The sequence below is a fragment of the Pholis gunnellus genome (assembly GCF_910591455.1).
Source record: "Pholis gunnellus genome assembly, chromosome: 4".
In the NCBI taxonomy this organism is placed as follows: Eukaryota; Metazoa; Chordata; class Actinopteri; order Perciformes; family Pholidae; genus Pholis; species Pholis gunnellus.
This window is the reverse complement of record NC_136530.1, coordinates 102,293-173,936: the sequence shown is the minus strand read 5'-3', so window position 1 is coordinate 173,936 and position 71,644 is coordinate 102,293. Positions and strand designations below refer to the sequence as shown.

At 44.2% G+C, this 71,644-nt stretch overlaps 4 protein-coding genes across 5 annotated transcripts in view; 3 read left to right on the top strand and 1 right to left on the bottom strand.

The window, feature by feature from the left end:
• Nucleotides 1–3,119: 3,119 nt before the first annotated feature.
• On the bottom strand, nucleotides 3,120–13,093 carry med16 (mediator complex subunit 16). The gene is made up of 16 exons (XM_079158458.1): nucleotides 12,927–13,093; nucleotides 11,540–11,713; nucleotides 10,573–10,680; nucleotides 10,280–10,449; nucleotides 9,899–10,180; nucleotides 9,674–9,823; nucleotides 9,371–9,476; nucleotides 9,145–9,300; nucleotides 7,165–7,379; nucleotides 6,605–6,811; nucleotides 6,199–6,409; nucleotides 5,353–5,486; nucleotides 4,275–4,467; nucleotides 3,709–3,925; nucleotides 3,537–3,620; nucleotides 3,120–3,337 (listed from the first exon to the last, which is right to left on the bottom strand). The coding sequence occupies exons 2-16, from the start codon at nucleotides 11,676–11,678 to the stop codon at nucleotides 3,211–3,213; spliced, it is 2,499 nt and encodes an 832-aa protein (XP_079014584.1). The 5' UTR covers nucleotides 11,679–11,713; nucleotides 12,927–13,093; the 3' UTR covers nucleotides 3,120–3,210.
• A 3,192-nt stretch (nucleotides 13,094–16,285) lies between these two features.
• tmem259 (transmembrane protein 259) lies at nucleotides 16,286–34,400 on the top strand. Of its 2 annotated transcripts, none has more exons than XM_079157529.1 (12): nucleotides 16,286–16,581; nucleotides 19,425–19,825; nucleotides 21,871–22,182; nucleotides 23,755–23,881; nucleotides 24,575–24,685; nucleotides 25,323–25,445; nucleotides 27,946–28,046; nucleotides 28,209–28,266; nucleotides 29,479–29,562; nucleotides 30,867–30,999; nucleotides 31,956–32,055; nucleotides 32,422–34,400. In XM_079157529.1, the coding sequence occupies exons 2-12, from the start codon at nucleotides 19,610–19,612 to the stop codon at nucleotides 33,160–33,162; spliced, it is 2,106 nt and encodes a 701-aa protein (XP_079013655.1). In that variant the 5' UTR covers nucleotides 16,286–16,581; nucleotides 19,425–19,609; the 3' UTR covers nucleotides 33,163–34,400. The 2 variants fall into 2 exon arrangements, with proteins under 2 accessions (XP_079013655.1, XP_079013654.1); XM_079157528.1 differs by having other exon boundaries at nucleotides 23,755–23,935.
• A 1,375-nt stretch (nucleotides 34,401–35,775) lies between these two features.
• On the top strand, nucleotides 35,776–61,341 carry wdr18 (WD repeat domain 18). The gene is made up of 10 exons (XM_079158039.1): nucleotides 35,776–35,993; nucleotides 38,642–38,752; nucleotides 39,115–39,248; nucleotides 40,006–40,147; nucleotides 47,846–47,989; nucleotides 49,512–49,576; nucleotides 49,768–49,892; nucleotides 57,137–57,294; nucleotides 57,541–57,609; nucleotides 60,728–61,341. Exons 1-10 carry the CDS (start codon nucleotides 35,784–35,786, stop codon nucleotides 60,854–60,856), a joined length of 1,287 nt encoding a protein of 428 aa, XP_079014165.1. The 5' UTR covers nucleotides 35,776–35,783; the 3' UTR covers nucleotides 60,857–61,341.
• Nucleotides 61,342–65,234: 3,893 nt separating this feature from the next.
• The window catches only part of grin3bb (glutamate receptor, ionotropic, N-methyl-D-aspartate 3Bb), a gene marked incomplete at both ends in the record, with an annotated part of 32,325 nt that continues 25,915 nt past the window's right edge, over nucleotides 65,235–71,644 (top strand). Inside the window, one exon of the mRNA XM_079158233.1 lies at nucleotides 65,235–65,696. Coding sequence (XP_079014359.1) covers nucleotides 65,235–65,696 — 462 coding nt within the window. The remainder of the gene's footprint in view (nucleotides 65,697–71,644) is intronic.

Here is a 71,644-nt window from a genome sequence, read left to right as displayed (position 1 = left end):
GTGGGGATATGTGATTTGAGCAGACCGGTAGGAATGGGGTCCAGGGTACAGGTACAGGATTTCCTTTTTCTGAGGATTTCCTCAACATGGCTCTCCTGAACCTCAGCGAGATGTAGAGGAGACAGCACACTCGCAGATAAGGTGTTGGTGTCAGAGGGAAGCATAGATGGAGAGCTGGACATCAGAGAGCGAATGTTGTTGACCTTGGATCTGAAGAAGTCAATGAAGCTGTTGCATTGCTCCTCTGTAGCCTCAGTTGAAGAGGATGGTTGTGGCTTCAGGAGATGGTTTATGGTTGAAAAAAGCTGTTTAGAGTTGCCAGGGTTTTTATTGATGAAGCTGGAATAGTACTGTGAGCATCTTTAAGGGCGTTGGAGTAGGCCCTTTGATGCTCACGGAGAGCCTGTTTATGGACAGTGAGCCCAGCGTCGTTCCAGAACACGCCCAGCTGTTTTTATTTTCCGCAGCTCATGTGTGAACCAGGGGCATGGAGATCAAAAACACTGCTCAGGGATGTATTATAGAGTTCCACTAATTCATCCATTGATGCAGAGGCTGGCAGGTGATGAGCTGGAGATCCATAGTGGCCGAGTCAATGCTTTTCCAGTTCCGGAGAGACGTTTGACGCTTAGGTCTAATAGTACGCCGCACAAAAGTCAAGGCCATTGAGACCACCTTGTGGTCGGACACACCGAGATCATAAACCTGTAGGTTACTGATGGGAGCAGAGTCAGTGAGAACAAGATCCAGTGTGTGTCCCTTGGTGTGAGTAGGAACCTCAACATGCTGCTGCAGGCCAAGACACTCAAGCATCGACATGGATATTTAAATCACCAACAATGACAATGTTAGTTGACATAGTGCAGAGTGAGGTAAGCAGATCACTGATCTCAGGTAGAAAAGATGGGTTTGGTTTTGGAGGACGGTATATGAGAAGCACTGTCATGGAATATGGAGGTTTGCATTTGAAGGCATTCCATAGAGGAAACAGTTTCAGTTCAGCCCGGTGCATGATGGGTAGTCCACCACCACAACCAGAGCTGCGGGCTTTCTCCATGTAGTTATAGCCGGGGGGCATGCTTCATTATGCCAGGTTTCTGTTAGGCACATGAAGTCAAGCCCTTTGCCCAGGATATGGTCATATATGAGGAGGGATTTATTAGTGAGGGAGCTCCGTAATACACTGCGATGCACTCCATGTTTCCCATTGTGCCTAGTATTGGGTAGTCTTGCGATGTTTCCGATGATGACTTCTAGGTTTGTTTTGTTTCCTGATTCCACGTTGAAACCACGGCGCCAACCTCTATGGATGTAGTGAGGTCTGTTGGCAGCGGGCTATAAACCTTGTTGGCTGGAACCATGAAGCTGCGGGGCGGTGTATGAAATCATTGTATGAAATCGATGTCAAAAACAGAAAACAAGCCGCGCCATCTGGCAACGACCACAGGCCGGCCAACAGATGCCAACAGTTCAAAAAACACACCAACAGTCATCACAGAACAAGGACTCCAGTAGAGCAGCTCTGTTTGACCAAATGTCCACCGTATTCCTATTGTATTCCAACACGGGAGGTAGGCTCTCAGCGTGCAGCATGACTCTTCAATGTTTAAACTATGACGTCATCAGAACCAACATGGCGTCTGTAACAGGAACACCTTCATGACGTGAAGAGTTTCACAACAAAGTGTCTCAATGTTTAACCTTTGGGGCCCGAGCCCTATTTTTAGGCCTCTGCTCGAAAATGTCATACCCATACTAAAGAGAGTATTTCTGGAACTACAAGGTCTATTTGAATACTTTTGATGTTATAATAAAGGTAACACTTGTGAGATTTGTTCGGATGTGTAAATGTCAGTGTATATATTACCGGTTAAGAGTAAATGAAGATGGCACACAGCTCAAATTGAAAAGTTTCAGTTTTGCCTGAAAGAAAAAGCATTTTTATTGTTATTATCTTTTTGGAATGATGCAGCTGAAAGTTTAAACTTCTCCCAAATCATAGCACAACATGTCAACAGTCTCTCTGCAAATCGTGACTTTGATAAAGTGAAGCAGAACAAAGTTAGAGAGGTTTTAGTACAGAGAGGTCAGGCGAGGTCACCAAAACGGTCATTTTGGAACCAGCTGTAATTGTAATTTAATATACTATATAACTATATATTTCACTTGTTTTATTACTAATAGTGTTCAATACATCCAAATATAGCAGTTTGGCTTCATTTTGAGAGCCTGAATCCTCTCTGAGCCTGTTTGTGTTCAGAATTCCAGTTTCCATGTGTCTATGCAGGCCTAACTCAGCAGCCCATTGGTCGATTTCAGCCAAAGAACCCTCCTTCGACGTGTCAGAGTCTATAGAATTGAGCTGGGACAACATATTGATTGACAGAATCGTTAGCCAGTCAGAATTAAAACTGCGCCGTCCCTCATGAAGCATAAAATCCGATACGCCGAAAGTCAAATCGTCCCCCCCTCGTCCCCAGCCTTATAAAAGCCGTCATCACGGAAAGTGTCACACAGACACACAGGATATACGTAGAACCATTTCTTTAGCTCCAGAACTGGGAAATGATGCCTTTGTGTTCATGATACAGCGTAAAGGTGAGGAGCATTTATGATTGTTAGCGGTGAAGCGGTGTGTTGTTCTGGTGCTTGTTGGCTGTATCTCTGTAATGGTTTCATGGAGAGAAATTCTGAAGATATCTCTGGAATCTGTGTCTTGCTTTCTGATATATTGGTTGTCCGTGTTAGCTTTTAGCTAGTGGAGTGCGTAGCTGGTGGACTCATGGTGAACAATACGTGATATTGTGGTAAATCTTCTGGTTGGAATATTAGTTGTGTAGAATTGTGTAAAAATGGCTTCCAGGATATTGTTGCCCACTCTGTTCTTTAACATGTGTGTAACATTCATGACATTCGTTCCTGAGAAGTGCGTTGGACGACACGCTGTACGCTAAACTGTCTCCGTAGGAAGGTGTTCTAAAGTTTAATTCTGAAACGTTTATTTATTTTCTGAAGAAATTCAACTTAAATACTTTGACTTGAAAACATTGATCGTCTTGAATTTTCCATTTTAAAAGACAATAAATAAACATCAGGAAGAAAACAAGCTTTTATTTTGACAGTTTTATTACAAAGTAAAATACAAAACAAACTATTTACAGGTTAATTTGGAGAGGAACGTGATACGTGATGCGTTCAGGTCTTGGTGGTTCAGGTGAGCGTTGCAGGAATCCTCCTCCACAGACCTCCACACAGACAGTTCTTGATCCAGCGCTGCTCCCACTGCTTCATGGCGTTCGTCTTGTTTGGAGAACGAAGCATCGTCACGCAGCCGCACCTGAACACATCACAGACATTTAACATGTTTAACCTTTAAGAAGGTACCTGAACACATCACACACAACATTAGAGCATCTAGAGCTGTAAATGTTGTGTGTGATGTGTTCAGGTTCCTTTAAAGGTACTCCTGTTTCCTAGAACACCTGAAGCTGGTGAAACAGGTGAGTGTGCTATGACATCACTTCCCGTGGACTCACCTGGTGCAGGCCTTGCTCTCCTCAGTGGGACAGACGCCCATATGGACACAACGCAGGTTATCCATCTTCTGAGAGCCGAGACTCCTAAACACACACACACACACGTTTACTTGTACATGTGATATCTCAGTGTGTTGAACCAGCAGCCCCTCAAAGAGTCCAGGTGTGTTACCTGGTGAAGACCTCCAGCGGGGCAGTAGAACCTGCTCCGGGAAGAGACGAGGCTTTTCCAAACTGCAGCCTGAGCGGGTGTTTACCCTGCAGCTTGACGATGACGCCATCATTAACTGGGAGCCAGTCCATACTGGGAACCAGCAGCTGACTGGGCAGCAGGCAGCACTCATCGATCAGAGTCTCATCAGGGTCCTGGGGGGGTCCGTCGTCCCGTGCTGAGAAACAGACAGTCAGTGAACAAGGTGACTTAACAGGTTGTAACATCAATAACATGTAACCCGTGGAGTCTTTAAATGATCAATAACATGATCAATAACATGATCAGTAGTCTTTAAATGATCAATAACATGATCAGTAGAGTCTTTAAATGATCAATAACATGATCAATAACATGATCAGTAGAGTCTAAGTGATCAATAACATGATCAGTAGAGTCTAAGTGATCAATAACATGATCAGTAGTCTTTAAATGATCAATAACATGATCAGTAGAGTCTTTAAATGATCAATAACATGATCAGTAGAGTCTAAGTGATCAATAACATGATCAATAACACGTCTTACAGCAGAGCCACAGCTTGGTGAGCAGTCTGAAGATCAGCTGCATGCTGTCCTGGTTGTCTGAGGTCGCTGTAAACGTCGGAAGACATCCTGGTTTCAGAAGACCCCAGATCCTGATCATCACCAACATCTCCCTCAGAAGACCCAGAGAGGATCCGTCTCTCATGAAGCCGAAACCAGGCCGGACCAGGGAGCCCTGTGGGGGTAGAGAACACAGATCAGGTCTGTGGTCTTACTCTTCTTATGAGGACCACAATGGAAACAAGCTTTTAACTTTAGTGGGTTTGTCCATTAAGGTCAGATATACGTTTCTTAGGTTCTAGTCCTCTGTGGTTTCTTAGGTTCTAGTCCTGTCTATGGTTTCTAGTCTTGTCTGGTTTCTTTGGTTCTAGTCCTCTCTGTGGTTTCTTTGGTTCTAGTCCTCTCTGTGGTTTCTTAGGTTCTAGTCCTGTCTGTGGTTTCTTAGGTTCTAGTCCTCTCTGTGGTTTCTAGTCTTGTCTGGTTTCTTTGGTTCTAGTCCTCTCTGTGGTTTCTTAGGTTCTAGTCCTCTCTGTGGTTTCTAGTCTTGTCTGGTTTCTTTGGTTCTAGTCCTCTCTGTGGTTTCTTAGGTTCTAGTCCTCTCTGTGGTTTCTAGTCTTGTCTGGTTTCTTTGGTTCTAGTCCTCTCTGTGGTTTCTTTGGTTCTAGTCCTCTCTGTGGTTTCTTAGGTTCTAGTCCTCTCTGTGGTTTCTTAGGTTCTAGTCCTCTCTGTGGTTTCTTAGGTTCTAGTCCTCTCTGTGGTTTCTTAGGTTCTAGTCCTCTCTGTGGTTTCTTAGGTTCTAGTCCTCTCTGTGGTTTCTTAGGTTCTAGTCCTCTCTGTGGTTTCTTGGTACGTTTTTGGTTCTACTTGGTTCCCTTTTCCAGTTCTATGCTCTATGGATAACTCTCTTTGTCTCTTCCTGGTCATTTTGAGTTTGTTTTGTCTGTTTGTAGTCGTTTTGTTTTTACTTCGTATTGTGGAGGGGAAAATCCTCCTCATAACTCACCTGAAGTTGCCGATGAAGGAACATTACTTGTCGTTAGTAGTGTTGTCGTTAGCTCACCTGGTTGGGCAGGTTGGCCAGCAGGTAGAGGACAAAGTCTCCCACCCATTGGATGAGCTGCTGCAGGGACTGAAGGGGGGGGCCGTCCAACACAAACTCTTCCGTCTTCAGATTGATCATCACCTTATCAATATCTGAGGAGACACAGTGATCAATCAGTGGGCATCCTCAGCTGTCCCTCCATATCTCAGCTGTCCGTCGATATCTCACCTGCCCCTCAATGTCTCACCTGTCCCTCAGGTATCTCACCTGTCCTTCAGGTATCTCACCTGTCCCTCGATATCTCACCTGTCCCTCAGGTATCTCACCTGTCCCTCAGGTATCTCACCTGTCCCTCAGGTATCTCACCTGTCCTTCAGGTATCTCACCTGTCCTTCAGGTATCTCACCTGTCCCTCGATATCTCACCTGTCCCTCAGGTATCTCACCTGTCCTTCAGGTATCTCACTTGTCCTTCAGGTATCTCACCTGTCCCTCAGGTATCTCACTTGTCCTTCAGGTATCTCACCTGTCCTTCAGGTATCTCACTTGTCCTTCAGGTATCTCACTTGTCCTTCAGGTATCTCACTTGTCCTTCAGCTATCTCACCTGTCCTTCAGGTATCTCACCTGTCCTTCAGGTATCTCACTTGTCCTTCAGGTATCTCACTTGTCCTTCAGGTATCTCACCTGTCCCTCGATATCTCACCTGTCCCTCAGGTATCTCACTTGTCCCTCAGGTATCTCACCTGTCCTTCAGGTATCTCACTTGTCCTTCAGGTATCTCACTTGTCCTTCAGGTATCTCACTTGTCCTTCAGGTATCTCACCTGTCCTTCAGGTATCTCACCTGTCCTTCAGCTATCTCACCTGTGTCGATGTTCTTGGCACAGATCTCTGTCAGTCGGTCACCTGGACTCTTCTCAGGTGTGTTGAGGACGTGCGGCCTCAGCAGAGACTTTAAGGTGGAGCTGATGGCGATCAGCAGAAGTTTGGCGTGGAAGTCGCAGGCTCGAGCCGCTGTAGCCGTGGAGAGTTTACAGAGAGACGCCTTCACTGCCACGATACGTGTGGCCAGAACCTGAGACACACATCATACAGCTACACTGAGGCATCATGGGAAGTGGAGTTTACTGCTGAATCTCAGTTTAAGCCCATAAGCAGTTGAATTTGCAGAATCAGAAATAGTTCCTTTGATGGGTCTTTAAATAACAAATGATGAAGTGAATGTAAAACCAGTATTTAAATAGAATAGCAGTCATTGCTCCAGTCTGACCTGCTGCAGTGCCTGGTTCTGCCTCATGTACTCCTCGTGCAGCTTCTCCACCAGGTTGTGGACCATGGTGGGCTGCACATGCAGCAGGACGTCCCACCAGTCGTAGCCCGTCACCATGCAGTACTCCAATAGGAACAGCAGGTGGCGCAGCGTCGTGTTCATCTCCAGCACCTGACCCATAGAGGGCGACACTCGCAGCATGTGGAGCTGAGGAGGAAACAACAGGGAAGTAAACTCTAGAATCAGACGCTGATATCTGACTCACCCTGAAGGTTTATTGTTCATCAAAGTCTGCATATTATAAAGAACAAAATCACACTGTTGTTATTGATCCTTTATTTAAGCATGGACACTTGTAATTACCGTGTTTAAGATTCAAAGGATGTTCTCTACTAAAAGATGTGAGTCCCATGAAAGTCACAACATAATGTCGGGTGATCGCTGCATGTTTTAGAGCAGTTTTAATATCGTTAATCACCATTTATTTTGGGCAGAATAATGAAGTTATAATAATAATCAAACAGGTTTCTGACCACCAGTACTCAGGTGTGTGAGCTCACCTTCCCATGGTTGTCCACTCCGGCCAGTGCCAGTGAAGTCCAGGAGAACTGCAGGGCCTTGAAGTGGAGCGCCGGGCCTCCGGTTCTCTGGCGTTTGATGGCGGACTCGTCTCCGGGTCTCTGACCGGAGGAGGAACCGTAGAAAACCCCCATCGTGTGGAGGGACAGACGGTGGAGGATCTGAATACTGCCGTCATGGAAGGCCAGAGCCAGACCTGCCAACACAGGAGAGAACCGATCCTCAGACCAGGACCAACACAGGAGAGAACCGATCCTCAGACCAGGACCAACACAGGAGAGAACCGATCCTCAGACCAGGACCAACACAGGAGAGAACCGATCCTCAGACCAGGACCAACACAGGAGAGAACCGATCCTCAGACCAGGACCAACACAGGAGAGAACCGATCCTCAGACCAGGACCAACACAGGAGAGAACCGATCCTCAGACCAGGACCAACACAGGAGAGAACCGATCCTCAGACCAGGACCAACACAGGAGAGAACCGATCCTCAGACCAGGACCAACACAGGAGAGAACCGATCCTCAGACCAGGACCAACACAGCAGAGAACCGATCCTCAGACCAGGACCAACACAGGAGAGAACCGATCCTCAGACCAGGACCAACACAGGAGAGAACCGATCCTCAGACCAGGACCAACACAGGAGAGAACCGATCCTCAGACCAGGACCAACACAGGAGAGAACCGATCCTCAGACCCAGTACCAACACAGGAGAGAACCGATCCTCAGACCCAGTACCAACACAGGAGAGAACCGATCCCCAGACCAGGACCAACACAGGAGAGAACCGATCCTCAGACCAGGACCAACACAGGAGAGAACCGATCCTCAGACCAGGACCAACACAGGAGAGAACCGATCCTCAGACCAGTACCAACACAGGAGAGAACCGATCCTCAGACCAGGACCAACACAGGAGAGAACCGATCCTCAGACCAGGATCAACACAGGAGAGAACCGATCCTCAGACCAGGACCAACACAAGAGAGAACCGATCCTCAGACCAGGACCAACACAGGAGAGAACCGATCCTCAGACCAGGATCAACACAGGAGAGAACCGATCCTCAGATCAGGATCAACACAGGAGAGAACCGATCCTCAGACCAGGACCAACACAGGAGAGAACCGATCCTCAGACCAGGACCAACACAGGAGAGAACCGATCCTCAGACCAGGACCAACACAGGAGAGAACCGATCCTCAGACCAGGACCAACACAGGAGAGAACCGATCCTCAGACCAGGACCAACACAGGAGAGAACCGATCCTCAGACCAGGACCAACACAGGAGAGAACCGATCCTCAGACCAGGACCAACACAGGAGAGAACCGATCCTCAGACCAGGACCAACACAGGAGAGAACCGATCCTCAGACCAGGATCAACACAGGAGAGAACCGATCCTCAGACCAGGATCAACACAGGAGAGAACCGATCCTCAGACCAGGACCAACACAGGAGAGAACCGATCCTCAGACCAGGATCAACACAGGAGAGAACCGATCCTCAGACCAGGACCAACACAGGAGAGAACCGATCCTCAGACCAGTACCAACACAGGAGAGAACCGATCCTCAGACCAGGACCAACACAGGAGAGAACCGATCCTCAGACCAGGACCAACACAGGAGAGAACCGATCCTCAGACCAGGACCAACACAGGAGAGAACCGATCCTCAGACCAGTACCAACACAGGAGAGAACCGATCCTCAGACCAGGACCAACACAGGAGAGAACCGATCCTCAGACCAGGATCAACACAGGAGAGAACCGATCCTCAGACCAGGACCAACACAGGAGAGAACCGATCCTCAGACCAGTACCAACACAGGAGAGAACCGATCCTCAGACCAGGACCAACACAGGAGAGAACCGATCCTCAGACCCAGTACCAACACAGGAGAGAACCGATCCTCAGACCAGGACCAACACAGCTGACAGAGCTCTCACCGAGTCCCGGGCAGAACTTGGTATCTGACGCCACCTTCAGGTCCGTGTTGGAGATGGAGATGGGGAGTTTGGGCAGAGCGACGGCTGACACTCGCTCCAGGTCGCTGGTGGTGGTCAGGATCCTCCACTTCAAGATGGTCGGCTGCTTCTCTCCGACTGGACACAGGAGAGAGGTAAGAGGTCAAACATCCAGCATTAACCCAGTTCAACCAGTGTGGTCTCTTACCAACTGGTGAGCGGTGCTGGAAGATGTTGTTAACAGGAAGTCCCTCCTTCCTCAGAGACCAACACTCCACGATGCTGCCGCTCTGATTGGACGCACACAGCAGAACCTGCAACATACACACACACAGATGTTCTGTCAGGTTCTTTAGTTCTGTGTGACCAACTCCTCTCTGGTCTGTTCTTGATGTTCTACTGGTTACCTGTTCAGAGAACTCTGTGGTTCTACTGGTTCCCCAGGTTCTCCCTGTTGTAAGTTCAGAGTTCTCTCTGGTTCTCCCTGTTATAAGTTGGTTCTCCTTGTTACCTGTTCAGAGTTCTCTCTGGTGAGGAACTTGAGGTGGGTGACAGACGGGTACTTTTCCCTCCTCAGAGGGTCGGTGGTGCAGCGCAGGAACAGAGATGGTAACAGTTCTGTGTCGATGCGACACTTCTCGCTGACGACGCTCACCACCACCTGAACACGGAGAACTTGTTTACTGTTACTGGAACCAATGATGGTCAGAGAACACTATGACAACAAGGTTCTGACCTTGTAGAACTGGACGGGAGACGAGCTGCTGCCGTCAGTCGCCGCCACCACTATGTTCCCTCCTCCGGTGAAGGCGATGTCGGCTAACGCCACCCGTCCTCTCAGCCGGCAGAGACTCTCGCTGGCCGTCAGCAGAGCGCCGCCCGGCTTCAACAACGAAACGGTGACCAAACCGCTCACGGTCACCGCCAACCAGCCCTCCATCGGCTTACCACCAAACAGGGTCAGAGACGGAGAGAACTTCACCCGAGAAAACTTCTCACCGAAGTTTGTAGAACCTGACTGAACCCACAAGAAACACGTGATTTATATACTTAACTGTCTGATATATACGAGAGTTTGGAGCGTTTGTCTGTCTGTCTGTGTGTCTGTCTGTGTTACCATCTCAACGTGCAGAGCCAGCTTCACTCCGTTGTGCAGCCAGCTCAGAGCCACGATTGGATCTCCGTCCAGAGAGCTGGAGAGGACGCTCTCCCAGCTGTTTACCAGGTGATCCGACATCGACCAACACTTAATCTGTCCGTCACCGTCTGCAGACAGCAGTCTTGAACCTCAACACACAAACAGATCAATAAACACACAAACAGATCAATAAACAGATCAATAAACAGATCAATAAACACACAAACAGATCAATAAACAGATCAATAAACAGACTGTGAGGTAAATCCTACCTGATTGATCCCACTCCAGACATGAAATGACCTCAGTGTGCCCAGAGCTGATGGAGTAAACGTCCCAGGGGTGCTCAGTGTCGATGATGTGGATCATGTGACTAACATCTGGAACACACACACACACACACACACACACACACACACACACACACACACACACACACACACACACACACACACACACACACACACACACACACACACACACACACACACACACACACACACACACACACACACACACGCACACACACACACACACAGTTCGTAAAACAGTGAAAACAGAAAGAAAACTGAACCTCACAGATTCTTACAGGATCAGTTTCTGTTACCGAAGTAGAAAAATATGTTTTATTGTATTAATCCTGTCAGCTGACTTGGTTTAGTCATTCCAGGTGTGCTACAGGTGTGTCTGTGCTGCAGGTGTGTCGTAGGTGTGTCTGTGCTGCAGGTGTGTCGTAGGTGTGTCTGTGCTGCAGGTGTGTCGTAGGTGTGTCTGTGCTGCAGGTGCATCTGTGCTGCAGGTGTATCGTAGGTGTGTCTGTGCTGCAGGTGCATCTGTGCTGCAGGTGTGTCGTAGGTGTGTCTGTGCTGCAGGTGTATCGTAGGTGTGTCTGTGCTGCAGGTGTGTCGTAGGTGTGTCTGTGCTGCAGGTGTATCGTAGGTGTGTCTGTGCTGCAGGTGTGTCGTAGGTGTGTCTGTGCTGCAGGTGTGTCGTAGGTGTGTCTGTGCTGCAGGTGTGTCGTAGGTGTGTCTGTGCTGCAGGTGTGTCTGTGCTGCAGGTGTATCGTAGGTGTGTCTGTGCTGCAGGTGCATCTGTGCTGCAGGTGTATCGTAGGTGTGTCTGTGCTGCAGGTGTGTCGTAGGTGTGTCTGTGCTGCAGGTGTATCGTAGGTGTGTCTGTGCTGCAGGTGTGTCTGTGCTGCAGGTGTATCGTAGGTGTGTCTGTGCTGCAGGTGCTCACCTTTGTCGTCGTCCTCACTCTTCAGGTCGGTGGTGAAGGCCACCAGGTTCCTACAGGACCAGGAACAGACCAGAGGGATGGACGGACAGTGAGTGCTCTTTGGTCGTTTCTCCCACTCACACACGTACGCCAACTCCATGTTTTAACCACAGAAGAAGAAGCTGGAAGTCTCACCTGAAGACACACAGGTGACTCACAGCTGGTCACATTTAAAAACAACAGGTAAGAAGAAACAGGTGACTTCTTTACATTAAACATACTAAAATAATGTACTCCATAAAACGACCTTTATCTGTATATTATTCTGTTCTCCTCCACCATCCTCCAGTCTGTCCTCTGCTCCTCCATCACGGTGTGGTTTGGATCGGCCACCAAACAGGAACAGACTACAACGGACCGTCAGGTCTGCAGAGAGGATCATTGGTTCCAGCCTGCCCCCCATCCTGGACTTGTTCACCTCCAGAGTCAGGAGACGGGCTGGAAAGATCACTGCAGACCTTCACACCCTGGACACAAGCTGTTCACCTCCTCCCCTCTGGGAGGAGCTACAGAGCGCTGTACACCAAAACCACCAGACCAGGACCAGCTTCTCTCCAGTGATCATCACTGGAGGAGTTTCTCTCTGGAGTCTGTTAAACTGTGTTTATGAGATCAGGATCATTTCTACGGTGGAATGTTTTCGTCTTATTTATGAATATTTGCGTCTGTACGTTTTTAAAGTGTGACGTCATTATGAAATAACCAGAACATGATGATTGTTTCTCTTAAATGATGAAAATCATGAAACTCTGAATGATCCTCACGTGACTGAATGAAATGATGATCAATGATGTAAAGATCTCTGACTTTAATCCTTTCATCATGAAGTTATTGAGGAAACATCATGAAAACACTAATCTTTCTATAAATGAAGGAAGTTGTTTGTGGTTCTTTTGTTGTTCAGACTACAATGAACATCTATCTAAACCAGAGAACAGATCAAATATAAACTAGAGTTTAATCTGATCTTCACTGTTTACGTGTTGAAACACGTCATCAGTCCGATCAACTGCAGCGTCCAATCACATGACTGATGAACACTGAGGGGGCGTGTCGGCCCTTAAAACACTTCCTGGAAGTCTGTTCTCGTGGTTCCTCGCTTATGGCTCCTCGGAGATCCCTCCTCCCTCCTCCCTCCTCGATCCTCGCTCCTCAGAGCTAAATAAGAGCTTTGGGACGGCCGTCAATATGGAGGAGCAGAACAACTTCCGGTTCGAGCGAGGATCGAGGAGCGAGGAAATGACAATTAAGAGACCTGGCACGGGTCTCAGAAGGTTTTATGACGCGGCGGGTCTCGCGCTGTGTTTATGTAGTTAGCGGCTAACGTTAGCTGCTAATATTAACTTACCTCACTTTTTGGCTCCAGCTCCAAATAAAACGAACTTCTTTGAGAAACCGATCTTCTAAAAATAAGACGATGAAAGAAGAGCAGAATATTAACTGTAATATTGATGTAGAGGGGCGCTACCAAACAAACCTTCTATCGCTCATTCACTTAAACTGAGAAGACCTCTCCGCTCACGGGCTGTCTCTACAGAAGCCTGTCTGTAAATATCTCCGTTAGAATACATGGTGTTTTTCTAAGATGGCGGCGGGAGGGCAGTCTCCTCTACAGGCGATGGAGAAACTATTGTCCCTGAGCAGAGTCTTTCAGGCTCCTCCGATACATATACTATATATATACACACATATATAAAAACATCGAACAAAAAGTTCGGAAATTTGTGTTTGGTAGATTATTTCTCTGTTGTAACAAAGCTTCTTGGCAATAAATCTTATACCGTTGAAAAGCCTGTTTAGTTCAAGCAGATAATGTACATGGAAACAGCAACACATGTCCACCCTGTCATGGACACATTCAAAGTAAAAACATTGTAATTACATGGTGATTATCAAATGTACATTTTCAGAAAGCTATTTAGTCACTTTCTCAACAATATATTTTAGCTAATGGGAAAGTATTTGGATAATAATGAAATTACGGCAAAATATTAGTTTCACTATAAAATCTGCGAGAGTTTCTTTTCTACATAAAATCTAAACAAAGATATCTGGTCAAACTTTCAAACATTACTAGTTGTCTCTCATATGTTTATAAAGGAATCACACGAAAGGTTTTGCTAGCTTGTGAAAATAATGTGTTTATTTTCATAAAACATGAAAATAACAGGGTGGACACGTTGTGAAATGTCATTGAACGGCCTCATGAATGCAATAAATCTAAAGGAAATGAGTTGAGAACCACTGATTATAGCATGTACTGTTATAAACTGTGTAATATGTGTAACACTATCAGCATGTACTGTTATAAACTGTGTAATATGTGTAACACTATCAGCATGTACTGTTATAAACTGTGTGTAATATGTGTAACACTATCAGCATGTACTGTTATAAACTGTGTGTAATATGTGTAACACTATCAGCATGTACTGTTATAAACTGTGTAATATGTGTAACACTATCAGCATGTACTGTTATAAACTGTGTAATATGTGTAACACTATCAGCATGTACTGTTATAAACTGTGTGTAATATGTGTAACACTATCAGCATGTACTGTTATAAACTGTGTAATATGTGTAACACTATCAGCATGTACTGTTATAAACTGTGTGTAATATGTGTAACACTATCAGCATGTACTGTTATAAACTGTGTAATATGTGTAACACTATCAGCATGTACTGTTATAAACTGTGTGTAATATGTGTAACACTATCAGCATGTACTGTTATAAACTGTGTGTAATATGTGTAACACTATCAGCATGTACTGTTATAAACTGTGTAATATGTGTAACACTATCAGCATGTACTGTTATAAACTGTGTGTAATATGTGTAACACTATCAGCATGTGGCATAAACTACGCACATGTCCTTCCTGTCATGAACCATGTCACCATGTCATGGAAGGTTTGCTGATATGTGTGTAAATGTTTGGCCATATATATATATATTATATATATATATATATATATAATATATATATATATATATATATATAAATATATATATATTTATATAAGACCTCAGAGTTTCATTATTCTGCTACATTTTCATGATGACTGAGTGATTCTGATGAGGACACCAAAGGCACTTTATAGTGATATTGACCCATAACTTTGTGATTCTGTTTAGGCCAGCAGAGAAGGCTTTGCAGGCCCTGAAGGCCACCACTGGTGGGTCTGATACGTAGACTATGTGGGTCTGATACGTAGACTATGTGGGTCTGATACGTAGACTATGTGGGTCTGATACGTAGACTATGTGGGTCTGATACGTAGACTATGTGGGTCTGATACGTAGACTATGTGGGTCTGATACGTAGACTATGTGGGTCTGATACGTAGACTATGTGGGTCTGATATGTAGTCTATGTGGGTCTGATATGTAGACTATGTAGGTCTGATACGTAGACTATGTGGGTCTGATACGTAGACTATGTGGGTCTGATACGTAGACTATGTGGGTCTGATACGTAGACTATGTGGGTCTGATACGTAGACTATGTGGGTCTGATACGTAAACAGTAGAATTAAATGACGCGGGAGAGGTTGCGGTGACAAGACGAACAGCGATGGAGAAATATTTGAAAAGGAAACATGCAGACTCTGAACAACAGAACCCAGATGAAGCCTCGTGAGGACCAACACATTGAGATCTGGTCGTTATGTTGTCAGCATGTATCCGGCCCTCGGTACAACGGCCCAACAGAACATCATGTTCATCAGAACTGAACACCACAGAGCTCCAGGACCACACGTGGTGATGTGAGCTGCTTCATGTGCAACATAACGAAGCGTCTCACTGCTGAACCTCCAGCTTCAGGGACGTGACGTCACAGACATGTGGTGCAGTAAAAGTCTCCTCCGCTGTGTTCACACTGCGCATGTTGCTGATAACTGGCGCACTCGGCTCAGAGTTCACTCAGCGATTTGCCGACTTTGCGGCTCAGAAATGTAAATCTGAACTGCTCAGCGATCCGTTTGCAGTTGAAGTGGAAAGAGCTCCTGTGCACATCCACATGGAGCTGATAGACCTCCAGTGTGATGACACTCAAGGCAAAGTGTGACTCTGTGGGCGCTGCACAGTTTACAAGCTTCATCCTGAAGCGATGCCTTCACTCCGCCTACTGTACCTGCTCACACAGGTGTGTGCTTTCCAACATGCAGAGCGTGTGAGCAGCTTCTCTCTGTGATGAAGATGAACATAAACACACAGCAGTCTCACTGATGCACAGCTTCACTCCACACTGAGGGTTTCCACAGAACCGAACCCCAGATATTAATGAACTGCAGCCAAGAGAAGATGCCAAACATCTGGCTCTGGAACATATGCATACCATAATGTAGCCTAAACATGTATTCTGTTTGCACTTTGTCCAATATCCCTTCTGTCCTATTTATTAAATGGTGACTCTATTTGGCCCTCAACGTAGTCCTGTTGTTTTGTCCCTCTCTGTGATTGAGTTTGACACCATGGCATAGATGCTATATTGTGCTAAAAGGTGTAATTTTGTAACGTTTTTGGTTGTTGGTGTTCCGCGGGATCTTTTTACTGTAAAACGTGTGCCGCGGATCAGAAAAGGTTGAAAAACACTGATATAGACTATGTGGGTCTTGTTCTGCACCTGGCAGACACAACTCAGGATTTATGCTCCACACTACGTAGGACCCGTATTTCCGGTATGGTTGTTGTCTGAACTCATAAGGAGCCGTCAGTCTCCTGAATACAGTCTATGGTCTTCTGTTGGCTACTGTTAGCTGTTGTTAGCTCCTGACGGCTTTAGATTAAACTACAATGACTCTCCAGAGTCCTGCTAGCTTTTGTTAGCTTGTAGCTAACAGCACTGCACGGCTACAGTTAGCTAGCGTTAGCTGCTTCTAGCTCCGTTAGTGTTAGCTCCCTGTGTAGCACTAAGCTACCTGCTGTTTGTTCGGATGAAAACACTGGAGAGAGGAACCGTTAACATGGACACACAGATGCGGACAATAACAGGTAATTATACAGCGACATCTAATCATCTACAGCTAATCTTAGCACCGAGATACACAGCAGAGTTAGTTAGGATGTTTACCTGAAGAGACAGCAGGCCTCAAAACTACATGACTCTATACAGCAGTTTACACATACACACTCACACACACACATATATATATATATATATCTTTATTTTCACACACGTATACATACTCTCACTGCATCTCCTTGTTTTGACACGTGTAATGATCCGATGGAGCAAACACTATCGATTATATTCAGTATTGATTATCTTTGGTCTCCTAAATGTTCCTAAACTTAAATCTGATCACTGATACAGCGTTTCTAGTTATCAACTCAAGAGGTTTTATGGCTGTTTCACCAACCTGCCCCCCAACATGTTATGTTATTACAACATGTTTAGGTTATTACATTACATGTAATGTTGTTACATGTAATGATTACAATGTAATGTCATAACATGTTGGGGGGCAGGCTGGTGAAACAGCCATAAGACCTCTTGAGTTGATACTGCGTTTCTTAACTGGTATCTACCTATTTACTACCTTTATTCACTGAACTCTACTACCTTTATTTACTGAACTCTACTACCTTTATTCACTGAACTCTACTGCCTTTATTCACTGAACTCTACTGCCTTTATTCACTGAACTCTACTGCCTTTATTCACTGAACTCTACTACCTTTATTTACTGAACTCTACTACCTTTATTTACTGAACTCTACTGCCTTTATTCACTGAACTCTACTACCTTTATTTACTGAACTCTACTACCTTTATTTACTGAACTCTACTACCTTTATTTACTGAACTCTACTGCCTTTATTTACTGAACTCTACTACCTTTATTCACTGAACTCTACTGCCTTTATTTACTGAACTCTACTGCCTTTATTCACTGAACTCTACTACCTTTATTTACTGAACTCTACTGCCTTTATTCACTGAACTCTACTACCTTTATTTACTGAACTCTACTACCTTTATTCACTGAACTCTACTGCCTTTATTTACTGAACTCTACTGCCTTTATTTACTGAACTCTACTACCTTTATTCACTGAACTCTACTGCCTTTATTTACTGAACTCTACTGCCTTTATTTACTGAACTCTACTGCCTTTATTCACTGAACTCTACTACCTTTATTCACTGAACTCTACTACCTTTATTCACTGAACTCTACTGCCTTTATTCACTGAACTCTACTGCCTTTATTCACTGAACTCTACTGCCTTTATTCACTGAACTCTACTACCTTTATTCACTGAACTCTACTACCTTTATTCACTGAACTCTACTGCCTTTATTCACTGAACTCTACTACCTTTATTCACTGAACTCTACTACCTTTATTCACTGAACTCTACTACCTTTATTTACTGAACTCTACTACCTTTATTCACTGAACTCTACTGCCTTTATTCACTGAACTCTACTACCTTTATTCACTGAACTCTACTACCTTTATTTACTGAACTCTACTGCCTTTATTCACTGAACTCTACTGCCTTTATTTACTGAACTCTACTGCCTTTATTCACTGAACTCTACTGCCTTTATTTACTGAACTCTACTGCCTTTATTCACTGAACTCTACTGCCTTTATTTACTGAACTCTACTACCTTTATTTACTGAACTCTACTGTCTTTATTTACTGAACTCTACTGCCTTTATTTACTGAACTCTACTGCCTTTATTCACTGCTCTACTGCCTTTATTTACTTAACTCTACTGCCTTTATTTACTGAACTCTACTACCTTTATTTACTGAACTCTACTGCCTTTATTTACTGAACTCTACTACCTTTATTTACTGAACTCTACTGTCTTTATTTACTGAACTCTACTGCCTTTATTTACTGAACTCTACTGCCTTTATTCACTGCTCTACTGCCTTTATTCACTGAACTCTACTGCCTTTATTTACTGAACTCTACTGTCTTTATTTACTGAACTCTACTGCCTTTATTTACTGAACTCTACTGCCTTTATTCACTGCTCTACTGCCTTTATTTACTGAACTCTACTGCCTTTATTCACTGAACTCTACTGCCTTTATTTACTGAACTCTACTGCCTTTATTCACTGAACTCTACTGCCTTTATTCACTGAACTCTACTGCCTTTATTCACTGAACTCTACTACCTTTATTCACTGAACTCTACTGCCTTTATTTACTGAACTCTACTGTCTTTATTCACTGAACTCTACTGCCTTTATTCACTGAACTCTACTGCCTTTATTCACTGAACTCTACTACCTTTATTTACTGAACTCTACTGCCTTTATTCACTGAACTCTACTGCCTTTATTCACTGAACTCTACTGCCTTTATTCACTGAACTCTACTGCCTTTATTCACTGAACTCTACTGCCTTTATTTCCTGAACTCTACTGCCTTTATTTACTGAACTCTACTGCCTTTATTCACTGAACTCTACTGCCTTTATTTACTGAACTCTACTGCCTTTATTCACTGAACTCTACTACCTTTATTCACTGAACTCTACTGCCTTTATTTACTGAACTCTACTACCTTTACTACTCTACTACCTTTACTACTCTACTACCTTTATTTACTGAACTCTACTGCCTTTATTCACTGAACTCTACTACCTTTATTTACTGAACTCTACTGCCTTTATTCACTGAACTCTACTACCTTTATTCACTGAACTCTACTGCCTTTATTTACTGAACTCTACTACCTTTACTACTCTACTACCTTTATTTACTGAACATTACTGCCTTTATTTTATTACTGCCTAGTATTTTTGTAACTTAATATCTGAAATTTTCAGTGTAATAATCAAAGTGTTTATTGAATTATTTTCAGTGCCATCTGTGTAAAGAAGTTGAGTCCATCAGCTCTCAGCTTGGTGTGAATTCTGTGGAGAACTTCTTCTCCTGATCTGAGGTCAACGTTCTACCTTCACTCTGAGGACTCCTGTCAGCAGCCATGCTGACCTAGAATCAGCTGTTAGTTTATGCAGTGAGCTGAATAATCCAGAGACCGAGATCATGTCTGACAACCAGGCCAATAACAACAACGTCCCTCTGAACAACAACAACAACATGGGACCCAACAGGATTCGAAACCCCAACATCAACCAGAACCCCCTCATCAACGTACGTGACCGCCTCTTCCACGCCCTCTTCTTCAAGATGGCCGTCACATACGCCCGACTATTCCCTCCGTCCTTCAGGAGGGTCTTTGAGTTCTTCGTCTTGCTCAAGGTGTGAAACGTCTCTTATATAGAGTTAAATATATAACACGAGGTGTGAAACGTCTCTGATATAGAGTTAAATATATAACACGAGGTGTGAAACGTCTCTTATATAGAGTTAAATATATAACACAAGGTGTGAAACGTCTCTTATATAGAGTTAAATATATAACACAAGGTGTGAAACGTCTCTTATATAGAGTTAAATATATAACACGAGGTGTGAAACGTCTCTTATATAGAGTTAAATATATAACACAAGGTGTGAAACGTCTCTTATATAGAGTTAAATATATAACACGAGGTGTGAAACGTCTTTTATAGAGTTAGATATATAACTCGAGGTGTGAAACGTCTCTTATATAGAGTTAAATATATAACACAAGGTGTGAAACGTCTCTTATATAGAGTTAAATATATAACACGAGGTGTGAAACGTCTCTTATATAGAGTTAAATATATAACACGAGGTGTGAAACGTCTCTGATATAGAGTTAAATATATAACACGAGGTGTGAAACGTCTCTGATATAGAGTTAAATATATAACACGAGGTGTGAAACGTCTCTGATATAGAGTTAAATATATAACACGAGGTGTGAAATGTCTTTTATAGAGTTAAATATATAACACGAGGTGTGAAACGTCTCTGATATAGAGTTAAATATATAACACGAGGTGTGAAATGTCTTTTATAGAGTTAAATATATAACACGAGGTGTGAAACGTCTCTGATATAGAGTTAAATATATAACACGAGGTGTGAAACGTCTCTGATATAGAGTTAAATATATAACACGAGGTGTGAAACGTCTCTGATATAGAGTTAAATATATAACACGAGGTGTGAAATGTCTTTTATAGAGTTAGATATATAACACGAGGTGTGAAACGTCTCTGATATAGAGTTAAATATATAACACGAGGTGTGAAACGTCTCTGATATAGAGTTAAATATATAACACGAGGTGTGAAACGTCTTTTATATAGAGTTAAATATATAACACGAGGTGTGAAACGTCTTTTATATAGAGTTAAATATATAACACGAGGTGTGAAACGTCTCTGATATAGAGTTAAATATATAACACGAGGTGTGAAACGTCTTTTATATAGAGTTAAATATATAACACGAGGTGTGAAATGTCTTTTATAGAGTTAGATATATAACACGAGGTGTGAAACGTCTCTGATATAGAGTTAAATATATAACACGAGGTGTGAAACGTCTCTGATATAGAGTTAAATATATAACACGAGGTGTGAAACGTCTCTGATATAGAGTTAAATATATAACACGAGGTGTGAAACGTCTTTTATAGAGTTAAATATATAACACGAGGTGTGAAACGTCTTTTATAGAGTTAAATATATAACACGAGGTGTGAAACGTCTTTTATAGAGTTAAATATATAACACGAGGTGTGAAACGTCTTTTATAGAGTTAAATATATAACACAAGGTGTGAAACGTCTCTGATATGTCGAGCAGCGGCACAGATGTGGAAATGTGACCTGCAAATAATTGAAATCTGACACTGATTGGTCAGCAGTCAGATCGGTGCATCTCTAGTAAAGATATAACACGGTTTCTGAGTCAGGATGGGCTTCATGAAACCTTAACGTTTGTCATCTTCTGTTAACAGCAGCATCTCATGTAAGTCATGTTGAAACTTATAGTCCATCCAGTGTCTTCTGGACAACAGAAACAAATATGCCTGAAAAACACCAACAACAGAATTTTCCTGACTGGTAATAAATCAAGAGAGAAGTAGTCATTTTCTCATAGACTTCTATACAACCAGAGGAGTCGCCCCCTGATGGTCACTAGAGAGAATGCAGCTTTAACACATGAAGCTTTGAAGAACTTTAAAGAACCGGAGGTTGCTGCCTGCTTAAGCCCGAGATTATCAAACTGTCTTCAGCCCGATCATCAAAGTAAAGGCATCAATAGCAACTATGATGAAAATGTTTTTGATGTGTGAAAGTTAAATGAGCTCCACTGACTAACATCTTATGTTACTACTGTTATTTACTCCTCTGTGCTCCTGCTCAGGCGCTCTTCGTCCTCTTCATCCTCGCCTACATTCACATCGCCTTCTCTCGTTCGCCCATCAACTGTCTGGAGGTGGTGAGGGAGCGCTGGCCTCGGGACGGCATCCTGCGGGTGGAGATCCAGAGGAACTCCAGCCGAGCCCCGGTCTTCCTGCAGTACTACGACTCCACGGGCCTCCAGGAGGAGCTGGAGGCTGAGGAGGGAGGAGGAGGACCGAGAGGAGTGGTGGGACTCAGCCTGGCAGCGCTGCGGGAGGAGGAAGAGGACGAGGAGGAGATGACCCTGGAGATGTTTGACAACAGCTCAGTGCAGGTGAGCAGATAGTCCCTGTAGTTTTCAGAGTCGTCCCCGGAGTAGTTTTCAGAGTCGTCCCCCGAGTAGTTTTCAGAGTCGTCCCCGAGTAGTTTTCAGAGTCGTCCCCGAGTAGTTTTCAGAGTCGTCCCCGGAGTAGTTTTCAGAGTCGTCCCCGGAGTAGTTTTCAGAGTCGTCCCCGAGTAGTTTTCAGAGTCGTCCAGAGTCGTCCTCAGAGTCGTCCCCGGAGTAGTTTTCAGAGTCGTCCCCGAGTAGTTTTCAGAGTCGTCCCCCGAGTAGTTTACAGAGTCGTCCCCGGAGTAGTTTACAGAGTCGTCCCCGGAGTAGTTTACAGAGTCGTCCCCGGAGTAGTTTTCAGAGCCGTCCTCGTAGTAGTTTTCAGAGTCGTCCCCGGAGTAGTTTTCAGAGTCGTCCCCGGAGTAGTTTTCAGAGCCGTCCTCGTAGTAGTTTTCAGAGTCGTCCCCGGAGTAGTTTTCAGAGTCGTCCCCGGGTAGTTTTCAGAGCCGTCCTCGTAGTAGTTTTCAGAGCCGTCCTCGTAGTAGTTTTCAGAGTCGTCCCCGAGTAGTTTTCAGAGCCGTCCTCGTAGTAGTTTTCAGAGTCGTCCTCGTAGTAGTTTTCAGAGTCGTCCCAGAGTAGTTTTCAGAGTCGTCCCCGAGTAGTTTTCAGAGTCGTCCCCGGAGTAGTTTTCAGAGTCGTCCTCGTAGTAGTTTTCAGAGTCGTCCCCGAGTAGTTTTCAGAGTCGTCCCCGGAGTAGTTTTCAGAGTCGTCCCCGAGTAGTTTTCAGAGTCGTCCCCGAGTAGTTTTCAGAGTCGTCCCCGAGTAGTTTTCAGAGTCGTCCCCGAGTAGTTTTCAGAGCCGTCCTCGTAGTAGTTTTCAGAGTCGTCCCCGAGTAGTTTTCAGAGCCGTCCTCGTAGTAGTTTTCAGAGTCGTCCCCGAGTAGTTTTCAGAGTCGTCCCCGGAGTAGTTTTCAGAGTCGTCCCCGAGTAGTTTTCAGAGTCGTCCCCGAGTAGTTTTCAGAGCCGTCCTCGTAGTAGTTTTCAGAGTCGTCCCCGAGTAGTTTTCAGAGTCGTCCCCGAGTAGTTTTCAGAGTCGTCCTCGTAGTAGTTTTCAGAGCCGTCCCCGAGTAGTTTTCAGAGTCGTCCCCGAGTAGTTTTCAGAGCCGTCCTCGTAGTAGTTTTCAGAGTCGTCCCCGAGTAGTTTTCAGAGTCGTCCCCGAGTAGTTTTCAGAGTCGTCCCCGAGTAGTTTTCAGAGTCGTCCCCGAGTAGTTTTCAGAGCCGTCCTCGTAGTAGTTTTCAGAGTCGTCCCCGAGTAGTTTTCAGAGTCGTCCCCGAGTAGTTTTCAGAGTCGTCCCCGAGTAGTTTTCAGAGTCGTCCCCGAGTAGTTTTCAGAGTCGTCCCCGAGTAGTTTTCAGAGCCGTCCTCGTAGTAGTTTTCAGAGTCGTCCCCGAGTAGTTTTCAGAGTCGTCCCCGAGTAGTTTTCAGAGTCGTCCCCGGGTAGTTTTCAGAGCCGTCCCCGAGTAGTTTTCAGAGTCGTTCTTTTATAGAATAGTTCTACTCTGTTTTCTCCTGCAGTTTGAGCTGGACATTGAGCCTCGTCTGAAGCCGTCTCTGATTGGAGGAGGTGTTGGAAGAGGAGGAGCAGTAGGAGGAGCAGGAGTGAACGACAGCCAGGACGTCTCCTTCAGCCAGACCACTAAAGGTATGCAGCCGCTGAAGGACTCAGTGTCTGAGCTGGAGATGATGACCAGAGCAGGTAAACCCTCCTCCTCTTCCTCTCGCTCTTCCTCTCTCCTCCTCATTCCTCCTCCCTGTCCCTTCTCCTCCTTCCTTCTACCTCCTCTACACCTCTTCCTCTCCCCTCCTCCTCCTTGTCTCCTCCTTTTCCTCCCTCCTCTCCTTCTCCACCTCCCTCTTTCCTCATTTCTTCCTCCTCCACCTGTAGAGATCTGAGATTCTCCTTAACCCTAGAAGGTGGTAGCAGTCTCAGTGACTGTAAACCAGAACAAGAGGAAGAGTTCATGATGACGATAAACCTCCTCAGATACTGTAGTCATGTCTGTTAGTGTCTGAAGAGTTCATGATGAAGATAAACCTCCTCAGATACTGTAGTCATGTCTGTTAGTGTCTGAAGAGTTCATGATGAAGATAAACCTCCTCAGATACTGTAGTCATGTCTGTTAGTGTCTGAAGAGTTCATGATGAAGATAAACCTCCTCAGATACTGTAGTCATGTCTGTTAGTGTCTGAAGAGTTAATTATGAAGATAAACCTCCTCAGATACTGTAGTCATGTCTGTTGGTGTCTGAAGAGTTCATGATGAAGATAAACCTCCTCAGATACTGTAGTCATGTCTGTTGGTGTCCTAAAAGTAGTCATGTTCTTGTCTCCTTAGTGTGGCCTCAGGAGGAGTACATCGTGGAGTATTCTCTGGAGTACGGCTTCCTGCGTTTGTCTCAGACCACCAGACAGAGACTCAACATCCCCGTCATGGTCGTTACTTTGGGTAAGACACTGAAGGCTTTTCTCATTTCCCAGTTTGTATATCCTTGATTCCTTTCCTCACCTTCTCTCCTCGCATCTTAGTCCAGGCCACAGGAGATGAGAGTGGAGGAGGCGAGGAAGAGACGAGATATATATATATATATAGTATATTTAATATTAATTAAATTCACAATAGCAGGTGAATTTAATGTAGCTACGATCAAGATAACAACATTATTAATATCAGGTGAAAATGTTAATGAATGCAGTTAGAACAGAGTGAGCTACACAAACTGTAAAGGACAGAAAGTTTGATCATCTTAAATATATATAACTTTTGAGAACAAAATCAATAGTTGCATGTAGAGTATGGTTTCAGATTATTCAGCTGTGTATCACCACTATTTATTCCTCACGGGTGTTGAAAGACTTCCCTAAAGGATGCACCAGTGTTTCCTTACGTATAGCTCCTCCAGAAGCCTCTTAGCTCCTAGAGATGCATGTTAGCATTGGGACGTCCTTCAAGGTGGAGCGCTGAGATCAAGGAGGGAGGAGACGAGGAGGCACAAAATAGAGAAATGAGAAGAGAACACTGAACACCTGTCTGCCTCACAGTCACGTGACTCTCACACCTTTGATGAAACTTCTCACCTGTTCAGATCCCATGAAGGACGAGTGTTTCGGTGACGGCTTCAGTCGCTTCCTGCTCGACGAGTTTTTGGGCTACGATGACATCCTGATGTCCAGCGTGAAGGCGCTCGCAGAGAACGAGGAGAATAAAGGTAGAGAGACATCACCTGCCTGTTCCAGCCCCGACTAAGAACCTGAGCCATCAGAACCTGAGTTCCTCTAGTCCCCTGCTCCGATTATAGAACCTGAGTTCCTCTAGTCCCCTACTCTGATTACAGAACCTGACTTTCTACAGTCCCCTACTCTGATTACAGAACCTGAGTTCCACTAGTCCCCTACTCTGATTAAAGAACCTGAGTTCCACTAGTCCCCCACTCTGATTAAAGAACCTGAGTTCCACTAGTCCCCTACTCTGATTACAGAACCTGAGTTCCACTAGTCCCCTACTCTGATTACAGAACCTGAGTTCCACTAGTCCCCTACTCTGATTAAAGAACCCGAGATCCACTAGTCCCCTACTCTGATTACAGAACCCGAGATCCACTAGTCCCCTACTCTGATTACAGAACCCGAGATCCACTAGTCCCCTACTCTGATTACAGAACCCGAGATCCACTAGTCCCCTACTCTGATTACAGAACCCGAGATCCACTAGTCCCCTACTCTGATTACAGAACCTGAGTTCCACTAGTCCCCTACTCTGATTACAGAACCTGACTTTCTACAGTCCTCTACTCTGATTACAGAACCCGAGATCCACTAGTCCCCTACTCTGATTACAGAACCTGAGTTCCACTAGTCCCCTACTCTGATTACAGAACCTGAGTTCCACTAGTCCCCTACTCTGATTACAGAACCTGAGTTCCACTAGTCCCCTACTCTGATTAAAGAACCCGAGATCCACTAGTCCCCTACTCTGATTAAAGAACCTGAGTTCATCTAGTCCCCTACTCTGATTACAGAACCCGAGATCCACTAGTCCCCTACTCTGATTACAGAACCCGAGGTCCACTAGTCCCCTACTCTGATTACAGAACCCGAGATCCACTAGTCCCCTACTCTGATTACAGAACCCGAGATCCACTAGTCCCCTACTCTGATTAAAGAACCTGAGTTCCACTAGTCCCCTACTCTGATTACAGAACCTGAGTTCCACTAGTCCCCTACTCTGATTACAGACCCTGAGTTCCTCTAGTCCCCTACTCTGATTAAAGAACCTGAGTTCCACTAGTCCCCTACTCTGATTACAGAACCTGAGTTCCACTAGTCCCCTACTCTGATTACAGAACCTGACTTTCTACAGTCCTCTACTCTGATTACAGAACCTGAGATCCACTAGTCCCCTACTCTGATTACAGAACCTGAGTTCCACTAGTCCCCTACTCTGATTAAAGAACCTGAGTTCATCTAGTCCCCTACTCTGATTACAGAACCTGACGTTCTACAGTCCTCTACTCTGATTACAGAACCCGAGATCCACTAGTCCCCTACTCTGATTACAGAACCTGAGTTCCACTAGTCCCCTACTCTGATTACAGAACCTGAGTTCCACTAGTCCCCTACTCTGATTAAAGAACCCGAGATCCACTAGTCCCCTACTCTGATTAAAGAACCTGAGTTCATCTAGTCCCCTACTCTGATTACAGAACCCGAGATCCACTAGTCCCCTACTCTGATTACAGAACCCGAGATCCACTAGTCCCTTACTCTGATTACAGAACCCGAGATCCACTAGTCCCCTACTCTGATTACAGAACCCGAGATCCACTAGTCCCCTACTCTGATTAAAGAACCTGAGTTCCACTAGTCCCCTACTCTGATTACAGAACCTGAGTTCCACTAGTCCCCTACTCTGATTACAGAACCTGAGTTCCTCTAGTCCCCTACTCTGATTAAAGAACCTGAGTTCCACTAGTCCCCTACTCTGATTACAGAACCTGAGTTCCACTAGTCCCCTACTCTGATTACAGAACCTGACTTTCTACAGTCCTCTACTCTGATTACAGAACCTGAGATCCACTAGTCCCCTACTCTGATTACAGAACCTGAGTTCCACTAGTCCCCTACTCTGATTAAAGAACCTGAGTTCATCTAGTCCCCTACTCTGATTACAGAACCTGACGTTCTACAGTCCTCTACTCTGATTACAGAACCCGAGATCCACTAGTCCCCTACTCTGATTACAGAACCTGAGTTCCACTAGTCCCCTACTCTGATTACAGAACCTGAGTTCCACTAGTCCCCTACTCTGATTACAGAACCTGAGTTCCTCTAGTCCCCTACTCTGATTACAGAACCTGAGTTCCACTAGTCCCCTACTCTGATTACAGAACCCGAGTTCCTCTAGTCCCCTACTCTGATTAAAGAACCTGAGTTCCTCTAGTCCCTCACTCTGATTTCAGAACCCGAGTTCCTCTAGTCCCCTACTCTGATTACAGAACCCGAGTTCCTCTAGTCCCCTACTCTGATTAAAGAACCTGAGTTCCTCTAGTCCCTCACTCTGATTTCAGAACCTAACGCTCTCTAATCCCTCGTTTCCATCAGAGACCAGCGATTATGGAATCAGTAATCTGTAACCTGGTGTGTGTAGTTCAGTGAGTTAGAAACTAAGTCATCAGCAGGTTGTTGATGGCACAGTGTGGTTCTCTGCAGGGTTCCTGAGAAATGTGGTGTCTGGAGAACATTACCGCTTTGTCAGCATGTGGATGGCCAGAACCTCCTACCTGGCCGCCTTCGTCATCATGGTCATATTCGTGAGTGAATACGTTTTATCGGTGATGTCTGACAGTTTTAAATACATGAAGGTCAAAGGTTAGACTTTGATATGAACATGTCAGTGTGAGGCGGTGTTTTAGAATAAAGAGGAAGATTTAAAGGAAAGCAGAAATATGTAACTCATGTTTTGTCTTTTTCAGACTCTGTCAGTGTCCATGCTGCTCAGATATTCTCACCACCAGATCTTCGTCTTCATCGGTCAGTTTAATCTGAGACCTCACTTCCATACAGAAGTCCACACCAGTTCATTGTAGTCCAGTATAGTCCACACCAGTTCATTGTAGTCCAGTATAATCCACACCAGTTCATTGTAGTCCAGTATAATCCACACCAGTTCATTGTAGTCCAGTATAATCCACACCAGTTCATTGTAGTCCAGTATAATCCACACCAGTTCATTGTAGTCCAGTATAGTCCACACCAGTTCATTGTAGTCCAGTATAATCCACACCAGTTCATTGTAGTCCAGTATAATCCACACCAGTTCATTGTAGTCCAGTATAATCCACACCAGTTCATTGTAGTCCAGTATAGTCCACACCAGTTCATTGTAGTCCAGTATAATCCACACCAGTTCATTGTAGTCCAGTATAATCCACACCAGTTCATTGTAGTCCAGTATAATCCACACCAGTTCATTGTAGTCCAGTATAGTCCACACCAGTTCATTGTAGTCCAGTATAGTCCACACCAGTTCATTGTAGTCCAGTATAATCCACACCAGTTCATTGTAGTCCAGTATAATCCACACCAGTTCATTGTAGTCCAGTATAATCCACACCAGTTCATTGTAGTCCAGTATAGTCCACACCAGTTCATTGTAGTCCAGTATAATCCACACCAGTTCATTGTAGTCCAGTATAATCCACACCAGTTCATTGTAGTCCAGTATAGTCCACACCAGTTCATTGTAGTCCAGTATAATCCACACCAGTTCATTGTAGTCCAGTATAGTCCACACCAGTTCATTGTAGTCCAGTATAGTCCACACCAGTTCATTGTAGTCCAGTATAGTCCACACCAGTTCATTGTAGTCCAGTATAGTCCACACCAGTTCATTGTAGTCCAGTATAATCCACACCAGTTCATTGTAGTCCAGTATAGTCCACACCAGTTCATTGTAGTCCAGTATAGTCCACACCAGTTCATTGTAGTCCAGTATAATCCACACCAGTTCATTGTAGTCCAGTATAGTCCACACCAGTTCATTGTTCAGTCCAGAAAGGTTTAATATAACACAATGTTGTTCAGTCTGGTCCAGTTTGCTCTGATAACTGACTTGTTTTTCATTTTAAATACATAACATGATTCGGTACTTGAACAGAGTACTTGTGTTAGTACAGAATATATTAACTCTGTCTTTAAACCATCAGCTGTGTGTTGATGTGGTCTCGGTCTGTCCCCCCTCAGTGGATCTTCTTCAGATGTTGGAGATGAACATGACTATCGCCTTCCCAGCAGCCCCTCTGCTCACAGTCATCCTGGCTCTCGTTGGTAAGTCCAGTACCTAGTCTAGACAGGACCGGACTGAAGTCTAGTCCTAATATTAAACCTGGTCTGAACAGTTGAGCTACAGGGTTCCACCTGAATCCAAGTCTGTCACGTCCTGAGTGGAAGCAGTTAAATTCAGAGTCTAGATCAGATGTATTCAATTCAACGAGCTCCATTTAGAGAGAATTCCCTCATTAAAGGTCCAGAACTTCACAATAACTTGTTCTATGATTTAGTTCCATATATATTAAAGTAGCCAACAGTTCAACGCCTGCATGTAGTAAAACAACCGACCGAGATCAATTAAAGAAAGTTCAGTTGAATAATATCTCAACAGTATTTATTATTATAAATAATAAATACTATTATTATTATTATTATTATAAATATTATTAAATATTATTAAATATTATTATTAAATATTATTATTATAAATAATAAATACTCTATTAATAAAGAGTTCTTCTCTTGTTTCAAGTAAAATAAGAACTGGATTAAAGAATAACTGACACAACAGAAAGCTTTTGAAAAACGTTTATCTTAAAATAAAGTTTAACTACATTTAGATTCAGTTCATTCAGGTGTGAAGATGATCTGACTAATGGAACCACTCGTTTCAGCTCTATTCCTCTCTGTTCACGTCATTGTTGGGAAGTGAATTCATGCGTTTCAGGATTCTGATCATATTGTTTATTATCTGTGACTTTGTTTCAGCTCTAAGAAGAGTTCATAATAATCGTGATGGCCTCTGAACACATGAGACCTGCTGGTTCTACCGTGTGAAGAATTCACGTTTCAGAGTCTGTTCGTGGTTAAAGACTCTGTTCTCTTTTTGGAGAACGTCGTGTGAAATAACTGACTCACGTATTATTCTAACTACTCGCTCTCTTACTCGTGTGTGTGAATCTCACTTGATTCAGGAAGTTTATCAGAACACACGTGTGATTGGCTGAGCAGCATCACGTGATGTGATTTACAAAGCATGTGCTTGGTCGGTGTGTTTCCTGAGTACCGTAAAGGCTGGAAAAGCTGCGCTTTGTTTAATTCTCAATAGTCTACTGGTTGGAGGTCCAGGTCCGCCCGTTAGTCTCCCCGTTAGTGACTAGACCTGAGTAGACAGTCCTGGTCTGACTGGAGGCAGTTAAATGCAGACTCTAGCAGTCGAGCCCTGAGTCGAGGCTGTTGGGTCCGCGGGTTATTGCAGAGCTTCATGAGGAACATCAGACGTTCTCCTGGAGTCTGAAGCCAGTGATTTGTTGGAGGTTTTGTGCAGCTGAAAGAGTAAAATCCTGACTTCCTGTCATCAGGCATGGAGGCCATCATGTCCGAGTTCTTCAACGACACGACGACAGCCTTCTACATCATCCTCATCGTCTGGTTGGCCGATCAGTACGACGCCATCTGCTGTCACACCAATACCAGCAAACGCCACTGGCTGAGGTTAGTCACATGACCAACACGGGCTCACATCATTGGCTCAATTCAAACCCCTCCCAGAGGTACGGACCAATCGCAGCACAGTGGAAACAACGTGGCGGGGGATGATTTTGAGTGCGTGACGATCATTCAGCTGCTCTCTGGACTCGTAAACTAACCTGACGGGCGAGTCGGCGTTGATCATTGCGACCACGTGATACATGAAACAAATAATCACAAACCAGAAATAACACTGACAAGTTAGTACTAAAGGTAACCGTACTTTGGTGTTTCATTCTTTACTTCTTTACTTCAGATTTCATGACACAGACCACAGAGATTCCTTTATAGGTAGATGATGATGCTGCAGACAGATCTTCACACGTCCACCAAATGCAGCAGCACAAAGTGTGTAGGAGATAATAATAATAATAATATGAGCTAACATGCGTGGAACATCAAAAATCTGAAAAAAGGTCACTTTTTCTGGCTTGATCCAAAGCAGGAGACGACCTCCGGTTCTTCAGAGCTTCAAGTGTTAAAGCTGCATTCTCTCTAGTGTCCACCAGGGGGCGACTCCTCTGGTTGTATAGAAGTCTATGAGAAAATGACTCTACTTCTCTCTTGATTTATTACCTCAGTAAACATTGTAAACATGAGTTTATGGTCTCAATCTCTAGTTTCAAGTCTTCTTCAATACAGCATGATGTTCATTTAGTACATGATGGTCCATTTAGAGTCACACAGACCATAAAGCAGGGGATGCTTTAGGGGCGGGGCTTACTGTGATTGACAGGTCTCTACTTGTATACTTAGCTCCACCGTCTCCTGTCGCTTCTGGTCCCAAAAGCCCAAAAAGCAGAACTCTACGAGCTAATGTGTGACTACGTCTTCCGGTCGATGGTCCAGAGATGTTTGTACATGTGAAGGACTCTCATAGCGATGATGGTTTTCAACATGAACGTGTCTCTGTTCCTCAGGTTCTTCTATCTTTACCACTTTGCATTCTACGCGTATCACTACCGCTTCAACGGGCAGTACAGCAGCCTGGCCCTGGTCACCTCTTGGCTCTTCATCCAGGTCAGAACCACCGTCCTCTTCATCACCTTCATCACCATCATACGGAGTCATCTCATGTTAAGAGCACTGACGTTAGACAGCTTCATACAAATCAAACCTCAAAGAACCAAAGCATGACTATGAATGAGATGTTTTAGCCTGATGACGAGCTGTTAGTCTGGATCAGTTCCATGAAGATCCGGGTTCTCCTCTAGAATATGAATATTCATGTTGATCATTGATTGAGATCATGATGGTGTGGAGATACGTGTTAAACTGAGACTTTATAAAACAATAATGTCATCTTTGGAAATGTCTTTCTGACGCTTTAATGCAGAAAGGAGTCACTTCCTGTCATTAACTCCTCTTCCTCTTCCTCTTCCTCAGCACTCCATGATCTACTTCTTCCACCACTACGAGCTTCCTGCCATCCTGCAGCAGATCCGGATCCAGGAGATGCTGCTTCAGAACCAGCAGGCGGGTCAGGCAAACCAGACGGCCCTGCAGGACAACCTGAACAACAACAACAGTGCTGCTGCTGCTGCAGGACCAGGACCAGGACCGGGACCAGGACCGGGACCGGGACCCAACAGCACCCAGCAGGAGGCTCAGACTAACCCCCAGACCTCTTCATCCCCAGCAGCACCAGGAGGTGGAGGGGAGGTGAGGTCGGAGCTGAACTGGGTCGCTCAGACGGCGGCCATCATCACTGAAGCTCTGTCCTCCTCCAACCAGCACTCCTCCGCTGACACCGTGGACGAAGGAGGCGCACCTGGAGGGCAAGGGACAGCAGGAGCAGCAGAGGTCAGTGTGCTGGCTGGGATCTGGATGGAAGGAGGAGGAGCAACGGGAGGAGGAGCAGCAGCAGCAGCAGCAGGAGGAAGTGGTGGTGGAGGAGCAGCAGGAGGTGGAGGAGGTGAAGACGATCAGAAAGCTGTTTCTGTTGAAATGAAAACCACAGCAGGAGGAGCCGATCTGCCGCCCAGCTCTCCAATCAGAGGGCTCCAGGTGGAGGAGGCGGGGCCTATGGAGGAGGCGGGGCCTATGGAGGAGACTCCCTCACAGACAGACTGCCCCCCCCCACTGAGTCCAGGTTCAGACTGCAGAGCGCCACAGACCCCGTCCTGAGAGTCCAGGTCTAGTCCTCAGTCTGTCAGCTGATCAGGGGATTGATCAGCGGTTGGCTGATCAATTTTATTTCTGATGTCAAACAAACAAGTGATTGCTAAAGAAGCTGAGGCTCGGGGCCCCACAAGAGGCCACGGGACTCGTCTGAGGGGCCACAGAGTTTTCACTTCACCTGGAAACCAGATTGACTGTAGAATCTAGTCCAGAACAGTCCAGAACAGTCCAGAACCATCTTCAGAGAACACAGATATCTGTTAGATCCATAAACTCAGTTATTATTATTATAAAAATCTGTTTCATTGTGATAGAAATCAGATCGTTTAAAGTATAAATCTTCATGTTCAGAATGTTTCCAATATCCTTCATCATCATCATCATCACACTCACTAGAGCGCCTCATGTGGATTCATCCGCTGGTGAAAGTAGTCCCTGTTTCCTCCTGAGTATTGATCGACATCGATCAGCTGTTTCACTGAGAACCAATGAGACACAGACAGGAAGTCCCACAGACCGGTCCTGGTGATCAGTCCTGGATCAGTCCTGGATCAGTCCTGGATCAGTTATTGATCAGTGAATCTCTGTTGATCAGCCCTGACTCTGACAGACTGAAGAACTGTTTCCATGCTTTTATTTTGAAGAACCGTTGAGAACAGGAAGTGGTTGTAGTGGACCGATGCCTTATCAATAACCCTCTGTGGACAGACAGAGACCTCAGCAGTGGAGCCAGCTGATTGGTTGTGCAATATGATGCCAGCTGTGTCACAACTTAGGCCCCGCCTCCTGCTGTCACTGTGATGCGTTCAGGGAACCGAAGAAAGAAATGAGACATCTGCTGGTGCGTTCAGGTGCTTCTAGTCGTTACGTAAATGTTAATGTTGATTCTTTTAAACTCATTTATTTAAACAGATGAATTATTAATGAAATAAAGTCACATTTCATCATCATCATCCCAGAACATGTATAAATATACTTGTATATACAGTATATATATTTATATATACAGTATATATATTTATATATACAGTATATATATTTATTCAACATTTGTGTTGCGGAGGGGGCGGAGCCTAAAGTGTGACACTGGCACCAGAGACTGAACTAAAGTGACGGACTGAGTTATTGTTTCTTCTTCGTGCCTCTTGGATGACTGTAGACCTCATTAGCTCTAAAGCCTGAAACTCATCAAACTGTATTTAAATGTCCAGTAAACCAGTGCAACAGCTGTTTGCACAAACCTGTGAACGACTCATTATTTCTGTCTGCAAACAGGAAGTGGACCATCTCACCCGTTCACAAGGGACCGGATCACTGTAAAGTATCAGGTAGACCGGTAGACCGGTAGACAGGTAGACCGGTGGACCTGTAGACCTGTAGACCGGTAGATCTGTAGACAGGTAGACCTGTAGATCTGTAGACCTGTAGACCTGTAGATCTGTAGACCTGTAGACCGGTAGACCTGTAGACCGGTAGATCTGTAGACAGGTAGACCTGTAGATCTGTAGACCTGTAGACCGGTAGACCTGTAGATCTGTAGACCTGTAGACCGGTAGACCTGTAGACCGGTATATCTGTAGATCTGAGGGAAACATCAGATCTGTCCATGATGTGATGTTTCCTCAATAACTTCATGATGAAAGGATGAGAGTCAGAGATCTTTACATCATTGATCATCATTTCATTCAGTCACGTGAGGATCATTCAGAGTTTCATCATTTAACAGAAACAATCATGTTCTGGTTATTTCATAATGACGTCACAGTCACAGTTTAAAACGTTCAGACGCAAATATTCATAAATCAGTAAAACACGTTCTGCAGATAGAAATGATCCTGATCTCATAAACACAGTTTAACAGACTACAGAGACGATCACTGTGTGTTTATGAGTTATTAGTGTTATTAGTTACTATTATTAGTCCAGTGATCATGTGAACAGACTCACACTTCTCTAAAGTCTCTCCAGCTGTTAAAGCCGACTGACAGCTGATCCAGATGTGATCAGCTGATCCTCGTCATCAGAAACAGACGTCGCTTCACGTGACGCTTCAGAGGAAAGGACGTCTCATGTCTCCTAAAACATGTTTCCTTGTTTCCTCTCTCCTCGCATGGTTTCCTTGCGTCTCTCCATGCATCCCTGGTGGGAGGGACTAAGACTCAAGGAAAGGAGCCAAGTGAGGGAAACGAGGATCCAATTAAGATACCATGTACCCCATGGTGTGTAGACATGGTGTGTAGACATGGTGTGTAGTAGACAAAGGAAAGGAATGGAAAAGAATATCCAGCAATTGGAAATCCTGATTCACATTTTGGAGCCACAAAACCAAAGTGAGCAGGTAATACCTCACGTGTCCACCAGAGGGCAGCAGAGATCATGTTCAGTAATAATCACAACCACACAGCGTCTGTTATGGAAAACAAAACGAAAGAACGTCACTGCTGGAGCATCAACAAAGAGAGAAACATCCTCAAACCTCTTAAATTCAGGTGTAGAGATAAAAGAGACGTTAAGCCCGTCTCCTGCTCCTACATCTCCCACGATGCACCCGGTCGCGGATATGACGTAGCAGGGCTGCCAGCAGACCGCCGGTCCCCGCGTGTGCAGATTGTTGTTGTGGAGCCAAGATGTCGGCTCCTCTGGAGGTGATCGTGACCAGTGACTCCGGCTCTCAGCTGTGGAACAGCAGCGTGTTCGACTTGCACAGCGGCTCCAGCCTGCTATCGTACCGGGGAGGGAGCAGCTCCGCCCGGACCATGACGGTCCTTAACGGGCAGTACCTGCTGTCTGCTCAGCTGGGCAAGAACTTCATCAACATGTGGGAGATCCACAGGAAGGTAACGTGCACGTGCACACAGGAGAACTCACCTTACACAATGCAGACGGCGGGAAAAGTCCTCAAACTCACCTGAACACAAACCAGCAGACTCCGTTCAGAGACGTCCCGCTAACGAGGCTCTACAACATTCACCCAACGTGATTTAAGTTTGTTTCATTAAACGGACCTGTTCAGCTGATATGATGATATTATGTGACCCCTTCATTTACATATTATGTTATAATGTAGCTCCCTTCATTCTACTTCTCTCTGATATTTTAGAACTACTACTATAGATTCAATATTAATGAAAACACAAAGAAGGATTCACAAATGCCCTCATCGTATACCATAGTATATCATCGTATACTACAGTATATCACAGTATACTACAGTATACTACAGTATATCATCGTATACTACAGTATATCACAGTATACTACAGTATACTACAGTATATCATCGTATACTACAGTATATCACTGTATACTACAGTATATCACAGTATACTACAGTATATCACAGTATACCACCGTATATAATTGTATACTAAAGTATATCACCGTCTACTACAGTATATCATTGTATACTATAGTATATCATCGTATACTACAGTGGATCATTGTATACTACAGTATATCATCGTATACTACAGTGGATCACAGTATACTACAGTATATCACTGTATACTACAATATATCATTGTATACTATAGTATATCATCGTATACTACAGTGGATCATTGTATACTACAGTATATCACAGTATACTACAGTGGATCACAGTATACTACTATGGATTACATTTTACCACAGTATATCACAGTATACTACAGTATATCATTGTATACTACAGTATATCATCGTATACTACAGTGGATCACAGTATACTACAGTATACCACAGTAGATCATTGTATACTACAGTATATCACAGTGTACTACAGTGGATCACAGTATACTACAGTATATAATTGTATACTACAGTATATCACAGTATACTACAGTATATCACCGTATACCACAGTATATCATCGTATACTACAGTGGATCATTGTATACTACAGTATATCATCGTATACTACAGTATATCACAGTATACTACAGTATATCATCCTATACTACAGTATATCACAGTATACTACAGTATATCACAGTATACTACAGTATATTACAGTATACCACAGTATATAATTGTATACTAAAGTATATCACCGTGTACTACAGTATATCACAGTATACTACAGTATATCACTGTATACTACAGTGGATCACAGTATACTACTGTGGATTACATTTTACCACAGTATATCACAGTATACTACAGTATATCATCGTATACTACAGTGCATCACAGTATACTACAGTATATCACAGTATACCACAGTAGATCATTGTATACTATAGTATATCACAGTGTACTACAGTGGATCACAGTATACTACAGTATATGTAAAAACACAAAAGCACTTAACTTCCCACAGCTGCTGTTCACTTAAAGACGAAGTCCATCCTCCTTTCTTTGTTAACAAAGAGTGTAATACCGCGGTCGTACAGAACATCGGTTCAGTTCCAGTCAGAGGTCCTCCTGCGAACGTGTTGAGTTGTACATGTAGTGTATTTGTGAAAAAGTATGAAATTATAAAATAGCTATAACTTAGTGATTCTGTTTAGGCCAGCAGAGAAGGCTTTACAGGCCCTGACGACCCGCCACTGCTACAGTATACTACAGTATACTACAGTGGGTCACAGTATACCACAGTATACCACAGTGGGTCACATTATACTACAGTGGATCACAGTATACCACAGTGGGTCACAGTATACCACAGTGGGTCACATTATACTACAGTATACTGCAGTGGATCACAGTATACTACAGTATACTACAGTATACCACAGTATACTACAGTGGGTCACAGTATACTACAGTATACCACAGTGGGTCACATTATACTACAGTATACTACAGTGGGTCACAGTATACTACAGTATACCACAGTGGGTCACATTATACTACAGTATACTACAGTGGGTCACAGTATACTACAGTATACCACAGTGGGTCACATTATACTACAGTATACTACAGTGGGTCACAGTATACTACAGTATACCACAGTGGATCACAGTATACTACAGTATACCACAGTATACTACAGTGGGTCACAGTATACCACAGTATACTACAGTGGGTCACAGTATACTACAGTATACCACAGTGGGTCACATTATACTACAGTATACTACAGTGGGTCACAGTATACCACAGTATACCACAGTGGGTCACATTATACTACAGTATACTACAGTGGGTCACAGTATACTACAGTATACCACAGTGGGTCACATTATACTACAGTATACTACAGTGGGTCACAGTATACTACAGTATACCACAGTGGATCACAGTATACTACAGTATACCACAGTATACTACAGTGGGTCACAGTATACCACAGTATACTACAGTGGATCACAGTATACTACAGTATACTACAGTGGGTCACAGTATACTACAGTGGGTCACAGTATACCACAGTATACCACAGTATACCACAGTGGATCACAGTATACCACAGTATACCACAGTATACCACAGTATACCACAGTATACTACAGTTGATCACAGTACTCTGTCGTTGTACCTGTTACTTCCTGTTCCTCAGGATCAGCTGCAGCAGAAGATGGTGTGTCCAGGTCTCGTCACCTCTCTGACCGCTTCACCTAACGGACTCTTCCTCGCTGCCGGAGTCGCAGAGGCTGTTTACCTGTGGGAGGTGAGTCTGCTTCTTCTTCTTCTTCTTCTTCTTCTTGTTTTTAGTTAAGTTAGAGCGTCTTTAGCTTCTGCACTGTGATGTTTTTCACAGTGAAACTGAATATTTAAGTGTACAGTTAAAAGAGGGATCTAAATCCAATCCCTCACATTTGATTGGACCGCTGGAAGTGGGCGGGGCCTATATTTTAGCGCCATACGGAGCTACAGAGGACTGTTGGCTCCACACTCTGATAATACTCTGATCGGGATGTTATGACATATATCTGGCTAATAACAAGAGACAAATGAAGCATTAACAAACATCATGTATCTCCTGCTCTGTGATTGGTTCAGGTGTATTACATCTTCTCTTTGATGGTTTAGGTGTCCACAGGGAAGCTGCTGTCTGTCCTCAGTCGTCACTATCAGGATGTCACCTGTCTGAAGTTCACAGATGATAGCAGCCATTTTGTTTCTGGAGGAAAAGACAACCTTGCTCTGGTGTGGAGTCTGTCCAGGTAACAGCTGAGCACAGTGGAGCAGTACCAGACTAACTGTTGTTACAGATGTGGAGACTTTAATATAACGTGTTGTTACAGATGTGTAGACTTTAATATAACGTGTTGTTACAGATGTGTAGACTTTAATATAACGTGTTGTTACAGATGTTTAATTATTTCGTCCATCATTGAGGATGAAGAAGGTCTTCTAGCTGTGATCAGTCCGTCTTGTATTTTAAATGAAAGGTTGTGTCGTTGTGGCACCAGGTGGAGCTTTAACACTGACTGTAGATTGTTCCCGTGATGAGACGTCAGCAGAGTTTTATCTCCACTGAAGAGTCCATCAGTCAGCTTAGCACCAGATACAGAGTTAGGACTCATTCATTTGATTAGTTAATAGAAATGTCACTCTCCTTCCTGATTGGTCAGCTTTAATCTAGTTTGTGTTCATGTGTCAGTTTTATTCTTGAAATAAAAAGCAAGCAGCAGGTGATCAGTCTGATGTCCTCATCCTAACAACAGACTGATCCGCTGCATCCAATAATCAACACATCCTGTTCTCACTGCAGCAGCTCCCATTCAGTCCGTTTCATCCTGAAGCTCCATGAACCAACAATGATTTCTGATAAATGTTGTGAATGTAGACACCAGTGTGATGACTCTCTGTGTGTGTGTGTGTGTGTGTGTGTGTGTGTGTGTGTGTGTGTGTGTGTGTGTGTGTGTGTGTGTGTGTGTGTGTGTGTGTGTGTGTGTGTGTGTGTGTGTGTGTGTTCAGTGTGATCCAGCTGGATTTAAGCCACACCCCTGAGCCGCGTCACGTCCTGTCTCGTCACTCTCTACCAATCACAGACCTGCACTGTGGCCTGATGGGAGCTCAGGCCCGAGTCGCCACCGCCTCCTTAGACCAAACTGTCAAGGTGAGTTCATCTCACCTGAACAGGTACAACAGCAGAGTTTCTACTGCTTCTTCTTCATCACTCTGACTCTTCTTCATCACTTTGACTCTTCTTCATCACCGACTCTTCATCACTTTGACTCTTCATCACTTTGACTCTTCTTCATCACTTTGACTCTTCTTCATCACCGACTCTTCTTCATCACTTTGACTCTTCTTCATCACTTTGACTCTTCTTCATCACTTTGACTCTTCTTCATCACTTTGACTCTTCTTCATCACCGACTCTTCTTCATCACTTTGACTCTTCTTCATCACCGACTCTTCTTCATCACTTTGACTCTTCTTCATCACTTTGACTCTTCTTCATCACTTTGACTCTTCTTCATCACCGACTCTTCTTCATCACTTTGACTCTTCTTCATCACTTTGACTCTTCTTCATCACTTTGACTCTTCTTCATCACCGACTCTTCTTCATCACTTTGACTCTTCTTCATCACTTTGACTCTTCTTCATCACTTTGACTCTTCTTTCTGAAACCTCCCTCAGACTCGACAGGTCAAACGAACCTCTTTTACCTGTTTGTGTCTCTTTCCTTCATTGAAAGCTCTTCATCATCAGTGTGACGTTGTCTCTGAGAGGAGACCTCTGAACCTCTGAACCCGTCCGATGGTCGTGAAGACAGTCGGTCTGTCTCGGTTTCCACCCAGCAGCTTCATAACGAGCTCATTCATCAACTGAACTAGCTTTAGGTCTGAAGAACTTAGTTTACCCTCCGAGATATTTTAATCTTTATTTCTTTGTTGAAAGCTGCTGCACTGATAAAGTTCATGTGTTCCAGTGTGAACTGTCTAAATCTGAATCAGGGTCCAACTGGATCAGTAGCAGAGACCTGAATCCAAACTGATTCTATTGCTCGAACTGACTCAGAGTTGAATAAAAGGAGCGACCGTCCAATCGGACACGAGACAGAAGAGACGACTGTCCACCAGTTGGACCGTGCAGACGTCTGCTCGTCGCTGTGGGGTGTGAGTGTAGACGACACACCGACTCTTTGTTCATCTCGGTTCATTTATCAGTATTCATTTAGCATGGAGCTCTTCCATCACATATGAATATTGATCAAATGTGTTTATTCCTATTTACATGTTTTTGGGAGCTTCATGTTATTTGTAACATGTCGATATGGAAGTACTGTTAGTAAAGTAAAACCTTCAGTCAACATGTAAAAACACTGAGACCGTGAATATATGAATTGTATCATTAATGTTGTTTTAGTACAAGTCCAGATACCATTTGCTTCTATATTACATTATATATTGCCTTTGGAATTTAGATTTTATTATAAGTGAGAAGTCAAATCTTAACAGAAATAGGTTTACCTACAATGGACTCAAATGAGGAATCTGCATATCAGCCTCATGGAGGAGGAGCCGTCCCGGATCCATTGAGGGGAAGCTGTTATATTTGGCTTTCTTTCTGAGGGATGATGGGTGAACAAGTTAAAGTGATAAAGAAGAGTTGCACCATAGTTAGTGTGTGTATGCTGCTTTGTTAAACATGCTAACCTCTTTTTGCTACTGTACATACTGTTCTTGTATTCAGTATTGAAGCAGTAGTGAAACCTGTTTTTAACCCATCAGACGTCATTGATCCCCTCCGATCAGAATGATGAATCCATTGAAACACTGAGCGCCTCCTCTCATTTTTTAATTTGGATAAAATCCCCTCTGACATAAATCACAGGAGGTGGAGTCTTAGTAATGACATAAGGGATCCTGCTCACACTTTAAATCATGAGGTTTTTAAGTGGAGTCTGTGTTCTGCAGAGCCAGCAGCACTATTAAGCTGAGGGGGGACAGGGACACATCACTTCCTGTCATTAATACACATTTCTCTCTTTATTTACATGAAGAACGAAAGGCTACAATGCTGAGAAACTAACAAGACCGTCAACTGTTTAATGTTGCACATCTGAAACTTAAAGGAATAAAAAAGGATGTGGTTCTAAAGGTTCAGGTTCCTGCAGTGAAGGGTTCAATTGTTTCAAACTAAACAATGCAACATGTTCAACACATCACATAAACATTGATTGTCAGAACTAACTGCAATAATTTACATATTAAACCATAAAAACATTGACAGCTGTAGACATCTGAAATATGTTAGCTACCTAACGTTAGCCGCATAATGCTTCATCCACACACTCTAAGAGCTCGTTGCTATCGACCGGTAAGCTGCCAGTTTGATGTACTTTGTGTTGACTTGAAGTGAAGCCATCAAAACATCACAAAGTCTGGTGAATCAGTAAAGAACGGTCACCTGGTGATAGCAACGGGCTTTCCTACGCTGTGACAAGAGAGAGTGGATAAAGCATTACATTGTTACATTTTACTCATTTAGCATCTGGCTAGGTAACTAGCTAGCTAATGATGCTATCATGCTGCACTGGTTACAGCATGATAGCATCATGCCGAACATAGTTGTCACTCTTAACCAATCACAGATGCGTCGAGGCAACTAGTACCAGCCAATCACAGCACAGTACTGCGCTGTGAGTGACTGTGCTCCTCTGTTTTCTTCGGCTAGTCTGGTGCAGCCAACTGCATAATATTTAGGGTGGCCAGTTATGGCTGCATGCTCAAGGACCTGTCATGGTTGAGGTGACTCACACTTTCTTAAAACACCTTTTATTGCCTGTTTTATTTTGCCACTCACTGCCTGCTGACTCTTCACACTCTACTCTTAACGGCCCCAGACTCGTCTGTGTGCCTTTTTATTGGGCATCAAGCTTTCATCTAAATATACTTCCATCCATTTTCCACCGGGTCGCGGTGGCAGCAGCCCAGCAGGCTGACCCAGACTTCCCTCTCGCCCGCAACACATTCCAGCTCATACTGGGGGATCCCGAGGCGTTCCCAGGCCACCCTACGGAGGAAACTCATTTGGGCCGCTTGTAGCCGCGACCTTGTCCTTTCGGTCACGACCCAGAGTTCCTGACCACAGGTGAGGGTCGGAACGTAGACCGACCGGCTCAGCTCTCTCTTCACCAAGACGGTCCGGTGCAGCGCCTGCTTTACTGCTGCAGCCTGTCGACCTCCCGCTCCATCGTACCCTCACTCGTGAACAAGACCCCGAGATACTTGAACTCCTCCTCTTGAGGTCGGCACTCCGTCCCCACCTGGAGGGAGCGATCCACCGGTTTCCAGCAGAGCACCATGGCCTCAGATTTGGAGGTGCTGACTCTCATCCCCGCCGCTTCACACTCGGCTGCAAACCGCCCCAGTGAACACTGGAGGTCACGATCCGAGGAGGCCAACAGGACCACATCATCTGCAAACAGCAGAGAGGCGATCCCGAGACCCCCGAACCTGACGTTCTCCATCCCCCGGCTGAGCCTAGAAATCCTGTCCATGAAAGTCACGAACAGGACCGGTGACAAAGGGCAGCCCTGGCGGAGGCAACACCCACCGGGAACGTGTCTGACTTACTGCTGAGGATGTAGACACAGCTCCTACTGCAGTCGTACAGAGACCGGATCGCCCGTTGTAACGGGTCCGGCACAACATACTCCCGCAGCACCCCCACAAGAACCCCCGAGGGACCCGGTCGAAAACCTTCTCCAAGTCCACAAAACACATGTAGACTGGTTGGGCAAACTCCCAGAACCCCTCCAGTAGTCTTGCGAGGGTGAAGAGCTGGTCCACTGTTCCACGGCCGGGACGGAATCCTCACTGCTCCTCTTGAATCCGAGGTTCCACAAACGGTCGGAGCCTCCTCTCCAGCACCCTGGCATAAGCCTTCCCCGGGAGGCTGAGTAGTGTGATACACACTCTCCGGTCCCCCTTTTTGAAGATGGGAACCACCCCGGTCTGCCAGTCCATCGGCACTGATCCCGACCCCCATGCGACATTGAAAAGCCCAACAGTGTCCAGCGCCTTCAGCATCTCAGGGCGGATCTCATCCACCCGGCGCCTTGCCACCTTAGCGGCCAAGTCTTCAGGCGCTGCTTCCTCTCCAGAAGACATGTTGGTCGAGTTTAGGAGTTCCTCAAGTGCTCTTTCCACCGCCGACGATGTCCCCCGTCCGGGTCAGCAGTCCCCCCGACCCCACGTATATAAGACATGTAGAAAACACATCTTATACACTTGTGGTCTAGACTAGGGCGGGTCAGCCAATAGTGGGTTGAGTTTATTCAATCACAGAATACAGCAGTGGTTGTTGCATAAACATCTGGCGGCGATCCGCACTCTACTGCTGTGGTGGTCCGTTCTTTGTTCTTCTTCCGCTATACTGGGCCACGTTTCTGACACATTAAACGGTTCAAATGATAACTCTTGCAGACGCTGATTCCTTTGCCGTTATTTGATCGATTTATTTTCACTTTCGACAAACTTAACAGCAAAACATAATCAGTTTAACGTGAGGTCAAAGACCCGAGCCTCAGTCCTGTTCCTCTGATACCAGCTGATCCTCATCTGATTATTAACAAACGTTCCCAAAGAAAAATAATTATTCAGAATGAGAATTTAACCTTCATTCATAAATTAAAGGAATGTGTTTAGGTCATACAAATATATAAGCAAAATTTGAAATTATGATTTGCAATTAAAACTAAAATGTGTCTAACATTCCAGCCCCTAATTGCTTCGAATAGATAATAATAATAATAAATAGAGTGAATATTCAAAACACAAATATATTACATTTTTTCATTGTCGTCAGAGTCCATAGACAGATAAAGTTCATCTTTAAGTTCATATAACTTCTCCAAACTACTGTCCAGCACCAGCTGCTCTCCAGCTTCAAGGAGCCGTTTGTTGATGGGTCTCTGTAGAACACTTGTTCTGGTTTAACTAGGATGGGTCTCTGTAGAACACTTGTTCTGGTTTAACTAGGATGGGTCTCTGTAGAACACTTGTTCTGGTTTAACTAGGATGGGTCTCTGTAGAACACTTGTTCTGGTTTAACTAGGATGGGTCTCTGTAGAACACTTGTTCTGGTTTAACTAGGATGGGTCTCTGTAGAACACTTGTTCTGGTTTAACTAGGATGGGTCTCTGTAGAACACTTGTTCTGGTTTAACTAGGATGGGTCTCTGTAGAACACTTGTTCTGGTTTAACTAGGATGGGTCTCTGTAGAACACTTGTTCTGGTTTAACTAGGATGGGTCTCTGTAGAACACTTGTTCTGGTTTAACTAGGATGGGTCTCTGTAGAACACTTGTTCTGGTTTAACTAGGATGGGTCTCTGTAGAACACTTGTTCTGGTTTAACTAGGATGGGTCTCTGTAGAACACTTGTTCTGGTTTAACTAGGATGGGTCTCTGTAGAACACTTGTTCTGGTTTAACTAGGATGGGTCTCTGTAGAACACTTGTTCTGGTTTAACTAGGATGGGTCTCTGTAGAACACTTGTTCTGGTTTAACTAGGATGGGTCTCTGTAGAACACTTGTTCTGGTTTAACTAGGATGGGTCTCTGTAGAACACTTGTTCTGGTTTAACTAGGATGGGTCTCTGTAGAACACTTGTTCTGGTTTAACTAGGATGGGTCTCTGTAGAACACTTGTTCTGGTTTAACTAGGATGGGTCTCTGTAGAACACTTGTTCTGGTTTAACTAGGATGGGTCTCTGTAGAACACTTGTTCTGGTTTAACTAGGATGGGTCTCTGTAGAACACTTGTTCTGGTTTAACTAGGATGGGTCTCTGTAGAACACTTGTTCTGGTTTAACTAGGATGGGTCTCTGTAGAACACTTGTTCTGGTTTAACTAGGATGGGTCTCTGTAGAACACTTGTTCTGGTTTAACTAGGATGGGTCTCTGTAGAACACTTGTTCTGGTTTAACTAGGATGGATCTCTGTAGAACACTTGTTCTGGTTTAACTAGGATGGGTCTCTGTAGAACACTTGTTCTGGTTTAACTAGGATGGGTCTCTGTAGAACACTTGTTCTGGTTTAACTAGGATGGGTCTCTGTAGAACACTTGTTCTGGTTTAACTAGGATGGATCTCTGTAGAACACTTGTTCTGGTTTAACTAGGATGGGTCTCTGTAGAACACTTGTTCTGGTTTAACTAGGATGGGTCTCTGTAGAACACTTGTTCTGGTTTAACTAGGATGGGTCTCTGTAGAACACTTGTTCTGGTTTAACTAGGATGGGTCTCTGTAGAACACTTGTTCTGGTTTAACTAGGATGGGTCTCTGTAGAACACTTGTTCTGGTTTAACTGGACGCTGCAGACTAGTCCTTTACTTCCTTGCACGGTCTTTAGAATCCGTCCTAGCACCGAGGAGTCTCTAGGAGCCGAATCATCCACAATAACAACGAGGTCTCCAGGTAGAAAGTTCCTTTTGATTTCATTCCACTTATTTCACTGTTTCATGATTGGAAGGTATTTCCTGACCCATCTTCTCCAGAAAAGGTCGGCCAGATGTTGTACCTGTCTCCTTCTAGAGTACCTCTTTCTTGAATATTCCTGAAGGCATGACAGGGTTTGTTTTGAGTAGAAGCAAATAATTAGGCGTTAAAGGTTCCACATCATTCAAGTCATTTGTGATCGTTGTGATTGGTCTATCATTCATTATAGCTTCCACCTCACATGAGGCTGTCTGCAAGGCCTCATCACCCAGAACGTGTTCTTTCACCACCGAGCACAGAGTTTTCTTTAGTGACTGAATTAGTCTCTCCGTGGTGAGTGCCTGCTGCTGGGTTAAATATCCACTCTATTCCTTCTTGGAGTAGATTTCTTTGGATTTCTTCATGATTTAGTCCTTTTAATGATCGTTCCAGCTCCTTTTGTGCACCAACAAAATGTGTACCTTGATCTGATCTGATGGTTTTTACGGTACCTCTGCGACATAGAAATCTGCATATTGCTTTGATGCAGGAGTTAGAGTCCAAACTACTAGCCACCTCAGGCATGTAAAGATCACACCCCACCGTTTTACATTGGACCGACCTCGCTTTATCTCAAAAGGTCCAAAATAGTCCATGCCAACTGAAGTGAAAGGTGGCAGATCTGGTATCACACGGTCCTGTGGAAGACTTTAGACGGCATTCGTCTGCAGAAAACAGTTCCTGATGATCTTTCGTGCTGAATAATTTGCAGAGGACATCCATTATTTCTGTCCTAGTTTTGAGAGCATATGATTTCTTCCAGAATGACCGACCTGGGTGTGTATGGATCTTAGAATGACCTCGGATATGTGGGGTTTTTGGGTACGATTATGGGATGCTTAGCGCTTACTGGCATAGCTGATCTGTTAATCCTTCCCCCCACTCTCAGGACACCTTCATCTCGGATGGATCCATTTTTAATATAGGGCTCTCTTTTTGTCAGTTTTCCCTTTTCCAGGAGGGAAATCTCCAGTGCAAAGTGTTGCTGTTGCTCAAATGCATATATGGCCTTTTCAGCATGTTTTTATATCTTTCACCGTCAGATCTGCACTGAATGGCACCTTTAGCTTTATGGCACGTTCCTTTAGTGATTTATCATTACTCGGCAGCAATCAAGTATTTGTCATCTTTCTTCTTTGAGTGATCTCCAAGAGCAATCTTTTCAACTTCAATATCCAAGCTACAGCTTTTTTCAGGCTTTTCCAGTCTGAGTAGTACTCGATCAGTTTACTGGACTTTCCCCTCAATGCTCGTTGTGTTCACGATCACATTCCACTTCGGGATCACTGCTGTTTACAAACTTTCTGTCCGTCTGTCTGACCAGGTGTGGGAGTTGTCCTCGGGTGAGCTGCTCCTGTCTGTGCTGTTTGATGTGGAGATCATGTCTGTGACCTTTGACCCCTGCGAGTACTTCCTGTTCTGTGGAGGCAGTGATGGAAACATTTTCCAGGTGTCTCTGTGCAGCCAGGTGAGTCTCAATCTTTACTTTACATCCTACAAAAAGTGTTCATTTCGTTATCTTACAAACTATATCATCCTTCAAAATACAAACTACATCCTACAAACTACATCCCACAAACTACATCCCACAAACTACATCCTACAAACTACATCCTACAAACTACATCTTACAAACTACATCCCACAAACTACATCCTACAAACTACATCCCACAAACTACATCCCACAAACTACATCCCACAAACTATATCATCCTTCAAAATACAAACTACATCCCACAAACTACATCCCACAAACTACATCCCACAAACTACATCTTACAAACTACATCCCACAAACTACATCCCACAAACTACATCTTACAAACTACATCTTACAAACTACATCCCACAAACTACATCTTACAAACTACATCCTACAAACTACATCCCACAAACTATATCATCCTTCAAAATACAAACTACATCCCACAAACTACATCATCCTTCAAAATACAAACTACATCCCACAAACTACATCCCACAAACTACATCCCACAAACTACATCCCACAAACTACATCCCACAAACTACATCTTACAAACTACATCCCACAAACTACATCCCACAAACTACATCTTACAAACTACATCTTACAAACTACATCTTACAAACTACATCCTACAAACTACATCCCACAAACTATATCATCCTTCAAAATACAAACTACATCCCACAAACTACATCCCACAAACTACATCCCACAAACTACATCCCACAAACTATATCATCCTTCAAAATACAAACTACATCCCACAAACTACATCCCACAAACTACATCCCACAAACTACATCCCACAAACTATATCATCCTTCAAAATACAAACTACATCCCACAAACTACATCCCACAAACTACATCCCACAAACTACATCCCACAAACTACATCCCACAAACTATATCATCCTTCAAAATACAAACTACATCCCACAACATCCCACAAACTACATCTTACAAACTACATCCTACAAACTACATCCCACAAACTACATCCTACAAACTACATCCCACAAACTACATCTTACAAACTACATCTTACAAACTACATCCCACAAACTACATCCTACAAACTACATCCCACAAACTATATCATCCTTCAAAATACAAACTACATCCTACAAACTTCAGCCTTTGGAAAAGATCTGACCATGTGGCATTGAGTTACATCAGTTTATACATATACTGTGTATATATATATGTATAAACTGATGTAACTCAACTCTATATATATATATATATATATATATATATATATATATATATATATATATATATTATATTGGCGAGGAAACTGTGGACTGATTGTTGATTGTTTTCAGACTTCTCTCCGACTCGTCATGATCAGTAATTGATGTCATTTAAAGGAATCAATGAAAACATTTCTAGATGAATAATAAAAACAAGAAACCTGCTGTAAGTTAAAGAGGACCTGAACTGGAAACTGTTTGTGTCGATATAGAAGTGTTTGAACTGTTTTTGTTTCGTCTGCAGAGTCTTAGTCGGGACAAATCGTTCCAGTCAGACAACGACGGGAACCAGGTCTTCAAAGGCCACCGGTGAGACATTTATTCATATCAGTCACCTCTGAACATGTTAAGGTGAGCGTGGTACGACGATCAGAGAGTCACAGACACAAAAAAGATAGAACGATTTCTTTTTTCATCCGTTGTAATTTGATCTGAAGTCATTTAAAACCTCAGTGGATTAAGATAGTCTGTGATCTGAAGTCAGTTTGAATGTCTCTCAGGAACTTGGTGACGTGTCTGTCGGTGTCCATGGACGGGACTCTCCTCCTCTCTGGTTCACATGATGAGACGGTTCGACTCTGGGACGTCCAAAGCAAACAGAGCATCCGCTGCCTCGCCCACAAAGGTAAGCCCCGCCCCCCTCATGACATCTCAATGACGAAAAAACAAACCTTCAATTTATTTAGTTTAGCCCAAAATCACAAATTCTCCTCAGAGTTCTTGACAGTCTACACATAGAACATCCTCTGACCTCTGACCCTCACATCAGAACAGGAAGCAGAGGAGGAGCCTCTCTCAGGATGAAGTGTGATGTCATGTGTACAGAATGACATCACAGAGTCACAACACATTCAATGAATAGAACAGAAATGATTCATAGAATGAGACGAAGTAGAATGATGATGAACATTATGACGACTAATAATAACAGCAGAAGTGGATATAGTAGAATAATAATAAATAAGTAATATTAACAGTAATGTGACTAATAATAATAATAATGATCGTATCAGTGGGTGTCAGCAGGACCAGGGTCCAGATAAAACCAGGATCCATGTAAATATACATATATAAGAAATATATAGCTAATATGCACACTTATATTTGTCACATTGGCATCACAGCATTGAACGCTGCAGCACATGTTGTGACGGCAGATGTCCGTCCTGCAGGTCTAGTCCGTGAGTTCTTCATGTGTTGGTCTCTGTGTGTTCAGTGAAGACGTGTTGAACTGATGTAAATCAGTTCAACACGTCTCAGGAGCTGATTTTAACCTCGTAGTTGGAATGATTCCTCGTCTGTGCTGCTGTGTTAATGAAGCGTCTGACCCGTCATCGTCTCTCTGGAGGAGCTCATCACTCATCATAAGTGATGGAGCGGCGTCTGACAGGAACATGTAGAAGAACCGCCGTGATCATGACGGCACTCTGTAATCAACCAAATCAAGTGTGTGTGTGTGTGTGTGTGTGTGTGTGTGTGTGTGTGTGTGTGTGTGTGTGTGTGTGTGTGTGTGTGTGTGTGTGTGTGTGTGTGTGTGTGTGTGTGTGTGTGTGTGTGTCAACGATTACAATTTTTGTAATTAATAATTTTGTTATGCGCAAAGTTCATAATGAATCTAAAGTAGTGTGTTGAGCTCTTCTATGTTAAAGTGCTGCTCTATGAACTAAAGGTCAACAACATTTGGTTTAAACACGTTAAACTCATCAGGTTCTTGTTAACAGCAGGGTTCTCTTCACACAGCAGCAGTTATAACACAGTTATAATGATTCTGATCATAGATATTCAGCCGGTGTTCACAACTTTATCTTCATGTGTGTCAGAGATGAATTTAAATCTACATCTTGAAACCTGAAACCTATCTACGTCATGTTTTAATGTTTGTTAAACTCTCAGTAGTGATAACTAAATGATATGATTATTATACATATTACAAACTAAACACTTTAAAAACTCGTTGACTCACCGTGGTTGGTACATAGAGGGCGATGAGAAGCTGTACATGGAGGGACTTAGGACCCAGGGGAATGTAGGCGAAGGAAACAGGAAGAGACGCCACACAAACAGCTGTTCACCCTGTCGGCCAGTTCTTGTGTTAAAAATGTCGTTTAATAATAATAAAAAACCTGCGTTAACTTGACCCAAGCCCTAATATATGTATGTATATATATATATATATATATATATGTATATATATATATATATATATATGTATGTTCAGGTGCGTAGCTGCAGGTGAGGTGTTTCCTCTGAGTGTCTGCAGCGTGTTGGCAGCTCTTCTCTCTGAGTCACGGCTCCTCGTTGGACCACATTTAGACCATTAGTGTAATTCTATCAGTCGGAGCCAAGCGGGCGGTCGGTTTCAGTAATGGAGTGAGAGATAATGAGAGATAATGAGAGATAGTGAGAGATAGTGAGAGATAGTGAGAGATAATGAGAGATAGTGAGAGATAGTGAGAGATAGTGAGAGATAGTGAGAGATAGTGAGAGATAATGAGAGATAATGAGAGATAGTGAGAGATAGTGAGAGATAATGAGAGATAATGAGAGATAGTGAGAGATAATGAGAGATAATGAGAGATAGTGAGAGATAGTGAGAGATAATGAGAGATAATGAGAGATAGTGAGAGATAATGAGAGATAGTGAGAGATAGTGAGAGATAGTGAGAGATAATGAGAGATAGTGAGAGATAGTGAGAGATAGTGAGAGATAATGAGAGATAGTGAGAGATAGTGAGAGATAGTGAGAGATAATGAGAGATAGTGAGAGATAGTGAGAGATAGTGAGAGATAGTGAGAGATAGTGAGAGATAGTGAGAGATAATGAGAGATAGTGAGAGATAGTGAGAGATAGTGAGAGATAGTGAGAGATAGTGAGAGATAGTGAGAGATAGTGAGAGATAGTGAGAGATAATGAGAGATAGTGAGAGATAGTGAGAGATAATGAGAGATAGTGAGAGATAGTGAGAGATAATGAGAGATAGTGAGAGATAGTGAGAGATAATGAGATAGTGAGAGATAGTGAGAGATAGTGAGAGATAGTGAGAGATAATGAGATAGTGAGAGATAGTGAGAGATAGTGAGAGATAGTGAGAGATAATGAGAGATAGTGAGAGATAGTGAGAGATAGTGAGAGATAGTGAGAGATAATGAGAGATAGTGAGAGATAGTGAGAGATAATGAGATAGTGAGAGATAGTGAGAGATAATGAGATAGTGAGAGATAGTGAGAGATAATGAGAGATAATGAGAGATAGTGAGAGATAGTGAGAGATAATGAGAGATAGTGAGAGATAATGAGAGATAGTGAGAGATAATGAGAGATAATGAGAGATAGTGAGAGATAGTGAGAGATAATGAGAGATAATGAGAGATAGTGAGAGATAATGAGAGATAATGAGATAGTGAGAGATAATGAGATAGTGAGAGATAGTGAGAGATAGTGAGAGATAGTGAGAGATAATGAGATAGTGAGAGATAGTGAGAGATAATGAGAGATAGTGAGAGATAGTGAGAGATAGTGAGAGATAGTGAGTTCTATTCCCACAACAAGCAAGAAATATACTTTCACTTTTCAGTGCTTTTCTCCAGAGGAAGAGTTTTATTTGACATGTTGGTCCTTCCATAAAGAATAAGACGTGAAACATAACTCTGTCCTCATTTAGCAGCTCCACTGAATTATTCATAGCATGTCGTCATGGTGACCAGAGCGTCGTCTCATTGACCCACGCCGATGTTAATGGAGGGGCGTGTCCTCAGCCTTCAGCTCTGTTTGTGTCCTCGTCTCTGTCAGAGACTGTTAATGAGCTGCAGGTGAAGGGTCGGCGTCCGGCTCTGTTAATGAATTTAAACTGTGTTGGACCGTCTCTGTGGACAGCAGTGACCTGCTGGAGCCTTCAGGATTAAAGGAGCAGCATGTTGTAGTTCTCAGTGGAGCCTTCAGGGTTAAAGGAGCAGCATGTTGTAGTTCTCAGTGGAGCCTTCAGGGTTAAAGGAGCAGCATGTTGTAGTTCTCAGTGGAGCCTTCAGGATTAAAGGAGCAGCATGTTGTAGTTCTCAGTGGAGCCTTCAGGGTTAAAGGAGCAGCATGTTGTAGTTCTCAGTGGAGCCTTCAGGATTAAAGGAGCAGCATGTTGTAGTTCTCAGTGGAGCCTTCAGGATTAAAGGAGCAGCATGTTGTAGTTCTCAGTGGAGCCTTCAGGATTAAAGGAGCAGCATGTTGTAGTTCTCAGTGGAGCCTTCAGGGTTAAAGGAGCAGCATGTTGTAGTTCTCAGTGGAGCCTTCAGGGTTAAAGGAGCAGCATGTTGTAGTTCTCAGTGGAGCCTTCAGGGTTAAAGGAGCAGCATGTTGTAGTTCTCAGTGGAGCCTTCAGTAAGCGTGACTTCGCTCCTTCACTCATTACTGCAAACCAGTGGCGGGCCGTGTATTCTATAGCTGGGCCTTCACTGCTGTCCTGCAGCTGAAACTCAGCTACGTTATTATTTGTTTCATGTCACAATGAAGCTGAACACCTGTAGATAGAGTTCCTCTCTGCTCTAGCTGCAGCGTGAGGCTTCTGTGAGAGCTTTGAGCGGCTCACTGCAGCACTGGCACCGACTAAATATGTCCCCAGAGCAACACAGGACGTAACAATGGTTCCTATCACATATTAAACCAGAAATCCATCTTCATACAAATAATAATATATAAACAAGCATCTTAAAGCTACTGCAGATGTAAAAGTCCATCCTCCTTTCTTTGTTAATAAAGAGTTTAATCTCACGTTGTTCAGAACATCCGTGTGTTTTAGTTCCAGTCAGAAGTTCTTCTGGATTCATGGACGCCAGTGAAGACAGTCGAGCCTCCTCAGTTGTATTTCTTGAATACGTTTTAATGCGTTTGAGGCTGAACATGTCACTCCACAGAGCAGCAGATGTTGGGATCGTCACCGCCCAACATGTCACGCTAGCCCACTGACCAATCACGTAGCTGTAGGCCAGCTAGCAGCTCTGACACGTCAAAGAATACGCCCACTACGTCAAACTAAAGATCTGATTGGTTGAACACTATGACGATCAACAACATCGTCCCCATTCACTTAACCTGCACATGGATTCACTGGTGAGTCTGCAGGCCTGGGGCCTCTCTTCTACCTAGAGACACAGAGGTGAACTCTGATTGGATCAAAGCTCTACTTAAAACAAGCTGCACTGAAGCAGAGCAGCTGAGGAGCACAGTAGCTGAGCAATGAGAACATAAGATAATGGGGACAATATTTATATAAATTATGATACATGTAGTGTATTTAAGAACAATTATTAAATTATGAAATAGCTCTAACTGTGATTGTGTTTAGAACAACAGAGAAGGCTTTGAGGCCCTGACGGCCACCACTGCTGCAAACAGCTTCCTGTCCTCCGGTGGCTCGTCCTCTTAAATTGATTCTCGAGGTAATCTGAGGGAAATTAATTTGAAAAGTCCCCAGACAGGAAGTTAGAGTGACAGCAGGCCGAGGCTCAGCTGCAGGAAAAGCTCTGCCACTAGAAAGGTGCTGAGCTCTGCTTGTGTTGTGGAGGTCGTAGTAAATCCACTCCCACACGTTGTTTCCTGGCTGTGATTTGGAGTCTTTGTTGGCGTGAAATGAGTCTGGCAGAGCGTCGGCTGATCGACTGATTACAGAGCAGAGAGCCGCTCTGTCTCTGTGGCTTCTGATCAGCTGCACATCTACAGAATGAAATGTTTTCACGGAGACGAAGTGAAGGCAGAACATCACAACACTTCATGTGTTTTCATGTCCGGGAGCACTGAAGACATTTAAATAAACAGCACATATATACAGTACATTTACACATATATGTGTATATGTGTGGGAGAGATATATATATATATATATATATATATATATCTCAAAACTAACCCTGACCACCTCTTAACTTTTACAAGTTTGAATATTTGGTGTTGAACTTTTCACCCTTTAGGTGGATTTGTTTTTTGTGGATCCAGGACCACAGCTGAGGTCTGTGACATCACAGTGATGTCACAGTGATGTCACAGTGATGTCACAGATGACAATGTGTTGAGTTTTTCCTTCAGACTGAGACTCTCAAGCTGGAGCTGCTTAAATATTTGACTTCAGAAGTTGAGCAGCTTCAATATTTAACTGAATCTTTTAAAGGAACTTGATGAAGAACATCTTGTGACTCTGATGCTTCTGATGCTGGTCTGACTTGATCCACCTCACAGACTCTTCACAGACAGCGGTCCCCAACCACCGGCCCGTGGACCGGTACCGGGCCGCACAGAAAGAATAAATATTATATTATTTCCGTTTTATTGATTTTTTTTTTAACGTTTTATTTTGAAAAATGACCGGATTCTCTCGCAATTTCATCCTCCTGAGCCTCTTGACATGTCGAGACGTTTGTCTCGGTCTCGTGATCCGTGACCTCAGAAATGAAGCAAACGAGCGACAACGAGTCAAACACGTCTGGAGCTTCTTTACAAAGAGGAAAAGGCCACGAAGGAGGCAGAAGAGCCGACAACTTCCAAGAAGAAAGCTTCATTTAACAGACAATATCAGGAGTCTAATTAAATATCAGGAGTCTAATTAAATATCAGGAGTCTAATTAAATATCAGGAGTCTAATTAAATATCAGGAGTAATTCTGACGGCCAAACCCGCTCTGCAGACTATGAGGCGACAGATGAAGATCAGCTGCTGGAGGTTGTAGATGACGGAGGCCTTAAAGTCTGTTTGAGACAACAGCTCTGCTGGTGTTTAGATTATCTGAGATCTCCACTAAACACTGAAACCTGCTTCCATGTCACACCTCCTCTCTGTGAAGATGTTCTGAGTGACAGCGATCAAACATAACGCAGTAGTCTGGACATGAGGACTTCAGGTGTCATCGTCTCCTTTAACCAGACGGGACGTCTCGCTGCAGAGAAACCAGCTCAGCTCCACTGATTCAGTGTTGGGAGTTGTATTAATTTATGGATTTTTTATTTGTTTTCATGCCGATCGTATCATTTTATTTCATCGTGTTTATCCGCTGCACGTTGAGGCCGATCCGTGAACATAGTGTCTAACATGAAGCCGTCTGTGGAGCATTAAAGGACCTCTGGAGTAAACTATTCCAATAATCTAAAGAAATACAAATGAAGAATGTTCTCTTCACAGAAGCATCTATATATGGGTGTGTTCATCTCCATCAGAGTTCTGGGCTCCTCCGTCTCTCTGCAGTCTGGAGGTCAATCAAAGGCTCTGAAGGTCACCAGCTGTTCACCTTTCAGTGACCAGCTGTTCACCTTTCAGTGACCAGCCCCACATCACCAAACACTGAAGAACACCGGCAGCAGGAAGGCGTCCAAACCCAACTCAATGTATGAATAGTCTGGCTTATGATCGCCCCCCCCCCCCTGTGTTCCCCCATTTACTCCTGTTTGAACTGTACCATGAACTACACACGTTTGTCGATTAAGATCATTTAGCATCATGTTGTTGCGTTCTCATTCAATGCAACACTAACACAGACACACATTAATCAGCACTGAGATGAGGTCATAACCTTAAACCACACGTTCATGAAACAACGTGATGCAGCTTTCAGGTCATTTCAGGTCACACTGAGGCTCCGCCCTCATTCTGATGTCACAGGTCAGCTGACAGCTCATTGGTCTGTTCAGAGATATTCCTGCCAATCAACAGAAGAGCAATCCTGATGAATTATTGAGGCTTTTATCAGTAAAAGCTCTTGATCTCAAAGTGGATCATCATCTGAAGACACCAATAGAATAATGAATCAGCAGAGAATGACGAGGTGCAGACTGAATGTTAACGATTCACTGCCGTGACCTGCAGTCCTCTGACATCACTTCCTGTCTGTGTGTTCAGGTCCGGTGACAAACGCCATCATCACGGCGGCTCCAGCCAACATGTTTCTGCCCGACAGCCGGCCGGCCGTCCCTCTGCCGCGCTTCAGCCGACACCTGCACGCCTCCGAGGGCGGCGAGTCGGGGGAGGTGTGTGTCCGCCTGGGACGCTACTCACAGGTGAGTCAGGTGATGTGTGTGTCCGCTCACAGGTGAGACAGGTGATGTGTGTGTCCGCTCACAGGTGAGACAGGTGATGTGTGTGTCCGCTCACAGGTGAGACAGGTGATGTGTGTGTCCGCTCACAGGTGAGACAGGTGATGTGTGTGTCCGCTCACAGGTGAGACAGGTGATGTGTGTGTCTGTCTGGGACGCTACTCACAGGTGAGACAGGTGAATTATTTTGAAATGTTCTTGTGTTTTCAGGAGGACGAGCAGACGTACCTGCAGAAAGCTGATAAACTGAACTATTTGATGAACGCTGTGACTGACAAGGTGAGGGGGCGGGGCTTAGGTGCTGCTAGCGCTGTTAGCTGCTCACTAACACATTGATGTGAATGTGATGATCATCAGAGAACGGTGGACATGAGGCTGTGTGTGTTGTTACGTCTCTTTAAACCTTTAAAGACTCTTCATGTCTTCATGACTCAACAGACAGTTTAGTCAGAGGTCAAAGGTCAAAGGTCAGAGACTGTAAACAAACTAAATGTCAAAAATACAAAATGTCACAAAGCTGAAAAACGAGACACAGAATGTCTGCTCACTTCAGTCATCATCATCAACACTAGAATAATCATCATCTGAAGTGAGACTACCGTTGCCTTTTATAAGCATTTATAAAGAAAACACACAAGTCTCACTTATCTTCTCCACAGAAACGTCAAATAGACACAAAAACAAATCAATATTTATTACAAGATGCAAACAATGTCCTCGTGAATACAAAGCTAAAGAAACGGATTCTCCTTCGGGAGAACATGTCTGTACATCTGGAGGTAGGCGGAGCTTTGCATGTTAGTTCACTTATTTCATTATTTCATTATTCAGCGTTAGGGGTTTGCTACTTCAAGGCTACTGAGTCGTACGGAGAGCTACTTGTTTGAAAGTTGCACAGACCTTTGAATAATAATAATACATAATAATAATTCATTATTCCTCACAATGATGAACATTGATGATCACTTCTAACACATCTTCACATCATTAATCATGAAGTCTGTCCCACGTTTATACAAATGATCACTTCTGTAAGATTGATAACCGGCCAATCCAAAGACGAGGATCGTAACCAATGAAATGTAGTTATACGATGGTGACTGGCTCCGCCCACTCGTGAGCGAGCAGCAGAGCGGTGACGGGACGCTTCACACACACACACACACACACACACACACACACACACACACACACACACACACACACCTTATTTGCGCTCTCGGGTGTTGACAGTGATTTGCCTTCATTCTAGTGCTATTTTTAGAACATGCCCGCGGGCAGCGTGTTGCTACCTCTGGTTCACATCTTGTGGTGAACTCTGGATATACTCAAGAGAAGACTTCTCCAGGTCTACCTCCTGAGAGGGTTCACTACCTCCTGAGAGGGTTCTCTACCTCCTGAGAGGGTTCTCTACCTCCTGAGAGGGTTCTACCTCCTGAGAGAGTTCTCTACCTCCTGAGAGGGTTCTCTACCTCCTGAGAGGGTTCTCTACCTCCTGAGAGGGTTCTCTACCTCCTGAGAGGGTTCTACCTCCTGAGAGGGTTCTACCTCCTGAGAGGGTTCTCTACCTCCTGAGAGGGTTCTCTACCTCCTGAGAGGGTTCTCTACCTCCTGAGAGGGTTCTACCTCCTGAGAGGGTTCTCTACCTCCTGAGAGGGTTCTCTACCTCCTGAGAGGGTTCTCTACCTCCTGAGAGGGTTCTACCTCCTGAGAGGGTTCTCTACCTCCTGAGAGGGTTCTCTACCTCCTGAGAGGGTTCTACCTCCTGAGAGGGTTCTACCTCCTGAGAGGGTTCACTACCTCCTGAGAGGGTTCTACCTACTGAGAGGGTTCTCTACCTCCTGAGAGGGTTCTACCTCCTGAGAGGGTTCTCTACCTCCTGAGAGGGTTCTACCTCCTGAGAGGGTTCTCTACCTCCTGAGAGGGTTCTCTACCTCCTGAGAGGGTTCTACCTCCTGAGAGGGTTCTACCTCCTGAGAGGGTTCTACCTCCTGAGAGGGTTCTCTACCTCCTGAGAGGGTTCTACCTCCTGAGAGGGTTCTCTACCTCCTGAGAGGGTTCTACCTCCTGAGAGGGTTCTCTACCTCCTGAGAGGGTTCTACCTCCTGAGAGGGTTCTACCTCCTGAGAGGGTTCTCTACCTCCTGAGAGGGTTCTCTACCTCCTGAGAGGGTTCTACCTCCTGAGAGGGTTCTCTACCTCCTGAGAGGGTTCTCTACCTCCTGAGAGGGTTCTACCTCCTGAGAGGGTTCTCTACCTCCTGAGAGGGTTCTACCTCCTGAGAGGGTTCTCTACCTCCTGAGAGGGTTCTCTACCTCCTGAGAGGGTTCTACCTCCTGAGTGGGTTCTCTACCTCCTGAGAGGGTTCTCTACCTCCTGAGAGGGTTCTACCTCCTGAGAGGGTTCTCTACCTCCTGAGAGGGTTCTCTACCTCCTGAGAGGGTTCACTACCTCCTGAGAGGGTTCTCTACCTCCTGAGTGGGTTCTCTACCTCCTGAGAGGGTTCTACCTCCTGAGTGGGTTCACTACCTCCTGAGAGGGTTCTCTACCTCCTGAGAGGGTTCTACCTCCTGAGTGGGTTCTCTACCTCCTGAGAGGGTTCTCTACCTCCTGAGAGGGTTCTCTACCTCATGTTTTATCTCTGATGGGGTTCTTTGATTCTTCAGCCTGATGACGGCTCCTTCACTGACAGCTCTTTGGACTTCATGTTGAGAGTTGACAGCAACAGGCTACAAATGCAAATCCACACTTGAAATGAACTCGAGAGCTTTGATCTGCTCCTTGTTAATGAAATAATGAGGGAGGAACACACACCTGGCCATAGAACAGCTGATAAGCCAATTGACCAATTACTGTTGGTCCCTTCAGAAGGGAGCGGCCATCTTCAACATGTCCTGTAACTCCTCCACCGGTCACCTGATGTGGTGGTAAATGCCCTCACATTGAAGCTGAAATGAGTCAAAATGATGTAAATTGTGTCAACGTCCAAATATTGATGGACCTGACTGTAAGTGTGACTCATACTGATCTAATGCGTCATAGTGTGTAGTTCTTATAAAGTGTTTTCATTGGAAGTGATTCCTTTGAGAAGAGGACAGAGGATGTGCTTCTGGATCCTAGCGTCCTCTGTCCTCACATACGTGTGTTTAACCCTTTATAGATCCTAGCGTCCTCTGTCCTCACATACGTGTGTTTAACCCTTTATAGATCGTAGCGTCCTCTGTCCTCACATACGTGTGTTTAACCCTTTATAGATCCTAGCGTCCTCTGTCCTCACATACGTGTGTTTAACCCTTTATAGATCCTAGCGTCCTCTGTCCTCACATACGTGTGTTTAACCCTTTATAGATCGTAGCGTCCTCATGCTGACTGCATGTTTCTGATGTTGTGTGTTTCAGTCGGTGTTCGGTGACGGAGAGAACACGAAGGTTCGAGTGGCCGAACTCGAAGAAGAAGTTCAGACTCTGAAGAAAGTCAACAAAGATCTGTACGACTTCTCCAGCCAGCTGCTCACTAAACCCACATAAACACGTGTCTATTTACACACTGTACACACACAGAGACACACACATGAACATGTACACACAGACACACACATGAACATGTACACACAGAGACACACACACATGAACATGTACACACAGAGACACACACACATGAACATGTACACACAGAGACACACACACATGAACATGTACACACAGAGACACACACACATGAACATGTACACACAGAGACACACACACATGAACATGTACACACAGAGACACACACACATGAACATGTACTCACAGACACACACACATGAACATGTACACACAGACACACACACATGAACATGTACACACAGAGACACACACACATGAACATGTACACACAGAGACACACACACATGAACATGTACACACAGAGACACACACACATGAACATGTACACACAGAGACACACACACATGAACATGTACACACAGGTAAACAGATTCAAACACAATTTGTGATGATTTTTGTTAAAAAATAAAAGTCTTGTTTTTGTAGAACTTCTTGTCTGTGTTGATGCTGCCTTGCTCAGAGGAACCTCTGACATCAGAAACCAACAACTTACTGCCCTCAACAACTTACAGCTGAATACCCAGAAACCATTTCACCACTATCGACCCTTTCATTGTGGCGGTGGTGGAGTAACGGTAAGAAGAGCTCGGTGGTTCAATCCCCAGACCGCCCTTCTTTCATTACTCAGTGTTGTGGGTTCACTGGGCCTCTGACCAAAACCTCTAAAGGGAGGCGTCCAAGAGGATCCTGATCAGATGTTGAGCCTCCTTTAGACCTGAAGGATCAGATACTCTGAGCTCTGAGTCCAGACTCATGTTCACATAGAGGTTCATGTTCACGTGGAGGTTCACGTTTACATGGAGGTTCATGGAGGATACAAACCCCCTCTTCCCCGTACTCCTGCTCGACCCCCCCAGGTATCTCTGAGGGACACAGTCGAGGTCAAACCTTTCCGGAGGCTGAGCAGTGTGATACTCTGATAACTGGAGCGCAATCTCTGGTCCTCCTTTAACAATTGGAACCACCACACAAGTCCACAGACACCGAAGACTTCAGACTCTCAGTGATCGTCCTCCAGCCGTAGTCACCTGCTTACTGAGGAGTCTTCAAACTCATGGAGGACGTGTCGCTCCTTGAAGAGCTCTTTCTACCTTTGGACTATATCCAGTCTGGGTCTGCAGTTCTTCTCTCTACAGCAGGAGATTAAAACTAGAACATCACTGGTTCCGTCTACTGAGCATCAGTGGTTTAAGAGCTAAAAGATATTAAAAGATGAAACATGTTCACCAGCTGATGAACCACAGACTTCACATCAGATTGTTCCTGAACTCATATTATTGTGGGACCTCAAACTGCAATAACCTGGTGATGAAACCATTATGATAAACACACACTCACCTAGATCCTCATAGAGGGTGTGTGTGTGTGTGTGTGTGTGTGTGTGTGTGTGTGTGAGTGAGAGAGAGAGAGAGAGAGAGAGAGAGTGTGTATGTGTGTGTTATGTAACGGTGGCCCAGCTCTCAGCTCTGATGTTCTACGATGACGAATCAAAACCTCACGGAGGAAATCTGAACTGGATTCTCCCCAAAAATCCAGTGAAACAGTGAAATCCACTGCTGTCAAATACTAATGGAATGATACTGTAGTATTTCTGTGATACTGCTGTAGTATTTCTGTAATACTCATGTAGTATTTCTCTCTTGTAGTATTTTTGTGATACTCTTGTAGTATTTCTTTGATACTCTTGTAGTATTTGTGATACTCTTGTAGTAGTTCTATGATACTCTTGTAGTATTTCTATGATACTCTTGTAGTATTTCTGTGATACTCTTGTAGTATTTCTATGATACTGTTGTAGTATTTATGTGATACTCTTGTAGTATTTCTGTGATACTCTTGTAGTATTTCTATGATACTCTTGTAGTATTTACACCCCACTCCACCTCCTCCTCTCCTCTAACACCTCTCCAGTTTGACCTACATCCTTTTTTTATGTCTCCCTCGCCTCATTTGTGTTTACATATAACTTTCACTCACATCCCACAATGCAATGCTTCGTTGTCATACACAAAAAATGTCTCTCTAGCGAGTTGGACCGGTGACGCCCCTCGGCCAGTTTGTCCGATTGACTTGAAATTCAACACACATGTCCAATTCCGCTAGATCTACAAAAAAGCCCCCCAGGCCCCTAAGCTCCGCCTACTTAGATTTTCCACCATTTTGAATTTAGTGAAAAACACATTCTTGCAAACTCATCCTACATGCTGGGTCCGATTGCTAAAACATTTGCTGTGGATCATTATTGGATGTAGATCTTCAAAATTATCAAAAGCTTTTTGATATCTCTTTGCGTTTACAAGATACGGACCAATTAACTTTTAGGGGCGTGGCTTGTACATCATTACACATAACTTCTCAACCATTTGTCCTAAAATCACCATATTTTCAGCATATGTGCACATCGCATCCTGTAACATACCCTGATAATTATTTTGCATTCAACCACTAGGGGGCGCTACAGTAAAACCGCGAAGTTGTGCTTTTTGTCACTTTTTGCATTTTTCAGCCTTCGTACTTTAACGAACTCCTCCTACAGAATTTATGCGATCGACTTCAAATTTAGTCAAGATGCTCTTAAGACCTTTGTGATTAAAAGTTATCAAAATCGTGTGTTTTCATCGAAGAACCTTGATGTGGCGTGGCGGCCATTTTGCCTCATTGGGCATGAAAAAGGAAGTTGTTATAACTCCAAGGTACATTATCCAATCCGCACAAAACATCTTATGCATGATGCTACTTCAAGCTTGAACATACGTGAATGGAAACAATTTCAATAACTCATAGCGCCGCCTACTGGCTAATGGAAATGTCATATTTTATACTTGTATTTATTCCTTCTAGCCAGGTGACCTGATTACTCTCAAATTTGGTAAGGATAGCCTTAAGACATTGATGATGCATCATCATGAATATTGTGCATTTTCGTTGAACGCTGTTGGCATGGCGACGCATCGTTTGCCATTAAAAAGGAAGCTGATGGTTTAGTGACTTGGGAAGCTCAAAAACTCATGGAACTTTATACATGTGTCAAAGGCATTGGAAGAAATATTTTACATGATTTTTTGTCTTGTCCATTTTAAATTGCCTCTATAGCGCCTCCTACAATATTTCAAAAGAGCAGCCCCAGCGCTACGTTTCAGCTACATGTATGAAACTTGGTAGGCACATGTATCCTATGGAGACTTAAAAATAACTCTCTTGGGACCATGCTCTAGTCTAACCCTACCGAAAGTTGGCCATTTGGATTTATGTGTGAATTTTCGATAGATTTTGGCCTATTTCTAGTCTCTATACTTTAGCGAACTTCTCCTAGGGAATTTGTCTGATCCTCTTCAAATTTGGTCAGTACAATCTCAAGACCGTTGTGATTAAAAGTTATCAAAAGCTTTATGTTTGACGGAATGGCTTAGCCGTAGCGGGCGGCTACTTTACCTTATTCCCATTGAAAAAAGCTAATGTAACTCAACTGGACTTGTTCCAAACGGTCCCAAAGTTCACATGCTTGATAACACTCATGGCCTGAGGATGTCTACAAGCTCATTTTCATTACTCTCACTCGATGACACGCTGTCCGGCGGTCGCAGACTTTATCGGACGCGCAGGCCGGAGTCCCGCCGGCACCCCCAACGTGCGGGAGGATGCGAGGGCCCGTTCATCGCTGCTTTAATTATTATTATTAATAAATTATTATTATTATTAATCAGAATGTAAATGTTACTGAGGTCTGCTCATCACTGTTGGGTGATGAAGATGAAGATGTTTTCAATCATTTTTATTTTTAACACATGAGTCACCACGACGACGATTTCATGTTCCACATTATTACATAAGAGACAATATTAATATCTAAATATCAAATATATAGTTTTATTTTCATGTTCTGAATTTATTTATTTATACCTAATTTAAATGTTGTTTTTAATCTTATGAAATATGTTCAATAAAAGGGTTAGAATCATAATATATATATATATATATTATAATATAATAATAATAATAATAATAATAATAGTTATAATCTGTGTTATTTAATGATGAAGTTTATTGGTGACCAAAAGAACAAAGTGAACTTTCACTTTCAACCTTGAATAACCTTCAGAGACATGAACGTGTTGCTCTGCACCTCCTCTCATCTCATCTTCTCCCCTCTCCACCTCCTCTCCTCTCCACCTCCTCTCCTCTGCACCTCCTCTCCTCCTGAGTCCTCCCTCCTCCCCTCTTGCTCTCCTCCCGGTGTTTGTGCGGAGCAGAAGGAGAAACCGGAGGAACGGCAGAGCGATGCAGAGCGCGCAGCAGGATGTCTTTCACCTCCTCCTCCTGGTCCCGGACGCTCCTAACCTCGCTCCTTTTGCAGCTCCTTATCGTGCCGCCGTGCCTCCTCCACCCGCAGCCGTGCCACCTCCTGGCTCAGATCGGACACACTGTGCGCGTGGGTGCGCTCCTTCCGGCGCAGCGGGCGGCTCGCGTGCAGGTCCAGGCGGCGCTGAGCCGCGCGACGAGCACGATGAACCGGGACCCGGAGCGGAACAACTTTCTGCCCTACAACTTGAGTCTGGAGCTGGTTTCCCGCCAGCCGGCCACCGCGGACCCGGAGTCCCTGTTCCGGTGCGTGTGTCAGGGCGTCGTGGTGCAGGGAGTGTCCGCAGTGCTTGCGTTCCCGCAGAGCCGCGAGGAGCTGCTACAGGTAGACTTCATGGCCTCGTTCCTGGAGATCCCGTTCCTCAGCGTCCTTGAGCACGGAGAGCCGCTCCGGACCCAGGTACGACCAGCACGTGCTCCTCCCGGTACTACTGCTCCGAATCAACCGGGTTCTGTTGTGGTCTAACCTGGTCTGGGTCTGGGGTTAGTGGTTTGACCTTCTGCTGCTTGATGTCTGGAGGTTTGTGGTGTAAAATAAGGAGCACGTGCTCCATGGCTGAGTGCAGAGCTGCTGTTTGTTTGTTTGCTGTTTGTTTCCCGCTGAAAAGACTCAAAAGTGACATTTTAGATGAAACGTTTTGTCCAGATTTCCATATACATTTGTTTTAGTCTACATTGTGATAAAAATAGAATTTGATGATTTTAGAGATTTATTTAGAAACCAGATCCACATTCCTCAGTAGTCCAAATTACAAATCTTTTAACAACCAACAGTGTTCTTAAGCATCAGACTCAACTATTAGTGTGAGGAAGAATGAGAGTGAGGAAGAGTGGAGTAATAATGTGAGCAGTGGGGCTGCAGAACATGTTCTAGGGCCATCCAATCAATTTTAGCAAACTTCTCAGAATGATTTAATGCAAAAACATCAAGGTATCAAACACGTATTACTACTTTGCAGTTCAATATTTAACATTTATTCCAACACGAAAAAAGCAGTAAATAACACTGATAAACACGTCAGGACATCTTATTTTAGACACCCTCACAGGGAATTCAGTATAATATATATATATATATATATATATAGATACAAGTTATGATGAGTTTTCACTATTAATCTCTATTAGATGTTGATGCCTCCATGACCAAGTTAAGCAGATGAGACTGAGGAACTATGTAGAAGAAAAGATGTTCACTTTGCCTCATATGTAGCTTGACAGAGTTCTCATGTCTCCTTACCTCCTCCTCCCTCACTCCCTACCCTGGTGTTCTCATGTTTCCTTACCTCCTCCTCCCTCACTCCCTACCCTGGTGTTCTCATGTCTCCTTACCTCCTCCTCCCTCACTCCCTACCCTGGTGTTCTCATGTTTCCTTACCTCCTCCTCCCTCACTCCCTACCTGTCCGTGCTGGATCTGTCCTCGTTGTTTTAAAGTTAAATAAGTTGTTAGCATGACGTCATCCAGCTAGCCAAACCTGTCTGGTGCAGCTAGTAGAGAAGCTTCACGTGCTGCTTCTCTTTCCCGCTAGTCTGCTGTCTGATTGTGAGGTCAGGCTGATCTGGGATCAGATCTTTGGCCTGAAGTTTCTCCTCAAAGTTCTCCTCTCAAACGGGTCTTGGAGGAGTAGCGCTCGCGCTGGCGCTCGCTCGCCTGTAGAGACTTCTCCTGACGAATGCGCAGCTTTGGGCCGAACTGAATCTATTTGAGGACACTGATTGGCTAAATTGTACATCACTCATTTATATCTTTAATCAGCAATTGGCTAAACTGCTTCATAGACCCGCCTCTTTTGGGCCAAATTCGTTTGGCCACTAGCTGCACGTTCTGAGACGAGTACACAGGCATAGAGGACGAGCAGGAAAAGCAGATATTTTGCGTAGATATCATATTTTACACATATTACTGGGTACATTCCATAGTTCAAAAACACAAATATTTAGTTTTGTGTGGCTCAAGATGGGGCCAGGCCCCATGGCCCTTTATTGGCCAGCCGCCACTGAATGTGAGTAATAGTGAGAGGAAGAGTGTGAGGAAGAGTGTGAGTAATAGTGAGAGGAAGAGTGTGAGGAAGAGTGAGCGTGAGGAAGAGTGTGAGGAAGAGTGAGAGTGATGAAGAGTGAGAGGGAGGAAGAGTGAGGAATAGTGAGAGGGAGGAAGAGTGTGAATAATAGTGAGAGGGAGGAAGAGTGTGAGGAAGAGTGAGAGTGAGGAAGAGTGTAAGTAATAGTGAGAGGAAGAGTGAGAGTGAGGAAGAGTGAGTAATAGTGAGAGGAAGAGTGAGTGTGAGGAAGAGTGAGGAAGAGTGTGAGGAAGAGTGAGTGTGAGTAATAGTGAGAGGAAGAGTGTGAGGAAGAGTGTGAGGAAGAGTGAGTGTGAGGAAGAGTGAGCGTGAGGAAGAGTGTGTGGAAGAGTGAGAGTGATGAAGAGTGAGGAATAGTGAGAGGGAGGAAGAGTGTGAATAATAGTGAGAGGGAGGAAGAGTGTGAGGAATAGTGAGAGGGAGGAAGAGTGTGAGGAAGAGTGAGAGTGAGGAAGAGTGTAAGTAATAGTGAGAGGAAGAGTGAGAGTGAGGAAGAGTGAGTAATAGTGAGAGGAAGAGTGTGAGGAAGAGTGAGTGTGAGGAAGAGTGTGAGTAATAGTGTGAGGGTGAGTGTGAGGAAGAGTGTGAGTAATAGTGAGAGGAAGAGTGAGTGTGAGGAAGAGTGAGTAATAGTGTGAGGAAGAGTGAGCGTGAGTAATAGTGTGAGGAAGAGTGAGAGGAAGAGTGAGTAATAGTGAGAGTGAGGAAGAGTGTGAGTAATAGCGAGAGGAAGAGTGTGAGTAATAGTGTGAGGAAGAGTGAGAGGAAGAGTGAGAGTGAGGAAGAGTGAGTAATAGCGAGAGGAAGAGTGAGAGTGAGGAAGAGTGCGAGGAAGAGTGAGGAAGAGTGAATAATAGTGAGAGGAAGAGTGAGAGTGAGGAAGAGTGTGAGTAATAGTGAGAGGAAGAGTGAGAGTGAGGAAGAGTGTGAGGAATAGTGAGAGGAAGAGTATGAGGAAGAGTGAGAGTGAGGAAGAGTGTGAGTAAGAGGAAGAGTGAGAGGGAGGAAGAGTGTGAGGAATAGGGAGAGGGAGGAAGAGTGTGAGGAAGAGTGAGAGGGAGGAAGAGTGTGAGGGAGGAAGAGTGTGAGGAATAGTGAGAGGGAGGAAGAGTGTGAGGGAGGAATAGTGAGAGGAAGAGTGAGAGTGAGGAAGAGTGAGAAGGACGTGTGGTCTACACGAGTCTACCTGCAGAGCTTCTGTATTTACAGTACAACAGTAAAACATAGATTTGTTTAAAACATTTTTTGTCCCCCAACGACCCAGAATGTGCAGAACTTCCTGCCGTAGGCTTTCAGAATAAAAGCCTGAGTGTGTGTTGATGAGATTATCTCTGCAGAGATTTTTATTTCCACACTGAAAACAATCCAGTTAAAGCTGATCGCAGGTTTCCTTGTTTTTAATCCTGTAATTCATCAAACTACACAGAATATAATTCAGAGTCTCAGAAATGGGCCACCAACATATTTCATGTGATGTTTAGAGATGTGAGTCTTCATACAACGTGTACTTTGAGCTGATTGAAGAGTTTCATATCATTCTTGGATAATTGTGATGAGCTTTCTAGTTTTTCTAGAGTCTCATGAGCGACAGACGTGAACTCTTGTTTCCTTTCAGTCCTGAATCCACAAACGGCTGATTCAGTGTTTGAAGTATTCGTCGTCCTGCTGCTGTTTGTTGTTGAGTTCAGAGACTCTCTGAAGGAGTTCAACATCTGCTCAGAGACTCAGAGACTCAGCAAGGGAACCTAGCTGCTGTGTGATGTTTACAGAACAGATTCATCAGGTCAGAGACGATCAGCAACAGTTTCTCTCCTCAATCATAAAACAGTCTGCAGTGAACCAGCCTGATAACCTGTTTCACTGCAAACTTCATCTTCTATATGAATCCCGCGATAAATGTCAATTCCATTTATTTCTACAGCCCAGAATCACAAATCACAAATCTTCTTCTTCAGAGTTCTTTACAATCTGTAAAACAAACTCAAACACAAAAATAACCTTTAAAAACCTCAGAGAGTTTTATTACCATGAAGATGAAACGGATTTTCACTCCTGGAAACATTTCTATTCAGTCGATGATATGAAGACATTGGATGTAGTTCTACTTCCTCTCTGATCGCTGCTGGAACCAATGAGCCGTCAGGAAGCTGAGATCAAACTGATGAATAGAATCCAAAGAGGTTTATGATTCTAAACAGCTCAAGAGTTTCAACCTTTTATTCACACATTTAGTCCTTGAACTGTTAGACTAGTTCCCATCAGCTGGTTTCACTGCTTTAGACCGGTTTTACTTCATCCAATGAACTGGCCCTCTCAGCTGATTCAACAATTAAACATGAAACACTAACTTCCACATCAAGGCTGTTGCAAAGTGAAATGACCAAAAATATCCACCAGAGCTAAAACAAATCAAGTTTTTTATCTCTTAGAAATCACCAATAACATGATGTTCCTGGATTCGGTTGTTCAGATACATGAAATGCTTGAATGCATGAAAATGTTTGAAATACAGTTTTTGTGGTTTTTCATTGAAACATTGTAATAATCTATATTTCAGTTGTTGGTGGTTCCACTAATAACTCGTCCAATGATCTTCAGAGCTGCAGCTCAACACCTGAGGAACCGCTTCAACTGTTTTCAGTGTAAATAAAACTTCTTTCTGAAATAACAGCTCCATTTAAGCCCAAGTAAATATCTGATTTATTTGATATTGATTTGGATGTTCGACTGGAACAAACTTCAGCGATTAACTTGAATTCATTTAACAAATGGAACTGTAACAAATTATAGGAAATATCGACATAATGGAATATTGGCGGTGGAAAGAGCACTTTGAGGAACTCCTAAACCCGACCAACATGTCCTCTGCAGAGGAGGCAGCGCCTGAAGACCTGGGGGGGGGGGGCTCACCCAAATCCCTGACTGAGGTCGCTGAGGTGGTCAAAAAGCTCCTTGGTGGCGCTGGACGATGAGATCCGCCCTGAGATGCTGAAGGCGCTGGACGCTGTTGGGCTGTCTTGGCTGACACGCCTCTTCAGTGTCGCATGGGGGTCGGGATCAGTGCCAATGGACTGGCAGACCAGGGTGGTTCCCATCTTCAAAAAGAGGGACCGGAGAGTGTGAATCACACTACTCAGCCTCCCGGGGAAGGCTTATGCCAGGGTGCTGGAAAGGAGGCTCCGACCGTTTGTCGAACCTCGGATTCAAGAGGAGCAGTGAGGATTCAAGAGGAGCAGTGCGGATTCAAGAGGAGCAGTGCGGATTCAAGAGGAGCAGTGAGGATTCAAGAGGAGCAGTGTGGATTCAAGAGGAGCAGAGAGGATTCTAGAGGAGCAGTGCGGATTCAAGAGGAGCAGTGTGGATTCAAGAGGAGCAGTGAGGATTCAAGAGGAGCAGTGCGGATTCAAGAGGAGCAGTGAGGATTCTAGAGGAGCAGTGAGGATTCAAGAGGAGCAGTGAGGATTCAAGAGGAGCAGTGCGGATTCAAGAGGAGCAGTGAGGATTCTAGAGGAGCAGTGAGGATTCAAGAGGAGCAGTGTGGATTCAAGAGGAGCAGAGAGGATTCTAGAGGAGCAGTGTGGATTCAAGAGGAGCAGAGAGGATTCTAGAGGAGCAGTGAGGATTCAAGAGGAGCAGTGAGGATTCAAGAGGAGCAGTGCGGATTCAAGAGGAGCAGTGAGGATTCTAGAGGAGCAGTGAGGATTCAAGAGGAGCAGTGAGGATTCAAGAGGAGCAGTGCGGATTCTAGAGGAGCAGAGAGGATTCTAGAGGAGCAGTGCGGATTCAAGAGGAGCAGTGCGGATTCAAGAGGAGCAGTGAGGATTCAAGAGGAGCAGTGAGGATTCAAGAGGAGCAGTGAGGATTCTAGAGGAGCAGTGCGGATTCAAGAGGAGCAGTGCGGATTCAAGAGGAGCAGTGAGGATTCAAGAGGAGCAGTGTGGATTCAAGAGGAGCAGAGAGGATTCTAGAGGAGCAGTGTGGATTCAAGAGGAGCAGAGAGGATTCTAGAGGAGCAGTGTGGATTCTAGAGGAGCAGAGAGGATTCTAGAGGAGCAGTGTGGATTCAAGAGGAGCAGTGAGGATTCAAGAGGAGCAGTGAGGATTCTAGAGGAGCAGAGAGGATTCTAGAGGAGCAGTATGGATTCTAGAGGAGCAGTGTGGATTCAAGAGGAGCAGTGAGGATTCAAGAGGAGCAGTGAGGATTCTAGAGGAGCAGAGAGGATTCTAGAGGAGCAGTATGGATTCTAGAGGAGCAGTGAGGATTCT

Excerpts from the sequence above, each read along its gene's own strand:
- tmem259 (XM_079157528.1), top strand. The coding sequence starts at position 19,610 with ATGTCTGACAACCAGGCCAATAACAACAACGTCCCTCTGAACAACAAC. Across the intron at positions 28,047-28,208 it reads TCGTCATCATGGTCATATTC|ACTCTGTCAGTGTCCATGCT; the intron begins GTGAGTGAATAC and ends TGTCTTTTTCAG. Across the intron at positions 31,000-31,955 it reads AGCAAACGCCACTGGCTGAG|GTTCTTCTATCTTTACCACT; the intron begins GTTAGTCACATG and ends TCTGTTCCTCAG.
- med16 (XM_079158458.1), bottom strand. The coding sequence starts at position 11,678 with ATGGAGTTGGCGTACGTGTGTGAGTGGGAGAAACGACCAAAGAGCACT. Across the intron at positions 9,301-9,370 it reads CCAGCACCGCTCACCAGTTG|TCGGAGAGAAGCAGCCGACC; the intron begins GTAAGAGACCAC and ends TCCTGTGTCCAG. Across the intron at positions 6,410-6,604 it reads AGAACCAGGCACTGCAGCAG|GTTCTGGCCACACGTATCGT; the intron begins GTCAGACTGGAG and ends TGTGTGTCTCAG.
- wdr18 (XM_079158039.1), top strand. The coding sequence starts at position 35,784 with ATGTCGGCTCCTCTGGAGGTGATCGTGACCAGTGACTCCGGCTCTCAG. Across the intron at positions 40,148-47,845 it reads CCTTAGACCAAACTGTCAAG|GTGTGGGAGTTGTCCTCGGG; the intron begins GTGAGTTCATCT and ends CTGTCTGACCAG. Across the intron at positions 49,577-49,767 it reads CAGGTCTTCAAAGGCCACCG|GAACTTGGTGACGTGTCTGT; the intron begins GTGAGACATTTA and ends AATGTCTCTCAG.